This window comes from Protopterus annectens, chromosome 3.part0 (assembly GCF_019279795.1).
Source record: "Protopterus annectens isolate FY-2018-M chromosome 3.part0, PAN1.0, whole genome shotgun sequence".
Taxonomy (NCBI): Eukaryota; Metazoa; Chordata; order Ceratodontiformes; family Protopteridae; genus Protopterus; species Protopterus annectens.
The window spans coordinates 1,199,462,600-1,199,534,688 of NC_056731.1; positions in this window are offsets into that span (position 1 = coordinate 1,199,462,600).

The following is a 72,089-nucleotide window of genomic DNA, read 5'->3' on the forward strand; positions in this document are numbered from 1 at the left end:
AATTCTATATGACAATAGTGATACCATTTGCTGAACTAAACAGTTGCACATTTTAAGCAGACAGCATGAGCAGCAGTAAATTTCTCTTCCCTTGAAGCTCACAATTCCTTAAAAATGCACTTGAAAATAAATTCCACCTGATAATTCTAACTAGGACATTACACACTCACACACTCACCACAACCTCTTAGTGCAAGAAATATGGCCAAAGCTTAACATAAATAGGGACAGATTACAAATATTTCTCTCATGAACTTAGAAAATTGCTAGACTAACAGGATTTGTGTTAGTATGCATTTTTCTAAAGGATGTGTTGCATACCCACATTTGTGCTTTGTTTGTTTTCCTACTTCAGGATCTGCATTACAACCAATGAGGAACTAACCACACAGGGAGGATGTAACTGGTATGACGTTTCTTCTGTTTCATACATATCAGTCTCGAAACTCCTATTGGCGCCCTCCATTAATACTTTGTCCTTCGACACCTGCATAGGGCAACTGCTACCTCCACATCAGCCTAGTTAAACCAGTATGTGCATATATTACCTACTGGTGAGTATGTGCTTAGTAATACTGTCTGGTTGTCTTTGTTTCCCTGCAAAAGTTGCATTTCAGCTCCCAGTTCTATCAGTAGATTATCACTAGGAAATTTCAGGTGTGTCTTATTTTGTTCTTGCATACTTACATATGTTATATATGCTGCAAATGTAACATAAATGTCTTCTCCCTATTATACAGGTTCTGTAAGCCACACCCGGACATGAAATCCTGGTAATTCCTTAACCTCACTAATATTGTATTCATATAGTTGCCCCATATGTCCATGCAGAGCTGCACCATGTAATTTCTATCAGTGTAGCGAACCTGTGTCCTCTGTCTCTTCTTGTAGCATTCCACTGCCTGTTACATAGAAATCACAAACCCACATGCGTTTATTTAGAAGAACACTTCCAAACTCCTAATGCATACAAAAACCCCTATCTAATTTTTACATCCACACGGGACAGACAGATGTATGGGATAGCAGTAATGATCAAGTCAGGGGCAGACTACTGAGAGAGGTAGACCTGAATCTGGATAAAGCCCTAGTCATGTGTAGAGCAAGTGAGCTTTCATGTATTCAGCTTAAAAACATGACTGGGAAACTGTCTGGGTCGGTTTGAAATAAAAGTTGAGCATGAAAACAAGGGTAAAATAAAGTTCAGAATTAATCAAAGAGAAAAATTATCATACACTTACCATATGGTTATCCAAGACAACACCTCATAATAAATGGACAGCCATAGACCCTACCCACTATAATCAGTGTGGCAACAGGCATGAGAAAGCAATGTTGCAGATCCAGTAACTGTATCTATATTCTTTGTGGATGTCATAACCATTTCGCAAAGATGGCCTATTGTGGGTGTAAACTGAAGCCTTACATCAAATGTTGCTGACTATGGATACAAGTTGGGAAAATATAAGTTGATGTTGTAGACAGTGTCCTTGGAAGGGCATCTGAAGCAACTAGATAGTCCAGTTTGAAATGCTTGTGATATACTTGGTAAATGAAAAATATTTATACTATGCAGTTATAAAATTATTTAGAGATGGACACAGGCAACACAATGACTAAGGTTAATGGAAAAAAAATGTAAGTCCAGTGGTATTTAAGGGGCTAGAGACTAAAGTATGTAAAATGGTCACAAAGACAGCTTACAAGTTTTTAAATGTCAGAATGAACATTTGAGTGGTCACAAATTGCAGGAAGCATGTTTCTCCTAACAAAACAGTTTTAAAAAAATCTTTTAAAAGTGCTGATACTTTTAACAGATTACATGATATTAATATTGTTATGAGAGCTTCATTAACATTCAGAAAACACAGTGTGCTGATGAAATACTCATGAAATTCATAAACAAATTAATTTGTCCCAAAAAGAAAAAAAAAATAAAGGCTGTAAGGTTCATGAAACATTTATTACAGCCATTGATATCCTGATATGTTAGGGTTACCACCTGTCCCACTTTGCGAGGGACAGTCCCTCTTTGGACAGTTGTGTCCTGCAAAGAATTTGTAAAAATGGCAAATGTCCTGAGATTTTAGAGCAAAATTATTTCCTATATTTTATGTAAAAGTTGTATAAAACAGTTATTCTGTATGATCTGAAACACCTAGATATTATAAGAAACAGAATAAGCAACATAAAATGCTACAAAAATAAGCTTTTATTTAGAAAAAAAGTGAAGTTTTTTCCTTTGTACTGGCCATGGGTATGTTTCGGCCTGCAAAATCTGACATCTGTACCAAAAATGTCCCACTTTGGACATTTGAAAAGCTGGTAACCCTGTCCACACATCCCAGGCCCTGACTACCTATTTCTTACTTGCACACACCTCTCAAACACTTAAAAACACACACGCACACACTTACCTCTCACTTGTATGCTCGTCCCAACATCTTTTGGATTTGAAATTCCACGAGCGGGGTGGAGGCAGAAGCTAAAGATGTAAGCCAACAGTCGCACAGACGGAGAAAACAAAATCATGTCGCAAACACCTGTTCCGTCTGTGTGACTTGACGCAAAGAAAAAAAAAATGTTTTTTTTAAATTAAAAGAAAATGAAGTCTCCGGGCCAGCCGAATCCAGGGGGGGGTGCAAGTGCACCCCCTTGCAACTGCCTGCGGGCACCCTTGCTCCCAAGCCTCCAGTAACAGAGGCACATGGGATATATGCAAATGACCCTTATGAACATCAGGTGCTTCAGCTATATGGCGATTGTGATTGCCCATGACTTTTGCATTTGAAGCTAGTGGGGTTTGGCTTTATTGGCCTGAAATTGTCCATTAAAACAACTTCAAATTGATAACAACCCTGTGTTTCTTATGCTTAGTCAAACACTCTGCTTATGCTGATGAGGTCATAGCAAGGCTGAAATATGTATATCCATAGCTAGTGGGGTTTGTCTTTATTAGTCTGAAATTGTCTATTAAAATGACTTCAAATGTAAAAGTCATGGGCAATCAGAATCACCATATAGCTGAAACACTTGATGTTCATAAGGGTCATTTGCATATATCCCATGTGCCTCTGTTGCAGGAGGTTAGGGAGGTCACTCATTGGAAGTTCTAGCTTGGCTGGAGTTTTCATTTAGTATTTTCTGATACTCTAATGAAAGGGAAAAAGTGGTCCATGTTTCATTTTTTCAAATTTTAATTTGATGTATTTAAGTCAAGCATAGAGCAGAGGTGGATTCATTGGGATGCAGTAGTTGGCCTATTGTGTTTCTGCATGGTCTCAGTGTCTGATCTGTATGTGCTTTATGTGAAATTATGTTTTTCTTCCAGTTTACTGACTGGGAAAAGAGGTCTGTGTTTCACTATTATTTCACATTCTTAAGTTAAACAGAGTTTATTTAGTTTTGAGTTTATGGACATTGTTTTAGATAGACAAGTGTCTTTGTTTTTGTTTGCAGTGTGTAATGTTTTAGTTTGTTCTGTAAAAGTCGAAGGCTTTCAAGCATATCAGTAGCTTTGATGATATCTCCAACATGCAGAAAAACTATTGACAATATCCAAGATTCATGAATGCTACACATCACTCTAAGCTTGTGTGCATGACAAGCAGCACCAAGCCCACTGTTTGGTATTCATTAAGCAGTTCTGCACATGGCACCTAGCTGCAAAACAAGAGTGAATGACAGAACATACTAATGAAGGAATAAGCAGGCAAATTACGTGCTAGTGACACAGGTCAACATGGCTGAACAATTCAGGAATATACTAAACCTATGTAGAAAACCTGTGCATACATATAGCATTCCCTTTTGCCCTTAATTCCTATATTCTTTGGAAAACAGCCATGGGGACACTTAGAGAATGTCAGGGGATGGTGCTGCTATCATTAATGCGTAGGTACAACAGGCTTTAATAGAAGGTATGTAATCATGAGTAAAGTAATAGCAGATGTAAGTGCAAGTAACAGTTTCAGTAATGTAGATTTAATGAACGCAGGTGATCACGGAACCTCAGTATCAGATGTGCCTAGATAAAATGGAGATGATGATTAAAGATATGATAAGCATCAAACAGAAGATTACTGGCTCATCTGCCTTTGAATCACCTTGCAATTACTCGTAGCTAGTTGTTAAACTTGTTTCTGATGCCTTTTCCCTTTTGGCTAACTAAAGTGTGTCTTTACATTAAGAGGACTGGGACTGCTATTCTAGTGGGAGTAGAAAGGTAGACCGGTCAGTACAAGATGGGAAATGCACAGAGAGGCTTTAAGTGAGAATTAATTGATGTTATGTGATCCTATCTCGCCTACATTCTGACTGATGGGTTCGGAGCCGATCCCTCGGCTCCGACTCGGCACGCTATGCCCAAAAGCCAAAGTCTCTTATTGGCTGAGCTTACTATATCCCAGGATGCACCACTACCAGTCCCCAGATCTTGAGCTGAGTAGTAAAATTTACTAACTTTTTCTGTCAGAATTTTGCTGTTCTTGTCATAAAAAGCTGTTTTAACGGCTATTCTTCACTTTTGTGTGTGTTTGGAGTTTGTAAAAAGACTTTGTTGTGTGATTGGGTTGAGTTTGGTTTGGGCCTCCTTCATCTTAGGGCCTTCCCGGTCATTCAACCCTTCTAAAACCTTACAGGGTTTCAAAGTACCCTTAGTATTTTGTGACGCTTTCTTACCTAAGCGATAACTGTAAACCTATTAGTAGGTAGTGTCAGTAAACAGAAAGTAAGTGTTTTTTTCTGTCAAGGTTACTGATTTTTTTGCCATAATGTCTCAAAATCCTAGGCCTTCGGGCTTTAAAAAATGCACCAAATGCAATTTCAAAATGTCTATCACAGTGCAAAACACTTACAGGAGTCATGCAGTGTGTGTCACGCTTTTTCCTCAAGGGTCCTCCAGGAGAGGAAAAATAAACTGATTCTTAAAGGGTTAATAAAACCTTCCTTTGAAGAAGCCTTGGCATCCTCTCCTTCTCCGGCTAAAAAGAAAAGGCGTCGGCGACCAGTAAAGACATAGGCAGGCTTCTCCTTCGGCTGCAAGGACTTGAGCCGAGGCGGGCAGTCTGCCTCGATGCCACCAGTCTCGACTCCTCTGGTTTGGAGCCGATGGCTGGGGCATCGAGAGGAATCACGTCGGCTCCACTGGTCTCGGCACCGATGGAATCTAGTGTGGGTAGGCCGATAGTCATCTCAGTATCCTCTAAGTCCTCGAGGATGTCGGATTCGATATAGACAGGGTGCTCCAAAGACTGTTCCAGTCCCCAGTCTTTCCCATCCCATTGCTGTTCCTCCTCCGACGCCTTGGCGCCGGGAGCAGGTGCTGTTGGGTGGAGATCTTAGGGTCGGCTCCGGACTTCTTCGGCTGGACCGGTGATGTTTCGACCTATGCCCTCTCGGTGCTTCCGCGGGACTTCCGTCGGCTATCTTCTGGGGCCAGAGCTATGAGGAGTGCCTTGGCCAAGTCTTCTTGACCATCTCTCGGCTACGGCACCTTCCCTGGCGTGGAGACTGGGTCTTTGGCAGTTCCTGTCCGCAGCGGAGCCCCTGGGCCTGAGGTTACCCCATTGGGGTTCTCCTGAGGGTTCTTGGAACCCCAAGGAAGAGATCGTGCAAGAGGAAGCACGTGGACTCCCCGAGTCTATTACATCGACACTGATCTTGATGATGCAGAGGGGTCCCGATGATGTCTCATTTGCAGACATCTTAGAGATCCTCAAACAACTAGGCGGCTGGATATCCAAACCCCCTCTGCTGATGAGTCAGTGCTCCTCAAGGCCTTTGGGGCTCAGCCCTCCGCCTCCTGGGTGTCTCTTCTGGATTTAGTTTGTCGAAGGGCTTAGGAAATCCAGATACCGTGGAACCAGTCTAATAAATTTTTGTCTGCCCACCCGAGCCCCACCCGAGAAAGTTCCTCACTAAAGGCGTGGCTGTAGATGCCATGGTGGTGGCATCTGCTACACAACAGGACGTGGCAGAGGCGTCCATCCTCCTAATAAGGAGTCTAGGAGCATGGACAGGTATTCTCTGAATTATTTGGCACATTTTACCAGGCTTCAGAGGGATCTGGTCAAGGAGCTGTCAGATTCCCTCTCAGGTAACCTACCTGAGCAGCTAGCCCAGTCGGTTAGCTCTCAGTTGGCTATCCGGCTCATTTCCTATGTGGCCGAAGGGGCGAGCAGGCACAGAGACAAGCCTGGCTAGGCCTTCAAGTCTTCCTTCGCCGGACCCTTTGATGGGTCCTCTCTGTCAGGACCTAAGGTTAAAGACACCCTTACCCGCTGTGAGCAAGAAGGAAAAACTTTATCTGTATTCCACTCCCTTTCGGCCTTATCCGGGAAGATGTGGTTCCGTGAATCCAAGTAAGTTTTCCCCAACAGCAGGAAGATTCCCTTCCAGAGGCAGTTTCTGGGAGGCTCTTCAGCCTCCCACACATCATGAGGGATTGCCCGGCTGTGCTGCTCGAGCCAGTCGGGTGTCATTGCCAAGCACCTAAAAGCCTGGGAGTCAATCACTCAGGACAGATGGGTGCGATCATTGCCGGAGGTTACACCATCCCATTCACATACTCACCCCACCGTCCAAAAAATCCTGGACCCACCACCCAGTCAAAGGGAAATTGCAGCCGCAGAAGCTTTGCTTGCTAGAAAAGGAGTCATCCAACCGGTCCCCACAGACCAGATCGGATCCGAAATTACTCCAGGTTCTTTTAGTGCCAAAAGACAGGGGACCTGAGACCAATATTGGATCTCAGCAGACTGAACCAATCCGTCACAAAATCCAAATTCAATGGTCACGTTACAATCCATTCTCCCATTGTTGGAGAAGGATGTTTGGATGTGCTCCATAGACCTCAAGGACGCCTATTATCACATACCGATACATCAGGCTCAGCCTGGGAGTCAGTCATTACCAATTTTGTGCACTGCCCTTTGGTCTCACCACAGCCCCCAGGGTGTTCACCAAGTGTTTGGCAGTAGGCTCACCTGAGAAGTCTTGGATTCAAAGTGTTTGGACGACTGGCTCCTGACTGCCACCACCAGGCATCTACTAATGGACAACCTCAAAGCCACCATCTCCTGGGTGCTACCCTGGGATTACATTCAATTGGTCAAAGTCTGTCTTGCTGCCCTCTCAGCATAAGGTTCATAGGAGCAGAGATAGACTCAAAATTGATGCTGCTTTTCTTCCTACCAAAGGATCCAAACTTTACAGGGCCAAGTTCAAGCTCTGATTTCAAGATCCAAAGCCCCAGCCAGGATGGTTCTACAAGTTTTAGGTTCAATGTCTGCCACAGTTCTTTTAGTTCCTCTGGCAAGATTGCACATGAGGATTCTTCAGTGGCTATTGTCAACTCAATGGTCCTTTCAGGACCTTCCCTCAATCATCCCATCATGATTACAGAAACATGCAAATGGGACCTTCGCTGGTGGCTTCAGACATCCAATCTAAATCAAGGAAGTCCTTTTGTTATTCCCTCTCCAGTGGTCACCCTGACGACAGATGCCTCCCAGACAGGGTGGGGGCATTGTCTGGGCAGGTTAGTTCAGGGATCCTGGCTAAACTCTTCTCCACATCAATGTATTGGAGATGACTATCCCTACAGGCCTTACACAGGTTTCTCCCTCAGGGCATAATCGCCATCCACACAGACAACATGTCGGTGGTCTGGTACCTAAACAAGCAAGGAGGGACCAGATCTTACCCCTTTGCAGAGAGGCCATGAGGGAAATCAATATACTGGCAGACAGATTAAGCAGGACAGTGGTCCTTAAACAAAACAGTAGCAGATCAGGTTTTCGGAGATGGGGACACCTCCACTAAACACCAAGTGCAAAGGTTCTTCTCCTTGACTCCACATCAAGGAGTACCAGCTATGGATGCTCTAGCACAACCTTGGCCAACAGGGCTACTTTATGCCTTTCCTCCGATTCCACTTCTCTCCAAAGTCATTCAAAAGCTATGATACTGATTGCCCCATACTGGCCTCGTCAGGTATGGTTCCCTACCTGAAGAAACATGCGATGGGGATCCGTGGACTTTAGACCTAATTCGGACCTGTTAATTCATCAGTCGGGACAACAGCACCAGTCCCTTCACTCCTTGAAGTTGACAGCTTGGTTCCTCCACTTCCGACTTTAGTCAGAAGTCACACATTAGACCCGGAAGTTATTCACATTTTATCTTCAAACCCACCACTAAGAAATTGTACCTCAGTAAGTGGAAGAGGTTTGCTATCTGGGCTCAACTCAGGGCTTAGACCCTATCACTGCTCCTATCCCAGAGGTTTTGAAATTCTTAACATCCCTGTTTAATCAAGGATCTTCTGTCTCTACTATTAAAGTCCAACTAGCGGCTATCTCTAAATTTCACGAGTCCATGGATCCTCCATTGATGAGCAGCAGACTATGCAAAACTTTCATTAAAGGTGCGGGTCTGTTAAGACCCCCAGTTTTTCATCCTGGATCTAGATTTAGTGCTTCGTGCATTGACATCTTCCCTTTGAACCGGCTGCTACATGTGAGTTAAAATATCTGTCTTGGAAAACTGCCTTCTTAGTTGCAATTACTTCTGCAAGAAGAGTTTCAGAGCTTCAAGCCCTGTCTATTAAACCACCATACTTGATTTTCCACAAGGATAGAGTATCACTTAGGCCTAATCCATCCTTTGTCCCTAAGGTCTGTTCTAATCTCTGTCTCCAACAGTCTCTAGAGCTACCAGTTTTCTTCCCAAAATTCTCCAATGAAGCAGAATACACTCTCCATAAATTGGATGTTCACAGGCAATTGCGCTTCTATTTAGACAGGACTCAGCAACAAGTCAGACCAGTTGTTTGTGTCCTTCTCAGACAATAAATTGGGTAAAACCATCACAAAAGCTACTATCTCCAAATGGATTAGAGATTGCATAACTCAGGCTTATTCTTCTTCGAATAAGCAACTTACAACATCTATCAAAGCTCACTCTACCAGAGCTATGGCTACTTCTATAGCTTTTCATTCCAAGCTTTCATTTCCCACTATAAATTGGATGTGGCATCGCATCATTTGGTTCCACGGTACTCAGGAGTGTTTTCCAGTGAGCCACCCAGGATTCAGGTGCTAGGGGCTGTCCCATCAGTCAGAATGTAGGCTAGATAGATCACATAACATCTTTTAGTTATGTACTCACCATAACTTCAGATGTTTGGGATCCATCTCTCCTTCCCCTGCCTTGGAGATCAGAAGATATTGAACGGTTTGAGTTCTACTGTTTTTATCTTGTTCATCTGACGATGTTATATAATCAGCGCATGCATGTGTGCATGTATGCGTCCAAACTAGATCTGCGGGACTGGTAGTGGTGCATCCTGGGATATAGTAATCTCAGCCAATAAGAGACTTAACCCATCAGTCAGAATGTAGGCGAGATGGATCCCAAACATCTGAAGTTATGGTGAGTACATAACTAAAAGTTTAGCTAGATATTTGATTTTTCTCAATGCATTTTCATTTTTGGATAACTAAAGTGTGTTTTTACATTAAGAGGGCTGGGACTGCAATTCTAGTGGAATTAGAAAGGTTGCCTGTTCTGTCCATGTTAAGAAACATACAAAGAAGCTTAAAGTGGCATTTACTTGTTGTAGTTCATTAGTACTTCTTCACTTGTGGCTGATCAAAGTGTGTTTTTATATTAAGAAGACTGTGAAAACCTAGTGGCAGTAGTAAAGTAGTCTGGTCAGTACAAGTTGGGAAACATACATAGAGACTTAAAGTGAGATTGTTTTATCAGCCAGAGGGCTTTTTAGAGACAGTTGGGTGCTAATCTGCACTTGAGCTACTTTTGCTGTGCTTTTTCTTTAAGAAGTTTCAGGATAATCCATCTTGTAGCAGAAGGTGTTTACTTGATCTCTCTGAGCTGGGAGACTCTCCAGGAAGCTATTGGCCAGAGGACACAGGGGTTACTTTTCAGATTTTTATATCTGCTATAAATTAGATGTGTTTTTGCAGAGCTGTTCACCACTCAGTGATGGTTAGCAGCAGTACCCTCTTAGTATAAAGTGTATAAAGCTAGTACTTATGACTTTAATATGTAACTCAGAAAGGCTTTATGTGGAGCTTAGCTTAGGGCAGCTAGATAGAGCCTGAAACAGCACTATGATCATAGCACTGCCTAACATTTAGCCTTCACCCTAGACACCACTCAGGTGACCCCTGTATAACCAAGACCCTAAATCATAATAAGCCAACCCTAATACAGGTCCTGACAACATGGATTTGCAATTTCCTAATGACTCTGTAGCTAGTTTGTTAGATATGGGCATTCTGAGACAGTGTAGCAGTTGTCTCATGAACTTAGACAACTTTTTAATCTTTAAAGAAACTAACACAGTATGGAAGAGATGGACATACACAACTCCCTTGGAGGCAAAATCTCACTTACAAACAAGGTTACCAAAAACACACTCATTATATCATTCACACATACCAATATGATTCTATCATAGTCCGTGTGGGCGTAAATGACCCAAGGCATACCTCACTGGACTATATGAAAAGACACATTACGAATCTCTCTGAATATGAGTCACAGATAGGTATGTGCTTGCACTGAGCAGCATTCTACATTCACCAAGCACAATGGCACAGCATGAACAGAAAATGATTGATTTTTAATAATTGGCTTAGTTTCTGGTGATGATCCAAAATACAAAGCCGAGGCCTCTTGTGCCCCCATATTTGCTAACCTTGTCCTTTTAGACTGAAAAATCAGTACATCTTCACCAGTAAATACAAAACTAATTTAAAAAGATACATCCATTTTTTGGACGATATATTTATTTTATGGCAGGGCTCTTTGGAAGAATTAGATGGGTTTGTTAATTACATCAATAGCACTAGTACTTACCTTAAATTTACACACTCCTACAGTAAAGAAGGGATTTCCTATTTAGACACTTATATAGCTCATTCAGATAAAGGCATCAAGTCCCAAATTTATAGAAAAAACACCTTTATGAATTCCTATTTAGAATACTCAAGTAACCATCCTTATCATCAGAAGTGTAGTATATTAAAGGGGTAATGTATCTGAGCAGCGCTTATGATATCCGATTATAGTGACATGATTAATGAAACTGACCATATAGGTGGTATGTTTATTAATTGTGGATACCCCCACAAGTCTGTCAATGATGTTACACATTTTGTCAAGACTGAGTGTGGAAAGAAGTATAAACCCTTATTAGGCAATGGGTTTATATCACCTAATAACAAACAGAATGACAAAGGATTTGGTATAGCTCTTGTCATAGAATATAATGCTTCGTCCGCTGACGTGAAAAACATAATTACTAAACATTGGAATTTACTTAGAAGGGACAATGTTATATATAAAGTATTATGGGATTCTCCCAGATTTGTATACAAAACAGGGGACAATTTGAAACATAAGTTTGAGACTAAGACAATCAGTGTTAACAAGACAAAAGGGCATCATTAAAAGGGAAAATACCAGAAAGTGTGGTAAATGTAAGCAATGTGTGGCCATATTTGACGATGAATATATAATATTAGACAATGTCAATAGAACCAAAGTTTGTTTTATGAAAGGGAACTGTAACACTAAACATGTGGTTTATTTAGCCAAGTGCTGTGATTGCCTGAGTTTCTATGTTGGTAAAACTAACAGAGCATTACGTAATAGAATATACAAATATATTTATCATATGAAAAAGGAGAATCCTAACAATGCCTTGTATAGACACGTTGCAGACAATCATATTTGTTCAAACTTTAAATTTGCTATTTTAGAATGCTTGGAGGTGAATCCCTGGGAGGTAACATCAATGTACTTCTAGAGGAGAAGGAATTAAGATGGCAACTATTATTAAATGCCACAAACCCCTCTGGTATTAATGATTATATTTCTATTAATTCAGTTTTGTAACTTAGAAAGTTAATTAGTTGCTTATTTATATATTATTTTTGTACTGCATATTATATGACATTTTTATGAAATCAGGTTATTTAGCTATACTGTCTTTTTAAATTAGACTTTTTAATTAATGAATGAATGAATGAATGAATGAATGAATGAATTAATTAATTAATTCATTAATTCATTAATTCATTAATTAGACCTTTTTTACGAGATCATATTGGCCAATTTTTTTGTATTTAAATTGAATGTTTGGAAGTTACAATCAAATTCTGATGAAGTCCATGTTTGAGTGGACGAAAGCTCCCAATCTGTTATAATAAAAGTGCTGTTTTTATGACTGGAGAGGAGAGAATGTTTTATTTCATCAAGAGGCTACTGGTGTGTTACAGTGTTATCCTGTCATTGTTCTTAGTGGATTTACTGTGTCTGAGGTGAACGCTCATCTTTTTTCATTCATCTACTGTGAAGTGACAAAGAACAAGTGTGAGAAAATAGGTATATTGGTCCCTTAATGTCAAGTGTTACAATGTCAAAGCTTAAGTATATATGCTATGCTTTTTCTGACTCATAATATCTATGTGTATGTGGCAAAAACTGTTAATCTTCTCAATGTTTTATGTTAATGCCATGGTTTTTAGGTTCATCTCTAGAAAATGTGATGTCTGTGTGAAAGAAGGTATTCTTAATGTCCTCATTTTCAAGGGGAAATACTATAAACTTGAGAAAATATTACACAAAGAATTTTTTTCCTTTTTTTGCCTTCATCTTTTGTGCAATGCTTGGCATTTTGCATTGGTGACAGCCAGCAGTCACAACCAATGAGTGACAGTTAACTTCTGAAGGAACTGAAAAAATTTAATTTGTGATGCCATCAGTAGGGCAAATTAAATTGGTACCATTGTGCCTTCATCAGGACTCTTGACAGCACTGAGAAATATACTTGTTCTGTAACTTTCTCTGTCATCCAAGGTGATAATGCAGTTAAGTTTGGAGTAACAGCAGAGGTGATGCAGTATTCGAATCCAGATTAAAGATAGCTTTATTGAGAGAGTCAGAATTTCTATTGTCACAGAGTTGTTATTAGGAATTTAACATGAAATAACAATTGCCAAGTTGCAAAATGAAATTTGCAACATAGCTCTGTGTAATGAATGTTAAATAAGTCAGTTTATGTGATGTTTGTTAATCATAACAGTGATCACAGTTAATTTATAGTGCACTTGCATATGTATAAACTTCACAATATTTTTTTGGGAAAAAATGTATGGCTCAACTGAAATATCATTATAAGGTGTGTAGGGAAGTATGTTGTGTAAAGTTTGCTTAGCATCTCCTCAAAATGTTTTACTGAGATCAGTCAAATACATGTGTAGGAAATAGATTTACAGCAATAAATACTAGCTTCTACAGATAACTCCAGGAACATAATAAGTGAAAGTCAAACACATAGTGGTCTGTCATAATTAGAACTCCACTTATGTAGTAATTGATACACCTCAACTTACAAGCTAAAAATGTTAGTTCTCCTATGGCATTAACAGTTAATAAACATAAAATAGCAGTTTAGTATTCTTTTAGTCATGGGTTCAGTTTCTAAGTGGTATCAGTCACAGTTTGTAAAATGTATGACCCACTAACCCATTATGTTGCAGTCGATATACTTTTATCTATTATCAACAATGGTTACATCATCGATTCATAGTTTCATAGGAGATTGATAGGCTAAAGGCTCAAAGACCCATACAAGCCTAACCAATATAATTCAATTGCACTCAACATATGGCCCCTATGGGCAAGAGGATGGCATGGATTTGTGCCTGTGTATTGAGTATGTCATGTCATATCAGTGTGTCACAAGAATATATGTATTATTACCATCTAGCATACCAGAGAGTATGGTGAGAAAAGACAATATATCCTTTGAAATATAATTCAGATATTATCAGCGAGAAAGTATTTGAGGCTTTCACATGTGTAAATACACTGATCATCATACATGGCCAAGTCTCACCATCATATTTCACACCCGCAGCGTATTTTGAAGCAAACATACACTGTTTCTCTGCCAGGCTATTTGTGTTTCTTTTGAGCAAATTAAATTGACAAATGTGTCTATCATTGCACACAGGCTGGTACACAAGATATCTCAATTGGGTACCAATTCCCTGCCATATTTCCAGATATCATTCAGAAGATATGTCAGGTGAAAGTCACAGTGGTGCTCCATTTGCAGCCCAGTGGTGATGTCAAGAGGAGTCCAGAGTCTTTGTGGCACTCCTAGTAAAGTGCTACAGCTGTGGGCTTCTGCAGGAGAAATATACCAGGTTTCACTGAAAGGCTGAAGGTTGAAATAGCTTGACTAGGGCTGTCACCAATGCAATGGTATTCCACACAATAGTAAACAATGTTGTCACCATTATAGTGACAAGAGGAGGTGCAAGCAGGACCTCCTGAGTCAATGGGGAGCAGAATTTGTAAATGCAAACACCCTTGATTTGTGTAAGTATAGTGACACATCACCAGCAAATAGAATGTCATTGATTGTCAAAACAAAGACTTTTTCATTAATGCATTATACTTCTTTTTTTCTGTCCTATACAGATGCTGAAGAGATAGATAGAGATAGGGAGGCACATCAAAAACAATTGACACACCTCACAGAGGCATGCATTAAGTATGGCTCAGGTAGGAATACAAGCAAAATCATAGTACACCTGAACTTAAGTTAATTTTAATATTATTCAGGGCAAACATCTATATGAGCTTGAGACACACAGCAGAGTGAACATATCTAACCTACATATGAAGCAAGCATGCCTGCTGCAATAGCTTTTGATCATTGCATTAGGCATTGTGAATATCAGTTTTTTTTGTGTGCGTTCAATTCCAAGCAGCAGCAATTGGCTTTTATTACAGAATACTATATAAAAGCTATTTAATGCAATCATTAAATAACTTTAAACTTTACATATTAGTAAATGAATACCATAAATTGAAATGGATATGTTACACATCATATTTACCTGTTTGCCTGTGTATTATACCACTGAGAGTGATGTATTTTATGATACATTTATGACTTCACATTTATATCTGGATGCATAAAAGTTTACCATATGTGCGTGTCGACTTGTATATATTTTGAAATACTAAAGTTACATGGAATTGGTGGCATTTTTATATGTCTTCTTTCCCCCATACTCTCTCTTTTTTTTCTATTTTTTTTTTGGAAACACAAATGAACATCAGCACAGGGAGCTGGACCAATCACCGAGGACTAGACTGCTGTACCTGCACAGGTGACTGCGGCGGAACCTTCACCACCATAGACAACACAGACACCCACTACTTTTGGGTCACAACCTGTTATCATTGCCTCCACAACTCCTGCACTACCTGATCTCCCTCCGTCAGGAAGCACTGCTTTAAGGGCTGATGCAGTGGTACTTACTGGGACTAGTACTAGTGGAGGTTATGATTATGTCAGCTATTAAGAGCTGAAAGGGTTATTGGAGATTATGGAGTAGGGCCTCAGTGCCCAAAATCAGCAGAATTATGAATTCTCTACATCAAATAGCTAAGTCAATACCCCATCCAGCATGGACCCAGGTACCTGCAACATGAGACAATAATGAAAGCTCTGCGGGGTTATGATTAGAATCTCAGTGTACTCATGCTGGACACATATGCACCTCTGATGTCCCTTACCTAAATCCAGTTTTGGTGCCCCTAACCTTTGTGTCCATCACCATCTATGTCTGTCTTGTTATGTCGTGTATGTCTGCGCCTGCTACATATCCTGCCCTACCTACCTAACTCTCTTATTCCTAACCACCTTCCCCCATATTCCTCCCTCTTTAAAAATAAAATGGGCATCTGCCCCACAAAAATAGTAATATCCCATGCATAGTTCTCCATTTGTGTATGTGTCGGCTTGACACACTCGATTTGATCCTATTGGCCATACAAAATTATTTAGTTGTTTTCACTCAGCCCCACACATTTTTGTTACAAGTATATATTTTTCTTGTCAAAAAGTGAGTATCTATGGGTATTCTCCCACCACCATCCTGCACATTTCTTTTTTGTTCCCCCTGTATCCTACCCTTTGCTTGACCCCAATTTTACCATTGTCCTATCAATCCTTTTTTTCACACATTTGAATTGGTCAAAGAATAGAATCATACACCACACATGGCTGGAGATGGCCCATAAAAACCTTCATTTTTTTGTCCTCAGCATTTGTGTGATCCTAGGCAATGTGTACCAATGGAGAATAATGGTAAATGTCATTTCATGTACAATGGCAGAAAGTGAAAATTAAAATTTTGACCACAGTAGTATGGTTAACATCATGCAAATAGGCTTAATTCTATTGTGCTATTGAAACACAGACTGATACCACTATTGTGAGACAGTTACTCATACATATTTATTAGCCTGCTAGATGTAATGTAAACCTTATGGGATGTTTAAATTGTCATTACTGTGATGAAGCCTGATGCCTACATTCTCCCTTGCTTCAGTCTTTTGTCACTGTCTCTTTAAATGTATGACTTTTACCACATGAAGTATTGTTCCTATGTGGTGTGCTCAGGTCAGTAGACTGCTTTTGCATAGTGTCATGAGTTCAAATCCAGAGGTAGGTCAAAATTATTTATTTATTTTTATTAATATTGTGGGCATTTGCTCAATATGTTATTAACCCACCATTGCCCTGCACAGGTCTTATTCATGGTCCTAAAAAAACACACCAACAAGGCAGCAAAATAGCAAAAAATATACCACAATGTATAAAGTCATGGACCACAAAACAGTTTCACCAAGATTTAATACTATTATTAAATCTTGGTGAAACTGCTTTGTGGTCCATGACCTTATACGTTGTGGTATACTTATTCAAGGTCCTATTCTCCTACTTCTGCTAACTGAATAACAGATACATTTTGATGATGAAACTAAGAGTAACATACCACAAAGATGGCAAGAAATGGCCCATAAATAAAATGTTTTTATGTCTTTCTCTCTCTCTCTCTCTCTCTGTCCCTCTGTCTCTCACTTTTTCCCTCTTTTGTGTCATAACACTTTGTTTTCCTGATGTCTGTCATCAGGCAGCATTGGTTACTGATAGCAAGTGATAGTTCATGTATCAGCACATTAGTGTGTTTTTATTAAATGGTTCAGAATCAGACCCATGCATGTGTATGTACTACTTACTTGCACAAAGCTTGGTCTGGAGCACTGTAGAGTGCAGTTATTTTCCATTCTGAGTTCAAAACCCCAAAATAATTGCACATGCACTAATGCTTTGCCATTGTTCACTTAAATGAGTCTGTCATTGGTGCACTTCTGGAAGCAATTATTAGTGACTCATATTACTTGGCATGTTATAATGGCTTGTTGTAATCCAACATATGATAAATTCACTGTGATGTTGTATAAACACAACATTAAGTATTATGCATAGTGACACATCACCAGTGAATAGAATGCCATGGATTGTCAAAACAAAGACTTTTTCATTATGTTTGCACTCCAACACATTATACATATGAATAACGTGCAGTGATGTGGAACATTTGGGAATATACTTGTTGAGTGGTATTAAGTAGTGTACATTCTTCTGACCTGTATTTTTATTTACATCATATATTGTTCAAGCATTAGGAAATATTGCCAATGACGCATCAAATAATGAAGATTTCCTAAAATGATCCTGAGCTGACTAGTCAGGAATGTTTGCTTGTCTCTCCACTCTTTCACAAGAGTGATTATCATCCATCATGGACATGGTCAATACACCATAAAGTGGAACAGCTACATCGCACTCACACTGCCACAATGTCCATGTCTGAAATGCTATGTAAATTATCTGAGCATTATGTAAGTACTTAAGATCAACACATTGCTGCTTTTGAGCATGTTAAGACACAGACAATTCCTTTCCACCTAAATATGTCTGCAAGGCTATGGAGCTCATCATCATGGAACTCATTAACAGAGACATTGGGAACCTCCAAACATTGGACCCTACACAGTTTGGCTTTGTTAAGGGCAGATCATGCCTCCTAAACCTGGTGGACTTCTTTGAGACAGTTACCAAGGCTTTAGATGAGGGAAAGGAGGTCCACACAGCCTACCTAGACCTCACAAAGGCTTTCAACACTATTCCCCATTCTGTATTATAGACAAGCTCACCAGCTTGAACATAAACCTCTATGTCATGAGATGGGTTGCCAATTGGCTCATGGATAGAACCCACACAGTGAGAGTTGCAGGCTCTAGGTCTGATTCTAAACCAGTTACAAGTGTCATCCCCCAAGGCTCAGTCCTGGGACCCCTCCTGTTTGGTATATACTTTTTAGAGGCACAGGCAAGCACAGGAGGACTATGACTGACCGAGTTCACAGATGACTGCTAACTGGGGGCCATAATTGACTCTCTGGCTGATACAGACATCCTCCAGAAGGGTCTCACTGAGACGGATACCTGGTGTCAAAATCATGGCCTCAAGCTAAATGCCAAAAAGTGCATAGTCATCCCCTTTGGAAAAAACAAAGTACCCACGAACTACCACATACGTGGTAGTCCCCTAAATACAGAAAATGTAATAAGGGATCTGGGGACCCTAGTAGATAGTAATCTCTCCTTTGATAATCATACTGCCAAGGTGGTTAGAAAATCCTTCTATGTGGCCCAACTAATCACAAAAGGGTTCACATCTAGAACAAAAGAGTTTATTGTGCCCCTCTACTCATCACTCATCAGACCCATCATAGAGTACAATGCCCCATTTGGGATGTACCAAACAAGACACCTGCAACAGCTGGAAAGACCACAGAAGTACCTCACCAAGAGGATTACTGGCCTCAAACAGATGCCCTATGCAGACCGACTGAAGAAACTCTAGCTGTACTCAGTTGCATACCGCTTACTTAGGGGTGATCTCTGCCTGACATACAAGGCCATGTCCAACCTGAAATTGATGGGCATGTTCCACCTAAAAAAAAACAAATCCCCAAGAACCACATGCTCTACGGAATCTAAACCTCACCACAATGATAAATAGGACATGCTGGAGGGATAGATTCCTATCCCAAAGACTCCCCATGTTTTGGAACAAGATTTCAATCTACATTAGGCAGAGCCCCTCACCAACACTCTTCAAGAGACACCTTGACGAGTGGATGGGAAACAGAAAATTTACCCCTGGGATCGCTGCAGTGGCTCTGCTGGACAGAGGCAGAGGGAACTAATGGCTCTGCTGGACAGAGGCACAGGGAACTAATCTAAGGGGGCAGTGAAAGCCAACACATTCTGGCTAGGCTTATAGATGCCCTCAGGCAGATAGCCTAGTACTTATCTATGAACCTATGAACCTGTATGTGATGCACGCTACCTACTGTGCAACACATTGATGTATCACACTGAAAGTGAAATGTATCCTACAGTGCTTCCAGTTACTACAGTGTATTCTGCATTGTTTAACTATGTAAGTAGGTTGTATGAGTCCAGGTGTAACTGATTAGTATGAGTGTATTTGTGTGTGTGTGCGTGTGTGTGTGTGTGTGTGTGTGTGTGTGTGTGTGTGTGTGTGTGTGTGTGTGTGTGTGTGTGTGTGTGTGTGTGTGTGTGTGTGTGTGTGTGTGTGTGTGTGTGTGTCTGGCTGTGGCTGTTGCTGCTGGTTTGGGAGTATCTCTAGTGCTGGGTAGGACTGGCTTCATCCACAAATCACGTGTACACTTCCACTCAGGAGAAACATTTACACTGAGAGAGGGCTCCCCCATCAATTTCTTCCCCTTTTAACACAAGCAGTTGATCTGCAACATACTGATGATGTCATCCTTTCATATGTGCACTATCTCTCATAATCAGACTTCTCTTGTGGTTTCTACTATGTACTCTTGATTGTGTAACTAGAAAAGTAGGTGTTCAAATCCAGCTGTAACTGACTAGAATAATCATGTGTGTATGCTTGTGTGTATGCGTGTGTGTGTGTGTGTGTGTGTGTGTGTGTGTGTGTGTGTGTGTGTGTGTGTGTGTGTGTGTGTGTGTGTGTGTGTGTGTGTGTGTGTGTGTGTGTGTGTGTGTGTGTGTGTGTGTGTGTGTGTGTGTGTGTGTGTGTGTGTGTGTGTCTATGTTTGTTTGTCTAGTGCTAGGTAGGACTCACTTCACCCAGAAATTTACACTGAGAGAGTATTCCCATATCAGTTTTTTCCCCTACTAACACAAACATTTGTTCTGCAATACACTGATAATTTCATCCTTTCAAATGTGCACTACCCAAATATTTTCATCAGACTTGCAGTTGATACTATGAAATGTATGTTGTGTAATTAAATAGGTAGATGGTTCAAATCCAGCAATGACTAAGTAGTATGACTGTGTGTGTGTGTGTGTGTGTGTGTGTGTGTGTGTGTGTGTGTGTGTGTGTGTGTGTGTGTGTGTGTGTGTGTGTGTGTGTGTGTGGTGTGTGTCCTGTGCTAGATAAGAATAGTTTCATCACAGATCTGATGTCTACCTTTACCATAGGAGACAGCTTTCTAACCACTTTCAGTCCCTTTTAGTGTGGTGATGCCATCCTTTCATATGTGCTCTATCTCACACACTTGTAATCAAAAATCTTATGTGGTGTTTGCAATTAATTAAATGTTCTTTTGCTTATGATCTCAGGGAGGCAGTTTGAATCCTGACATTTATCCACTAACTCAGTTGTATCAGTGTGTGTGTGTGTGTGTGTGTGTGTGTGTGTGTGTGTGTGTGTGTGTGTGTGTGTGAATCTACATGTAGTTAGGAATGCCATCACCCACACATCTGATGTGAGGCCAGAGAGAGCTCTTCCACCACTTTATGTTTATCTTAGCCCAGACAACTGCTTTGTTAAACCCTGATATGCTGTATCTCACCCTTGTAGTAAGGCTTCTCCTATGGGTCAGCAAGTCATGCAATGTTCTGTAGCTTGTAGACTTCATTAGTATGAATCTGAATCTGACATTTCCAAAATATTGTGTGCATGTGTGCTTCTACAGTGAAAGGGATGACTGGCTTATTAAAAAAAGGGCTGTCTGCACCTACCGTCTTGCAAGGTATTGATATGAATAGACAACTCACACCACTCTTATCATCAGTTCTATGCCACACATATGCCTTGCACCACTGTGATGATGTCATGCCTTCAAATATGCCCTGTCTCACAGCTGTAGTAAGACTTCTCATGTGGTGCATGCAGCTGATAGAATTTCCTGTAGCTTATGAATGTTGATATGTAGGTGTTCGAAACCAACAGTAACTGAGTAGTATGAGTATGTGTGGCTGTACTTCTAGGGATGACTGATATTTACCACAGCTGTAATGTGGACAATTACAGAGGGAGAGGGCTCCTCCATTAATGTTAGTCCCTTGTAGTCCAAAAAACTGTTTTGTAACACACTGATGATGCAATGCTTTCAAAGATGTTCTAGCTCACATTTGCAATAGCATTGCACATGTGGCAAGTGTGGTTAAAAAACAATCGCCTTGATTGTGGGATTACATATGCAACTGTTCAAATCCAGCAAAGGGCAACAAAGTGTAGTGGCATAACAAGGTGATAATTGCAGTGTTGTAGCAAACCCTTTCTATCATTTTTATGTCTAACATAGGCCTTACAACACATTGATGATTTGGCACATGCAGTTATTGCTGAATTCTATAGCATGTATAGTACAAGAGATATTGGCGGAAATATATATGGGCAAACAATATTGACAGACATGAGCGGCTTACCCAACATGCAGTTATATGGCTATTCTCACACTTGTGTGAATAGTAACATGGCTAAATCTTTTTGATCCCTCAGAATAATTTTTATTGTATATATGATCATCAAAATACATTCTTTGCTCACACCTTGAAATGTGTTTTTTGTGACACCAGTACATTAGTATCACCTATGGCAGACAGCTCTGTAGAATATGGAACAGGATAGGCAGTGGCACAGTAGTAGGGTCAGATTTTTTTTAGTTCTCGGACTCCATGTTAGGAGAACCATAACCATTGTAAAGGGGTACTGATGTAATCCCTTCAAGTGTGTTCTTTATGATGCAGCAGATATGCTTCTTTTTGTGACATCAATGATTGATGCACCTTTCTCTGGTGTCTGAACTCAGGTATATGTTCAAGTTTGGCAAAATGTAACTTCTGAGTATGTCAGACAGTGCTTACAGGCATTATTCAGTTCTCCCAAAATACTGATCTGTATTGCATGACAATGCAAAAATTTACATATACCTTGTATTATTATTCACAGTATAGGGCTTTAAAGGTAATAATGGCATTGTCATTGGTTTTTAATGTATGCTCTGCTGCAGATTTGTAAAACATTGTTAGTGGGCCTGTGCTATAATTCTTTCCTGTGGTTTTATGGTGGGTTGTTGATGTTATTGCAGTCATTGTTGTAATGACAGTGCCTGATATCATGATGAACTAATTGCATACCATTTAGCAAACAGAACATTAAGTAAGTAATGTTATAAGATAGTTGTTGTCATTAGTTCTTCTTTGTCAAAAGGGATAGAATTAAACTCTGGAAGGTTGGCTTTGCCAATGTCCACGTAATGGAGTTACTGACCTATGCATGGAGGATTAAAATATTTGTGACAGACTATTGCAAAGTTGCTGTACACGAAATGTACATTATCAAGAGTTCACTTTAGTGCACTGTCATCCAGGTATTTCCAATATGTTCAACAAGCACATTTCAGGGCAAAATGTGATGTACAGCTTGATACTATATTGTATTCACATGTGTGGTTTAATAGACTTTTTTTTATTTCAATAAGTATGATGTGGCAGTTGCAGCAGAAAGGACACTCATAATGTGATTGATCACATTCACACAAATGTTTTATACACTTCTCCTGTAGATGATGTCACTATACAATACTGCTGGCTTTTAATTTATTTAAGGATAAGCTTACTTTGGCTACCCATCCATTTGTGATCTTTTTATCACACAAACATGCATCATATGCATACTGATGCAGTGACATTCCTGTACACAGCATAGTTATCAAGGGAGTGACTAAACATGAGTTTGGCTTTGATTTATGTGCATATTGCTATATGTCACATGACCATGCCCCTTGTTTTCAATGCTGTATATCTCACATCTGTTACAGAGCTTTAAGTAGGACAGCAACACAATACTATGTCACCCCCTTTCAATCTATCATGCTGTTTTAAAAATAGTCACTCTCCACTAAAACTTAACTTTTTAGACAGGTAAAACTTAAGTTACCTACTTTCACATCTAACTCCTCTAGTGCACACTACAATGTTTAGGATAAACCATTTTTTTAATCTTACCTTTAAGCATCTATTGCAAGACCACTATTTATTGTAGAGCCCACATTCTGCCTCTCAGTAGTCATCTTGGGATTAGTGCTTCTGTTTTCTCCTGGTGAGAGAAGGAGTGCAGTTACATTATTTCCTAGTGACTACTGATCACCAGAAAGTTTAATAACTACTTTAGAGGTGACAGCTTAGAATCTGTGCAACTATTCTGATCCTGGTGAGAGTAGGAGTGGAGTGCATTGATTCCTGACTCTTTCTGGTTGGAGAGTGAGTGCGTGTGCTTAACATACCTGATTGGTCTGGTTGCTATTCGAGGCATCTACCTGAAAAAGTCTACAAGCCTGCAGATCCTTGCATCATCTGAGACAAGATTATGGATCACCAAACAATCCATGGCCTACTTCTCTTCTTGGGAATGGTACTAAAACTAGCCAGTTTTAGCTAGAACTAGCCAGTTTGTTTAGTTTCAGCACTTAAAACTGTTTCCTTGTCCTCAGCACTTGCTCAGAACTCGTTGTAAGCACCAGATAAACTACAAATTACTACAACACTGAACTTTCCTCACTTGTCAAGAGGAAAACAGTTTTTAGTACTTAAATTAATAAGCACCTATCCAGGCATGTTCATAGATCAGCTCCCGGTGTTTTCTCCTGTCCACCTAATGAATTTGGGTATCTTGGGGCAATGTAGCAATTGTCTCATGTAAACTGACAACCCTCTCCTCCTACCACCCAATACTACAACCTGTGAGAGATGCACTTATATAGCCAAACTGGAAGCCAAGCTCTCTCCAGTCAAGATTGGACTAGACAGTCAAGAGGAGAAGGTTAACACCTGCACCACACCACACTCAACACAAAGTTCTTCAAAACCCACACTACCCACACATAGAAACACAAAGCACACACCCACATTCATGGAGGCTCTCAATAAAAATCTGCCCAAGCAACAGAGACCTCCCAAGCTGAAACTCAGACAACCACCACCCCCCCAACACTGCCGAAATGACACATAGCCCACAAAATCAGTGTGCCACTCAACCTCAGCCCATAAGGCAAAACAACGTACCCAACACACTAGTCATAGGTGACTCTATAGCCAGGCACACTGATGTCCCACTCACCAGTCTAAACAAGGAGAAGGTTACTGTCAGCTGCCTGTTGGGTGCCAGGATCCACCACATAATGCACACACTCAGATCACTCCACAACTAGTACAAATATGACTCTGTCATTGTCCATGTTGGTGTGAATGACCCGAGATGTACCTCCCTGGACTACATGAAAAGGGACATGGAGGAGCTCTTGGATCTTGTAGCCCAGACAGGTATGACCCTATCCCTGAGTAGCATCCTGCCATCGCCCAGAATGATACCACAGTACAAGGACAAAATGATTGACTTCAACAATTGGCTAAGCTTCTGGTGTCATTCTAAGGGTATCCAGAATCTGTTTGCCTGAGACGACATGGTCGACAGACCATGATGCTTTGTCAGAGATGGCCTGCACCTGTCGCCCCTGGGATTCCAGATACCGGCTAAGGCTCTTGCCACCCCTATAGTGCCTTTTATAGGCAAGGTTCAAATGCTAAATTCACCACCGTGACAGGTACAAGCAAGCAAACTCTGAAGCACTCCATATTCATTAAGGATATCTACACCTCCAGGGTAGTTGCTCAACATAATGCATCTGAAATCATCCAAGTGCAACTAACACCGGGCAAGATGCAATCCAGGTTGTAGCTTGTTACAGATCCCCCACCATGCCCCAGGATTCTCACTCTTCATTTCTTAAGATACTGGAAAATATTAAGGTACAACCCAATACTTAATTATGGGTGATTTCAACTACCCCACCATCAACTGGGAAAACTACCCATGTACCAACTCATTCGCTCAACGTTTTCTGAAATTCATAAATTCCAATGCCTTGGATCAGCCTGTCCACACCTCCACCAGGGGCAGCAATATCCTGGACCTGGTCATTACCAATATGGGTAACCGGTGTTCCACACCAGATGTCAACTCCTCGCTGGTCAAATCCAACCACAAGCTAATCACCCTAGACATCCATATCCCACCCCCACCCCATATTAAGGAAACTATCATCAAAAACTACTCCAAAGCCAACGTCATGCTTCTTAAGACAGAAGTGGCAAACTTCATGACACCCATGCAGATGGAAAATAGAGGTACAACTGCAGAATCTTACACAAATGCACTGTATAAGCACATACACGAATGCATGAATCGTGCCATCCCCGACAGAACCAAGATACTATACTCCAAAAAAAAGAAGCCAATCTGTTTTTTGCCCTACCATAAACAAACTCTACAACAGAAGAAAGAAGCTGTTGCAAAAAAAGAGAAAAATCCCAAGATTGGAGGAACTCCCTGGTCAGCCTCAGCAAGAAGCTGAGATCCCTTATAAAATCCTCCAAAGCCAGTTATGAAAATAAAATCGCCACTGATTCCAAAGACAACCACAAAGCATTCTACAGCTATGTCAAGAATCTCAATGGCTACAGCAAAATGGCATTAAATATACAGAACCAACTGATAGGCGATCTCTGCCTAACATACAAAGCTATGTCAAACCCAGAGCTGTAGAACGTTCTACACTTAAAGAAATCCCAACCTCTCCAAATGACACGCTCCAGGGACCTAAACCTTGTCACCGCAATAAAAAGAACATGCCGGAGGGATAGATTCCTGTCCCAAAGACTTCCCATACTCTGGAACAAACTACCCATTCATGTCAAGAAAGCTCCTCATTGGCCCTCTTAAAGAAAAATCTTGACAACTGGATGGGAAATAGAAAATTCACCCCAGGGATCACCTCTATGACACTGATTGACAGGGGCACAGGAAAATTATTTTCTTGGGTGGCGAAAGCCAGGGAACCTTTTTGGCTTGACTTATATAGGCTCCAGGGCCAATAGCCTACTACCTACCTCTGAACCTATGAACCTATGAATATGCTGCTTAAAGTGACAGTTCTGTATCTGTGTCATGTCCTTCTAGACTGCAGTACATAACACAGCTCATATGAAACGTCACACTTTCTCCCGTTCACAGCATGCAGGTTACTGCCACAAATAATTGTTTCCCGAATTAATAATATTATTGCAATGATTTCACTGATGTGCATGTTTCTTGTCAGTATCTCCCCATTTGTACAGGTGTGTACATTGTCAGTACCACTTCATTGCTGTTTCCATCATACGTGTGTTGCAATTCCTTAACCTGTATGAATGGTCTAACATCAGTCAAGTATAAGCAAATTATTTCCTTTGATTTCTCTCCCAGCATACGTGACAATATCAGTATAGTTTCATACATCTGCACCACACATGTAGCTATGCATACTCAATGTACTTCAGTCAATACATTCCTTTCTGAACATGTCTCAGATACCATGGAAACACTACATAAACATGCTTTCCTAACACAAATTTACCTTGTAAATAGCATTGTCATGGTTACAAGTGAGAACAACTGAAAATTAAAGTCCTTTTCAGAGGTGGTTATGGTGGCAGTTTGAGATTTCATTACATTTATTTAATGATAGGTGGGTGGTGGTGACAACAGCTTAAGGTGTGGCCAAAATTATAAATATATGGATACACACCTGATGAGCACTACCTGCAGTATATCAAATATCCCATAATGAATCTGCTTTCCTTGCTAACTGGTTATTTCACCTCTCTGCTTTAAACATCATTTACATAAATCACATTTACTCCCTTTGTTTCACAGTAGCTATGCCCCACTGACATCCTTTCATCAACATTTCCTTTTTTATAATGCAGATGTGCTCCTGATGATTACCTCAATAGTTATCAAAAATAATTATTATTAAGGGTGTTTGTACAGTATGTGTGTGTATGCAATTATATATATATATATATATATATATATATATATATATATATATATCTATGGGTCTACTTCATATGGTCAAAATTCCATTTGACTGACATTCATTTGACCGAGACCATATAACCTAAAGTTCATAACACTGAAAACTCACTTGACTGAAACTCATAACACTGACACCATACAATGCTAAATTGCAACATAGTAGTGGCATTATGTATAAGGTAAGTAAAAGCTATATGCCCTTTTCCCCACTATAGTGCGATCCTGGAGTTAGTATATATATAGTTAGGGAGGATGTGGGAGGCACAGTGCCCCACATTGGGCGTATATATTCTGTTCTGAAAAGAGTAATTTATTGGACTTGTAAGTATCCATGTCTATGGTTCAAAATATTTAAAATAGGTGGGGGGGGTTACGCCGCTCACACCGCCCAGTATTGGAGGCTGTACCCCCACCCCCTAACTACATATACTATATATACTAACTCCAGGATCGCACTACAGTGGGGAAAAGGGCATATACCTTTGACTTAGCTTATACACACTGCTACTACTATGTTGAAATTTAACATTGTATGTTGTCAGTGTTATGGGTTTCAGTCAAGTGAGTTTTCAATGTTATGAACTTTAGGTTATATGGTCTCGGTCAAATGAATGTCAGTCAAATGACATTTCGATCATATGAAGTAGACCCATATATATATATATATATATATATATATATATATATATATATATATATATATATATATAAACTAGGGGCCATTTGATATTCAGCCATTAGTACTAAATGAAGAAATGCTAAAAGTAGTTAGAAATCATTTCCTGTCTGATTTCTATATTTGCATGAATTTGAGACCTCCTCGCTCTTCTAGTTTTTCTTTCTTTTTTTTTTAACCTATATCAACTTCTTGGAAATCACAAGAGCACTGCTTTGTAGTAAAATACCTGTCATTAAGTGTTAGCCATAGCTGAAATGATTTCATTTGTTTTACTTATTTAACTTGGTTTAAAAGCAGCATATAACATACTTGTACTTTATTACTAGAAGTCACATATATTTTTTAATTAAATACGAATATGCTGAAACGCTTCCTTTCTAGTACTTTATGATCATTTTACTGATATCAGTGTTCTTTTTTGTGCAATGATTTTTAACCACTTGAACCCACTGTGCATTTACATGTTTAAAGTACCATATATAAGGATGACAAAACATTGCAGACCATATCTGCAACACAACCAGGCATAAGTTTCTACACTATATTTCACTTTTTGGCAGCATGTGTTGCCCTCACATTATTTTTCCTGAAGATTCACCTAAGCCAGTTAGCTTCCTTATTTCTGAACAATTTCTTGTACTGGCATTAAGTGTGGAAAAAAATGCAAAACAAGCAGACATCTGTGTTTTTAGCATTATTTAGCAGTGTACGTGTGTGTATTTGTGTGTGTATAAATGAGATTTATAACTGTTAGTGTCAAGAACATTATGAGAATGAACATGATTTTGTTCTTACATTAATTCACGCAGATTAACTTTGGTAAGAGATGACCTTTGCAAGGCAATGAGTTGATATTTACTATGTCACAGCTTTATGATCCTGAAAGTGGTTAGTGTTATTGGAGAGAGTAGGCTGTGGATGTTGGCATACATATCAGTTAAGTACTTCATCCAGATCTGAGCATCATTCTATGTAATTCTGCTTTAGGCTAAAATAACTAAAATTAATTTGTGGGTATCTTGCACCACAAGGTGAATATTTTTATGCCGCACTTCATAATCTAAAAGCTGGCGTCTGTCTTATGCTATTACCCCGTCTTCAAAATAGCACCTCTCATGTCCTTTTTTATAATGCTAATTATCTATATTTTACGCTGTGAAAAAACAGCACAGGGTCCAACGAACTTGCAGTTAATACTATCTGTTCTGAAAAAGCACAACTGTTTTCCCAAAGTATAACTGAGTGAGAAACCTACTTAACAGTAGAGCTTTCAAAGGAAAGCATTTTTTAATGTTTGCATTTACATATGGGTACTCTTAACATCTTTGTTTCATTATTTGTACAGATTTGTTAACAGTACCCATAAGGAAGGTCTAGACAATTTTGCACTAATGTGTTGGTCTAATGTCACCCTGTCAAAATAAATATCAGCTTGAGCATTTTATAATTCTTCAGCTTAAAGTCAGCTGGCTGTTGTCTGATAAGGTGAAACTTCACAGCATTACAGTGCAAAATATGTATTAAAGTTGACCACAAATGGATAATATACAATTCATTTATTTATTCAGTTTGGTAACCAGGGTAGAACATTGATACAAATTGACCTATTTCAGTCTCGGCCAGGACAAATAATACAGAAGTATTTATAAGCATCAAACAAGAGCAGCATGATTTTATAAAATAAATTTGGTACAGCATAGGAGGCTGGGGATTGAAAAACATAAAGAATGAAACAATTCTCTAGTGAACATTTGCCTTTAAGATTTTAACACTACTGACATAGATAGGGTAGACAAGAAACCATCCAACATGCACTTGTGCAGCCTGTCTATGGAGATTCATATTAGAAAATTCAAGGGTTAATAATTACCATGGGAATGCAGGGTTAGGCTGCTTAAGATCCTCACTGATTGATAGTCTATTGAGTACCTATAAACCTATATGTAAGCTATCTGTGTATATCCAGTTTTTATAGACCTCTTAACAGTGCTTGCTTGCTTTGGAAAAATATCTACAGAAGATTATTTTTAATTCCTATCGGGTCATGAAAGAAGGATTTATTTCCATGATGTTCTATCCTTATAGGAATCAAGAAATTGCTGTTTGCATGTCAAGGCCTGATATTCATAAATTCACCAGGCAGAAGAAATAGCCAACAAAAAAAAAAAAACATTACCAGACAGACACTTCATATCAGCAGACTGTATGGATCAGAAGGCTGTAAAATGAACTTCTTAAGATCATTCCACCTCCATGGTGCTGAGTCAGATTTGTTTCTGAGTCTTATATGTAAAACGTTCTAAGGAAGTGTTTGTGCTCTGTTTAATGAGCTATAGGCAAGGGGCAAGACAAGCTTGCAAAAAGGATGAGGCATGCATTCTTATGGACTGGAAAATCTGACTCTGTATACAAGATGTAGGCACAAAGGGAAAAGAGACAACAATAGCATTAGTTTTCTCCTAATTTCTACTCTTTGAAAACCTATTAATTTGACAGACAAAATTTTCTAGGGGATGTTTTTATTATCTCTCTTACTATCTATATTCAAACAATAATTCGGTTCAACAGAACACCAATGAATGGCTAAATAATTTATTAAAAAACAGAAAAAACACCTGAAATCAAAGACTCAAAAGTTTAATTTGCAGTGATCCTCAAAAAAAGGACTAGTTTTGATTGTATCAACAAACCTTTTCAGCATAAATAACAAATTCCCCTTTTCCTTTTATAACAAATCTAGTCTGTCATATGACGTAATTTGCTGAAACAGAATTATTTTATTTTAAAAAAAAATAATAAACATACACATGCACATATTATTATAAAACATCATTTAATCCAGGCTTAAATAAAGTCCCCAGTAAAGCAATCCATATTTTTCCTTTACAATATAGAGTTTCTCTAAAACCAGAAATACAACTGTTAATCTCAATAAAAATAAATTTGTCACTATTATGTACCTCTGTATGTTTTAACAAAGCACTCATTCCATTTTTACATTTTATGGCACTTAAATGATAAAAGATTCTTTGTTAAACATATGTTGTATTTTCCCATCATAGAAGGTACTACCCTGACAATGAGCTAAGTAAGCAAAGCTCATAGTGTCAGACTTGATTAGATGTTTCAGTGCAAAACATTTAGAACCATTAACATAAGTGAAGTTGTTTGCATGATTAATGCATGCCCACATTAAACAAAACAATTTAAAATGGATTTAAAAAAATATGCATATGCCTAATATCATAAGCAGAAAAGTGTTCTTTTAAATGCCTTGCCCTTCTATAACTAAACCTATAGTTTGATTCCAGTATAGAAAAAAAATCAGTTAATTTGTTTAATTTTTTAAAATGTTGGTTCCATTCATTGTCATAAACTGAATGCTATGACCTTTATAAATAATAACGCAATGAATCAGATGTAGGTATATGGCTACCTGAGACCTATGAAACTAATCTACATATATTTTTAAACATTCAAAATCAGTATCACAAAAACACCTGACCTTATAAATTGATTCATTGTGATATTCTTACAAAGATGTTTTGGATGGCAGCTATCACAACTTAGATAAGTGTTCTTTGAAAATGCTTTTCTATAAATAGTGGTATGTAAACTTCTATCTAAGGTCTTTGTGATTGAAATAGGGTCTATGTTCAGTCATCAAATGAGAAATCCATCAAACCTCTGTTTATTGAACTTAAAACATTGAATGTTGAATGTTCACGTCAGCAACTGTTCAGTCATTGAATATTTTACCCAGGAAAAATAGACAATGGACCAACATGCATACCGAAACACACACTACAGTGTATCAAACCCACCCAGGTGTGGGGGGGGGGTTTACATCCCCTATACCTCCCCCACACCCTTCCTACTTATATATACTCACTCCCAGATTGCACTACAGTGGGGAAAAGGGCACATTTCCTAATGCTGGCCAACCACTTTGTTTCCTGGGTAAAATAATTGATGATTGAATGTTCACTGAAGTGAATGTTCAATGGATTTCTCATTTGATGACTGAACATAGACCCATTAAAGTATCCAAATAATTAGTTGTAAATAACCTGTTCTTGCAAGTAAAATACATATCAAATTCATTAGCGTTTAATCATTTGTATAATCCCTGCAAACTAGAATAGCCATCTCTCCATATCACCCACACATAATTCACAAATGTCTCCAAATATTTGGGAAAGATAAAAAATTGTTGTTACTCACATAATAAACATATAGATGCTCTGTATAACCTGTAAAGTGGTCAGCATGAATTGGGGTAATGACAGATCCCATTGCTATACCTGTCATATGTAAATAGCCTCATATATAGAATAGAAAATATTCTTAATCAAGCCAGGTCAGTCAGTTCCAATTAAAATTATTAAATTCACCTGGAAACAGACCAGACGTGTTAAACCAAAACTGTGGGGCTTTAAAACCACTATAATATGGAATTGATATATGCAAATATTTAACATGATGCCACTTTTAATACTGATATGAGAAGTTAATTGTAAACATTCTGTAGTATCTTTTAATCATGATCTAATATTAGATAACAAGGACTGTAGAAATTTTATAAGAAATTCAGTCAAAGAACCCCTTCCAGATACAATGGGCTATCCATGGGGACATTCAGTGCCTTAATGTATTCTTGGCAAAATATAAAAAAAGATCAGGGGCTTAAGATCAAATTCTGAACTATGGTCCCTTAGTTTTGGTGAAATGACTTCATGTTCAACATACGTTCAACATAAAACTTAAAAATGTCCATAATCTGTGTTTAGATCTATTTGTTGGATCACTTGGCAGTTTTTGTAAATCTGGCAGCATTCAATTGTTTAAGAGCTTCAAATATATATAATGAACGATCCCATAAAATCACCCCTACCCTTGTCAGCCTTAACAATAATAACTTGCTCTTGATTTTTTTTCAGTTTCTATAAGGCTGTTAGCATATCCTTATCCAAAGTCTTGCAAGTACATTTTATAATATCATGAGAAAAATGTAATCTTTAATAACAGCCTGCTCAGATTTCTTCACTAGAGGATGATAGGGTAGGTTAAATGCCAATATTTTGAAAATTAAACTTTATCAAGTCAAAAGAGGAAAAATCAAGAACAAGTTATTATCACTCAGACAGACAAGCAGCAATGGCATCCAAGACCTTTTATAAGGAATCATGAAATATGACTGAAAATGGTTTTATAGACAACTACATTGAGCTCAAAAACTGTGACTGACATTTTTTTAACTATTTTTTCCTGTGGGCAGAAAGTCCTCATACCTTTATAAAAGAGACACTGACCCCTGTGCCTGCAAATATAATATAATCAACCCTGATGCCTCACCTCAAACCATGACTTATCCTTACTAGAAAACTTTGGCTAGATGATAATACTGTGTTCCTGGGGGAATGGAATAATATGGTTGAATCTTTGAATGGAAAAATGTTACTTTTGGAGAAATGTGTCACTGTCTTTCTCTTCTTGAGAATGCAATGCAGGATGCTTTTTTATCTCAGGGCCATGTGATGTTCTTTTGTTATCAGTTTCTTCCTTTGTAAAGTTGAAAATGAGTACTAAATTGCTTATTTTAAAGCTGAAAAGGAGTACTAAATTGCTTCTTTTTTCTATAATAGAGACACTGTCTACTGGACAGTGTCTAGGAAAGTGCCAAGGAACACTTTTGAGTGTGAAAATATGAACTGAGATTTTTTGCCTAGTTCACAGTAATTTACACTGTCATCGGTCCCTGTTACATCAGTTCCCAGATGAATAAAAGATTTTTGAGGTGACTGATATCAGCAATCAGTTATCTGGGCATGGCAACATGTGAATGATTTACACCAGTGATGATCTAACATTGGAGCTAGGTATATTATGAATGTACACAGTGCATATCACAACCGAAAATGAAGACTAAACTGAAAATTATGACCTTCCACTTTAAACCAAAAGGCTTTCCTTTAAGAAGATTATTTCAGAATGCAAAGTAGTAGTTAGCCCAAACTGTATAATTGAAGTCAGCATAATTATGTCATAGTGCATGTAGCACAGTGATTATACTCAAAGAATGCGAAAAAGATAAACTTGTTAAGCACCTGTCTGATGTCAGAATAGTGCTTAATAAGCTTTTGTTAATCATCCCTAAGTGCTATCAAAACTGAAGCTGGTATTTATAGTCATTACTCAAACGTGGTATAGATATCCGTTATGTCCATGAGTGAGCATAGTTAGGTGGCAATTCGTAGAGGCCATGTATGGTAATGCGCAGTGCCCATAATTTAGTATAAGCAAATTAAGTATAATGAGATGTAATTTAGAAATTGTATAAAGTGGTGTATGCTAATGCAGTGGTCTTGCAATGCATTGTCAAATACCTGTGCTGTACAGACACACACACACACACACACACACACACACACACACACACACACACACACACACACACACACACACACACACACACACACACACACACACACACACACACACACACACGCACACATTGTTAAAAGCATTGCTGAAAGTCTTGTATCTAGTGTGCAATCCTTGAACTTGCCACCATTGAACTCTTCAGTAGTTTGACCATGTATGCACAAGTACTAAATTGCATCAATAGAAGTTATTTTTCCCAGTGATCTCTTCAGTACTTTGTCCATGAATGCACAATAACTAACATGACACTTCAATAAATTATTTCCCCAGCAACCTCTTCACTGGTTTGACCATGTAGGCATAAGCACTAAAATGACATCAGTAGATATTATTTCCCCAGTGATCCCTTTAGAAGTTTGACAATGCATTCACAAGCACTAAAATGACACCACAATAAATTATTTTCCCCAGCGATCCCTTCAGTAGTTTGTTCATATATGTAAAAGCATTAAAGGATATCAGTAGAAATTATTTTCCCCAACAATCCCATCAGTAGTTTGACCATGTATGCACTGGCACTAAAGTGACACCAGATAAAATAATTTGACCTCATTTTGAGCAGTTTCATATTAATTTCCAATACTTTAAAGTCCACTAATTTGATGTGCAACTCCACTCATCCATGGTGCTGTTAAATGTATTTGTGCAATTTCAGGGCCCTTTACACTTATTATATGCAAATGAAGCCCTTTTATGTTTATTACCATGAATCAGAGTAATATACCAACATCTAAGATAGTTGTAACTCTCCTCTTAATGCTTATGCCATAATTATATTATACTTTTGCCATAAGGAGGTGTGTTACCAAAATACCTCCATGTTTCTGTAGTCATCATGAATCACATATGCTGACTACATTTGCATATTGCCATTGCTGTGTGACTTATGGAATGCTGCTGTGCACAAACTAAGGTCAGGGCTATGAATACTGCCTGTGTCTCACACTGGGAATAAACAACTGACAGTATCAACTGGCAAACAAGAGCAGCAGAAGATAAAACAGCATTAAATGTTAGAAAACTTTCCTCTACCACACTTTTAAACAAAACAAATGTGAGGCAGAATCAATTGCATAGCAGATTTTAAAGCAGTTTGTTCTTTAGAGGGCAATATCACTTTTGTTTATCTGTTTGACAGTGCTAAAGTGTTTTTCTGGCTTTCACAGGCATTGAAAGCTGGAAAATCACTTCACACTCCTACAGTTTTTTTTTCTTTTTCTGTAACTGCTCGAACATGGAGCAAATAAAGTTTTGTGTACTACAAAATATTATGATTGGCCATTACCAGTCATAGCCATTATTATGTGTTCACAACAAGGAAGTCAAGATCCACCTCTTCAGTTTTTCTTTCAAAGTGAATTTGTTGGCATCCAAGTCTTGAGCACATTGTAAGTTTATTATTATAAATACTTGTGCTTTACAATAGTTAATGACTAAATGAATTTTGTTGCTAATTATAGTAATGTGGCAGCATGAAGAATACTTTTTATTTAAGTTTGCATTAACCTGATTTTTGACCCATTTCATCTTTATTAGTAAATGTCAGATCCTGTAATGAAGCCACCAGATTATCTTATGCACAAGTTCATCCTATTTGTTGAAACATGCATAACAGCAGATGTAACATTAAGCATTATAAACAACTTGGAAATTGAATGTTAGGTCTTCCTTCATATTATGGCAAACCAACATTCAGATAGCAATAGCCCAAAACAAAGCACGCACATTAAAACAAATCATACAAAAAAAAATCATGTTTATTATTTTTCTTTCAGTGCCAGTAATTCCTTTAATTGAACTCCCTGATAATGTAGTCAGTGGCAGACTATGTGTGCTTTGGGATCCTAGGCTTTCAATTCATGGGTCCCTCTCCTGTCACACCTGCTTTTTAGTATTTTTTTATAATTTGTGAACTGGGTATGTGATCTGATCCAAAGATCTTTTACAGTCACAACCCTGGCAACAAATGCATAGGTCAAATCACCAAATGTACAGTAATTTGCCCAATAATACAGTGTGTACCCTTCATTCCTTAATAATTGAGTAATGTTTGTAAATTTAAATAAATTCATGAATCCTAAGAAAATGCACAGTTAAAGAGACATCCAGGTCTGAAATCAGAGAAAAAAGAATGCAAGATGCATATGATCACAACCATTCCTTAACATAAAAGAATAACATACTTACATACAATTATATTTCTTGTTATGAGCAGAAGAGCAACAGTAATACAGAAACAATCACACTGAAATGTAATTAATGTCTGAATATCCATTTTCTTCCAAATAAATCATACATCTGTAGAGTCTAGTGCTACTATCTAAAGAACAGTTTCTTACTGCAGTATTTTCAAAAGCTATCTCCTAATAAAAATTCACCTGCATATTTTTTTCTCTGTTTCATGTAGCTTTCTCATTTTCATAATGAATTAATGCAATTATTGCATATTACAGCACATCAAATTAACTACTACTAGTACAGACACACCCACACACCCACACACACACGTGCATCTGCATGCACACATGCCACTCTTGCACACATACACACACAAACACACACACACACACACACACACACACACACACACACACACACACACACACACACACACACACACACACACACATACACACACACACGCCTAAGAGCACACATGTATACAGACACACACACACACACACACACACACACACACACACACACACACACACACACACACACACACACACACACACACCTTGCAGCTGCACACCTGAAGTGACTATTTTTACAATTACTTTTCCAGTTGTAGAAGACAACTGGAACAAGACAACTGAGTTAAAAATAAAAGGTATTCAGCTGAACAGATGCCATGTTTGCCCCTGTGTGTGTGGCTGTCTGCTTCTCTGCATGAAAAAAACAAATGACCTAAACATCAAAGACTGTGTACTGCATAATCTTTTTTTTCTGATGTGTGTACAAATAAAAGAAGACTAGGTCAAAGGTAAGTTTTGCAAGTGGCTGATGCAAATAAAAGTATTGGGTATGCAGTCTTTGACTTGATTCTGTATCAAACAAAGAGCTGTTCGTGAATACAGCTGGTATGCATGCTGTACATAGGGATTCTTTACCATGAATAGGAATACAACAGTATTGTCACTGTAAATATCACTGGACTGAAACAACAATCTATAAATTATGCAAAAGTATCCCATTAAAGCTTGCCCAATACAGAATATAACATCATGAGGGACCGGGTACACATAAAGGAATGACCTTGAAGGTAACTGTATCAGAGTCGACAGTTATACTATTGATTTATTCTTGCAAAAAAAATAACACTACTTGGTCTGAAGGAGCTGTGTTATATTTGTAAAACCAAAGCATACAATTTTTTATTTTACAGTGTATGGATAGAGCATCCAAATATTTTGAGCAGAATGACTTATGAGCAGTTTCATCATGTGTAATAGTTGATAGAGCTCTGGAGAAATCATTTTGATGTTTGCATAGCATTTATTCACACATTCATGCAAGAGGTGATTTTTCAGATTCATGAAGGTAATAATTCACAGACTTGTAAAATGGACAATTTGTGCATTTATGGAGCACAGTTTATTAAGCCAAACAAGCAGAATTCAATATACTGTGATTCTTAAAAGACCAACAAAACAGAATAACAAATAATACATTGATTATATGATATTCCGGACAACAGCACAACTTATTAACAGTGCTTAGTTGTATTTTAGTTCAGTATAGTAAAAAAAAATAAATCCTGTTGTTACATCTGAGAATGATTCCTGTAGCACTGAAGCAAAAGCTGAAAAGGAATTAAAAAGAATGGGAAATGTATGGTGATAGTTATCAAACCTAACAAAATCAGAGTATGACTGAAAAGAATGGCAAAAAATTATGGTGACAGTTATCAAATCCAGCAAAATCATGGTATGACTTGATCTATAGAACTTGAGCAAAGCAATCCTGAAGAAGCATTACCTAAAGACAGGTGGGGAAAGCATTTCTTGGGTGTTCAGGTTAGTATTGTTCAGTGCCTAATGCAACCAAGGCTTCTAGCAAATCAAACATTTCGAAGTTATGAATAGTTGACACTTCTATTAGCATGAACAGATACTGAAACATGACATATGGAAGTTGTTTTAGAGCAATGCAATGATCTAGAGGATGTCGTGAACATTAAAGATGATTTATTAGTTTGGAGTTAGTCAAAGGAATAAGATGACATGAGACTGAAAACATTTATTACACTAGCTAAGACAAAATTACCTCATACTATATAAAGACAAAGATCAGTTGTTTGCAACAAGCATTAAATATATAAGATTTCCTCTCACTAGTCAAAATATTCAACCTGACCCTGTAAGGACAGATCTGTTTGTTATTCACATGAAATGACCATTAGATAAACATTCATACCTAATATTCTTAGATATGGTGCAATAACTATTCAAGTTAATATCTAACCTCTCAAAAGTATATATGACACTTAGAAATTTACAACATGTCACTCAGAGATAAACAGAACATCATTTTCTTAATCTTAAAAAAACTGGATATGCTGCATTATACTACAATGATGTGATAGATCTAGTCATATTGCCAGTTTATACTTATCAATTACATATCAGAGCAATGATATTACAACAGAGTCACTCTATTGCTTAAGATTTCAGAGTAGTGATTAATTTGCAAGATATGCTCATATAGGTTAAGAGCTGTTGGTTACTGTTTATGGACATCTTAAGTTCTATAACTGTGTCTGTGGTAGACCACTTTATGTTGAAACTAATCAAAACATTCCAAAGCATTCATAGAAAACTCTACATAAAGTATCATCATAGCTATAAAAACATTCATATTATTGTAACCATTTTGAATAGCCATAAGACTTAATAAAATCCGTGTAGGCACAGTGTAGAGCCCACACGGACTGTTACCCTGTCCGTGTACACAGTTCCCTCTTGGCAGTGCACCATGCATATTAATAATGATGGCTCGTTTCCGAAGAAGTAGAGCCAAGGAACACGAGTATTGAACTGGTGTAGGGAAAGGTGTAGTGGTAACCATGTCCGCACATCGGTAGAAGACTCCCCAGACTGTCCTTTAGTTTATGTTACTTTTTTAAAATTTTTTTTAAATAAAAAAGCATGTTTGTGCAGAGTGGCATGGAGGACAGCAATGCTAAGCCTTGTCCAGACAATGTCCAGACATCTAAAAACAGAAAGCAGATGTATTTAATTTTTTATTTAAATGTATGTTTAAGCATATCTGAGCATGTTTGCGTGGTGTGGCACAGAGCTCAGCACTGCTTATAGGTAGCTCAGTGTTATATGTAAAGATATATCTGATATCTGAATATCCACAAAGCTTAATGGGTAGAGTCATGGCTCCATGTGTAGTAGATAAAGGGTTTGTATACATGGAAGGCAAATAAGTATTTAATTTTAAAATACACATTTTGCAGATTAATTTAATGTACCCAACACTCTAGTCATAGGTGACCCTATAGTCAGCACACTGATGTTCCACTCACCAGGCTAAACAAGACGAAAGTTACTGTCAGCTGCCTGTCAGGTGCCAGGATCCACCACATAATGCATGAACTCATGTCTCTCCACAACAAGTACAAATATGACTTTGTCATTGTCCATGTTGGTGTGAATGACCTGAGACGTACCTCCCTGGACTACATGAAAAGAGACATGAAGGAGCTCTCTGACCTTGTAGCACAGGCAGGCATGACCCTAGCCCTGAGTAGCATTCTGCCATCATCCAGAATGATACCACAGTACAAGGACAAAATGATTGACTTCAACAATTGGCTAAGCTTCTGCTGTCATTCTTAGGGAATCCAGTATCTGTCTGCCTGGGATGACATGATCGACAGACCATGCTGCTTTGCCAGAGATGGCCTGCACCTGTCGTCCTTGGGATTCCGGATACTGGCAAAGACTCTTGCCACCCCTATAGTGCCTTTTTTAGGCAATGTTTAAATGACAAATTCGCCACGTAACAGGTACAAGCAAGCAAGCAAAATCTGAGGGTAATGCTACTCAATGCTAGAAGCCTAAACTTCAAAATGCACTCACTCGAGGCACTCCTTAAAACGGAGAATATCGACATCTGTGCAGTGACAGAGACCTGGTTCAAAGCTCCAGAGAGCACCCCTGCATTACCAGGCTATAATTCATACCACACGTTTCAGCCACCAAACCCGGACAGAAACACTAAAGGTGGAGGCGTGTCCAAATTCATTAAGGATCTCTACACCTCCAAGCTAGATACTCAGCATAATGCTTCTGAGATTATCCAAGTTCAACTAATTCTGGGCAAAACCTCAATACAGATTGTAGCTTGCTACAGACCCCCCACCATGCCCCAGGATTCCCAATCCTCTTTTCTTGATACACTGGAAAATATTAAGGTACAACTCAACACCCTAATAATGGGTGATTTCAACTACCCCACTATTAACTGGGAAAACTACTCATGTACCAACTCTTTTGCTCAAGGTTGTCTGGAATTCATCAATTCCAATGCCTTGGATCAACTTATCCACACCCCCACCAGGGGCAGCAATATCCTAGACCTGGTCATCACCAACATGAGTGACCGGTGTTCCACACCAGAGGTCAGCTCCTCATTGATCAGATCCGACCACAAGCTAATCATCTTAGACATCCACATCCCGCCCCCACCCACCATTAGGAAAGCAACCGTAAAAAATTTCTCCAAAGCCAACTTCACTCTTCTTAAGACAGAAGTGGCAAACTTCACGACACCCATGCAGATGGACACTAGAGATATGACTGCTGAATCCTACACAAATGCACTTTATACGCACTTACACGAGTGCATGGATTGTGCTATCCCTAACAGAACCAAGATGCTATCCTCCAAAACAGGAAGCCAATCTGGTGGCCTTCTGCCATAAACAAACTCTATAACAGAAGAAAGAAACTGTTGCAAAAAAGAGTAAAATCCCATGATTGGAGGAACTCCCTGGTCAGCCTCAGTAAGAAGCTGAGATCCCTCATAAAATCCTCCAAAGCTAGTTATAAAAACAAAATTGCAACTGATTCTAAAGACAACCACAAAGCATTCTATAGCTATGTTAAGAATCTCAATGGCAACACTCAGATCTGCTCTGAGTTACAGCGCAATGACACTAAATATACAGAACCAACTGATATTGCCAACATCCTGGCAGATTGGTTCAGTGCTAACTTTACCCCCCCTCTCACCCCCTAAAGGGCCCGTCTTTATACTGGAAGAATGCAAAGTTTCTGTAATCATGGCTGCACAGGTAAAAACCTCACTCTCCAAAGCCAAGAACACAGCATCCATGGGACCTGACCACATCCCAGGCTGCCTTCTACACAAACTACAGAATGAACTGGCACCCCATCTAAGTACCATGTTCAATCATAGTCTCACCTCAGGCTTTTTGCCCATTGAATGGCACACTGCAATGGTTATCCCACTCCACAAAGGGGGGAGGCACAACAGACCCCGTGAACTACCGCCCCATTAGCCTGACGAGCCTAGTCTGCAAGGCCATGGAATGTATCATCATGGAACTCACAAACAAAGACAATGGAGATCTCCAAATTCTGGACCCCACACAGTTCAGGTTTATAAAAGGCAGATCATGTCTCCAACCTGATAGACTTCTTTGAAGCAGTCACCAAATCCATAGATGAGGGTAAGGTGGTTCACACAGCCTATCTAGATCTCACCAAGGTGTTTGACACCATCCCCCACTCTGGAATTATAGCTAAACTCACTAAACTAGTTATAAATCCCTATGTCACAAGATGGGTAGCCAACTGGCTTACTGACAGAACCCACACTGTGAAAGTAGCAGACTTCAAATCAGACTTCAGACCAGTGACAAGAGGAGTACCACATGGTTCAGTCCTGGGTCCTCTCCTGTTTGGTATCTACTTCTCTGAAAAACAGGATAACACAGAAGGTCTTTGGCTAACTAAATTCGCAGATGACTGCAAACTAGAAGCCATAATCAAAACTCTTAACAATGTGGGTATCCTACAAAAAGGCCTCACTGAGACAGATGCCTAGTGTCAAAGCCATGGTCTCAAGCTCAATGCCAAAAAGTACATTGTCATACCCTTTGGTAAAAACTCTGTACCCATGAACTACCACATAGGCGGTAGTATGGTAGTATACTTAACACCAAAAGTGAGATAAGAGACCTTGGGACCCAGGTGGACAGTAGTCTCTCCTTTGCAAATCACATCGCCACAGTGGTCAGGATATCCTTCTATGTGGCACACCTCATCACAAAAGGTTTCTCATCCAGAAAAAAAGAGGTCATTGTTCCCCTCTAATCATCACTCATTAGACCCATTATAGAGTACAACGCCTCTTTTGGTATATACCTCACAAGACATCTACAACAACTAGAAAGGCCACAGAAATACCTCTCATAGAGGATTACTGACCTCAAACAGATGCCCTACGCAGACCAACTCAAAAAACTCCAGCTTTACTCTGTCACATATCACCTACTCAGAGGCAATCTCTGCCTAACATACAAAGCTATGTCAAACCCAGAACTGTTGGACATGCTCCACTTAAAGAAATCCCAATCCCTCTGAGCTACATGCTCTAGGGACCTAAACCTTGTCACCACAATAAACAGAAGATGCTGGAGTGATAGATTCATGTCCCAGAGACTTCACATACTCTGGAACATACTATCTATCTATGTCAAACAGAACTCCTCATTAGTACTCTTCAAGAAAAATATGGATGATTGGATGGGTAATAGGAAATTCACCCCATTGATCACTTCTGTGGTTCTGCCTGACAGGGGCACAGGAAAATAATTTTCTTGGGTGGTGAAAGCCAGGGTACCTTTTTGGCTAGGCTTGTATAAGGCCCTAGGGCCAATAGCTTAGTACCTACCTATGAACCTATGCACCTATGAACATTCTGCACTCTTCTAAGTTCTGCTGAGACCTGCTAAGACCTGCTAAGCACACATAAACATGATAATGGCTGCCAGTGTTTGGGCCCTGCTTGGCACTGCTTTGCTGGTTTGCGTAGAGCTAAGCAATGTGGCACCTTTTTGAATGTTGCCCCAATGACATGTAAGGGCCAGAAAACAGCCTATTTTAAGCCCAATAGGTGAGAATACAGCAGAATACTTTGGAGGGAAGGGTACTATGACTGGTCTTGGTGAAGGTGCGTGCTTTTGGGTGCAGTGTTGGGGCATTCTTGAGTCCATGGTCATGGTTGGATTCCTAGTAAAAAAACATGAAGTCCAGGGAGGTTTCCAGAGTTCAAAGTGCAAGGCAGAGGCCTGGGACTGGCTGGCAAGGATACACACCAGTGTTACTGGTATCCCCCACACAGGTGAGCAGTGTTGTCACCACGGTCATGATCTGAAATGGAGAAAGGGATATCTCTTGGACACCTAGGTCCAAGAAGCTTTGGTAGGGAATGTCACAAAAGTATGTAAATAATCTAACCTCTGTTTCGCCAATATCTAATTTGAATGTCTGTAAAACTGGTATGAATAATGGTGTGCTTCTCTCCCAACAGCTGCAGAGGAGAGGGCTCGCAATGTCAAGTTGCACACCAGGTGCCTGGCCAGGTCGCACTGTGCATATGGTGAGTACAGATGCATTATGCTAACTGCAGTGATATAAGCAATAAAGGGTAAAGTATTAACTGCATGAAAGTATATTCAATAAAGTCTGTAGTGCAATAAATGTGGAATTAGAGCTGTAATACAAGCAATGAATAATGCACGTTTTGTGCAATAAAAACACAAAACAATACCAGGAACTGCATTAATGTATATACAATAAAGTGTGTAGTGCAATAGTTGTGGTTTTAGAGCTATTTTGAAATAAATGAATAATGTCAACTGTTGTGCAATAAAAACATGAAACAATACCAGGAACTGCATTAAAGTATATACAATAACATCTGTAGTGCAATAATTGTGGATTTAGAGCTGTTTTGAAAGAAATAAATAATGCCAACTGTTCGGCAATAAAACATGAATCCATATCAATCACACCACGTAAACTGGTGTATATCAAGATTGTCTTGTTGTAACCATTGCAGTAGAGGTGGATGCATTCAGGCTTCTAAGGTAAGGTGCTGTTGTCAAGTATATCACTGTAAGAGCTGTAGAATGCAAACCTAATGGCTACTAATTGTATTGTTTATCACATATAGTACCATTCAAAGCTGTGTCTAGGCTAATATTGTTCACATAATGCTCTATCATCCACAAACATGTGGTAAGCAAGGTATATGGAGAGATAGGCCACTCCATGATCTGATATTTTTTGTTGCCTTTACAGATATTTCAAACCACTAACAATCAAGTGTGTACTCCAGTATTGTTAGACTGATATATAACATACCTACTATCTGTGTTATTCTTTTATGTCATGCATGTGTGTTCTACTGTCACTGCAGTCTAGTATAACACTGTAGTAATACTGCCAGGTCATACTTTTTTCCAGGTATGCTCTAGGCAGATATCAGCCTGCCAGTAATCAGCGGTGATGCAGTAGCTCAGTTTGTTAAATGCTCTGTAAATAGTACAGTTTGCCACATACAGACCAGGGTTCAAATCCAGTGATATGTAGCATTAAATATTACAGTAGCAGTCATGTAATGCTCACAAAGTCTCTCTCAACAGGAACTACAAGTAAATGGGTGAGGTAGTCCATATTATGAGTACAGAATTGTGTGTTTAGATTTCCTAGACTGTTAAAATCATTAGCAAGAATGTGAAAACTCAGTAATGTGCAATCAGAAATAATATGTGTAATCCTGTTATGGCTGTATGCCTGGAGTGTCTGTTAAAAGTTGCTGCAGTTGCAATCACTGCAAATGGGTACTGTTCTTATGCTTGCAACCAAGGCAGGACTGTTGTTTAGTGTCTCTACTGTGCACATACATGTCTCTCAAGTGTCACGATTTCACGTTATATAATTACTAGTGTGTGATCCACCTATTACAGGAATACCATGGCAATGAGTACATAGATTGCACAGTATCACCATTTCAGCCAACCGAATACCTTGGTAGTTAAACACCAAGTAACAAAAGGCACGAAAATGGAGCAGGATACAGGAATAAATAAAATTTATTAAGCACTTTCTTCAAATATTAGGATTGACTTCTTCAGAATACCAGACAGTCAGCAAGACCATCCTTTTATACATACAACAATTAAGCCACTGATTAAATACAATTGAATAATTGAATAATTAAGCATACAAATGTTTAAAGACATAGACTTCCTTGTTTTCTGAATTGTTTCTTTACCAGTAAATTAAAATATAAACCATTACTTAGTACCACTATAAAAAATGTATATATGTGGTAAATGTGGCCCCTAACACTAAATTCCAAAAAAATGCCAGCTTGTAGGTATAATACAAAACTATCAACTGTTTTTAGAGAAAATATGAACATCATATGTATAAATCTGTGCAACAAGCAATATATACAATAAAATTTGTCCAATAAAACCCAAAATGTCTTGGAAAAAACAATAATTAATATCAGTGTTATAAAAACTTACATAGAAATGAAAAACAAGGTCATAGTGTACACCTCATTAAAATAAAAAGTCTGCTTTAAGTTTTAAATAACTGATGAGGAACACCATATCATTCAAACCTGGGCTAGTAGTGACATTAACTCTGAGTTGCCACATAAGTTCTTTAAATTCAAGGAACCAGTCACTGGGTCCCCCTCTTTCATCCATTATTACCCTTTACAGAATGACAAACTTGAAATTATGGTTTGGAAATGTATAAATGTGCTTTGCCAGGGCATTTTTGGTTTTGCCTTTAGTTATATCATATGTATGCTGATAAACGCGTGTCCTGAAGGCATTTTTGGTCTTGCCAATATAAAATCCAGGACACGCCTGGCATATAGCAGCATACACTACTTTTTTATTCACACAATTACAATTCTGGTTGACTTTTACCCATCCATAACCTTTAATAAAGATTCTGTCATACTCTAACATATATTTGCATTGAGTGCAGTGCCCTCATTTTGTCATTTTCCCAATACCAGGTTTTGTGATCTTACCACTAGACTCCAAAAGGTTCTTAATACTGGAATCCTTTTTGTATATTATAACAGGAGAGTCACCCACCTTCCCTCCTATGGTCTCATCGCTCATAAGAATGAACCAGTTTCTCACCAATATGTCCCATATCAAAGGGAATTGTAAGTTGTATGTAAGAATAAGCCCATGTTGAAATGGGGCAGTTGTCGAAACCCTACTTTCCGAAGGTGCACAGAGTCTAGAAATGTCCAAACCCAACAGTGGGTAAAAATAACCTTCCACTCTCTTTTTGGATACTTCCTCAAGTAAAGGTATCACAATTTCTTCAGGGTATCCCCTGTTGACTAACATACCCAATAAAACATCCCTTTCCTTGTAAAAGTCATCAGTTCTGCTGATCATGCGGGCCAATCTCACCCCTTGTCCTTTTATTAAGGACCTTTTTTGATGAAGGGGATGTCCGCTATCAAAATGAAGAAGGGTGTTCGAGTATGTGAGTTTCCTGAAGATTTTAGAATAAAACTGGTTGTTCTTCAGATCCATGGAAATCTGTATATCCAGGTAACTAATGGATTCCATATGAGTTACCATGGTAAACTCCAGAAAGGTAGTACTGAAGTTGAGAAACAGTAGGAATTTAGACAACTGCTCCTGGTCCCCCCTCCAGAAAATAAGGATGTCATCTAGGTACCGCCCATAGAATGAACAGTATGTCATCCATTCAGATGTGAAAACTTGGGGCAATTCCCATTGTGTCAGGACAATATTAGCAAAAAACTGGTGCACAGGCTGCCCCCATAGCAATACCTGATTTTTGCTTAAAAATATGTCTCTCAAAAATCAGGAAACTGTTTTCCAGGACTAATTCCATTAAAGTCCTAAGTGTAAGAATCCTGGTATGGGAGAATGTGGTCTGCTGGCACAAAAAATCCTAGAACAATTCAATGCCTTCCGAATGTGGGATGACATTGAATAAATCTTTGATGTCAATAATTAAAAAAATAATGTTACTGTCAAAACACTCTTGTCTGATTTTTTTTGAGTTTTTGAACCTTTCTCATCCACTATGGGCCTTAATGGTGGGTGGGAGATGTTCTTGTGGATTTTTGGGCTCCCAAATATCGTTGGGATTCATGGATGTTTCTGTGTGCAAAAAAAAAAAACAGTTCTTCTTTAGTTATCTAGTTGTTAAGAAATAAATCAGAAAGCACCATGTCTACATGACTATATGTGATGTTTAATTCATTGCATGATATTTGTGCATATCCGTCACCAAGAAGATGCTCTAGCATACAGTTCCTGCCTTCTTATGGCATCATAGGTTCATAGGTAGGTACTAGGCTATCAGCCTAGGGCCTATACAAGCCCAGCCAAAAAGGTACCCTGGCTTTTGCCACCCAAGAAAATTATTTTCCCGTGCCACTGTCAAGCAGAGACACAGAAGTGATCTTCGGGGTGAATTTCCTATTTCCCATCCAATCATCAAGATTTTTCTTGAAGAGTACTAATGAGGAGCTTTGTTTGATATAGATAGGTAGTTTATTCCAGAGTATGGAAAGTCTCTGGGACAGGAATCTATCCCTCTGGCATGCTCTGTTTATTGTGGTGACAAGGTTTAGGTCCCTAGAGTGTGTAACTTGGAGGGATTGGGACTTCTTTAAGTGGAGCATGTCCAACAGCTCTGGGTTTGACATAGCTTTGTATGTTAGGCAGAGATCACCTCTGAGTAGGCGATATGTGATGGAGTAAAGCTGGAGTTTTTTTTATATGGTCTGCGTAGGGCATCTGTTTGAGGCTGGTAATCCTCTTTGTGAGGTATTTCTGTGGCCTTTCCAGTTGTTGTAGATGTCTTGTGAAGTACCTACCAAAAGGGGCATCGTACTCTATAATGGGTCTAATGAGTGATGAGTAGAGGGGAACAATGACCTCTTTTTTTCTGGATGAGAAACCTTTTGCAATGAGGTGTGCCACATAGAAGGATTTCCTGACTACTGTGGCGTGTGATTATCAAAGGAGAGACTACTGTCCACCTGTGTCCCAAGGTCTCTTATCACACTTTCAGTGTTAAGTATACTATCGCCTATGTTTTAGTTCATGGGTAAGAGTTTTTACCAAAGGGGATGACAATGCACTTTTTGGCATTGAGCTTGAGGCCATGGCTTTGACACCAGGCATCTGTCTCAGTGAGGCCCTTTTGTAGGGTGTCCACATTGTTAGGAGTTTTGATTATGGCTCCTAGTTTGCAGTCATCTGCAAATTTAGTTAGCCAAAGACCTTCTATGTTAGCCTGTACTTCAGAAAAGTAGATACCAAACAAGAGAGGACCCAGGACTGAACCCTGTGGTACTCCACTTGTCAATGGTCTGAAGTCGTATTTGGAGTCTGGTACTTTCACAGTGTGGGTTCTGTCAGTGAGCTAGTTGGCAACTCATCTTGTGACATAGGGATTTATACCTAGTTTAGTGAGTTTATCTATAATTCCAGAATGGGGGATGGTGTTGAAAGCCTTGACAAAAACTAGATAGGCTGTGTGAACCACCTTACCCTCGTCTACGGCTTTGGTGACTGCTTCAAATAAGTCTATCAGGTTTAGGAGACATGATCTGCCTTTTACATAGCCAAACTGGGTGGGGTCCAGAGTTTGGAGATTACAGGTGTCTTTGTTTATAAGTTCCCTGATGATACGTTCCATGGCCTTGCAGACCAGGCTCATCAGGCTAATGGGGCGGTAGTTCCCAGGGTCCTTGGTGGCTCCCCCCTTGTGAAGTTGGATAACCGTCACTGTGTGCCATTCAGCAGGCACAAAGCCTGAGGTGTGGCTATGATTAAACATGGTACTTAGGTGAGGTGCCCGTTCATTCTGTAGTTCATATAGAACACAGCCTGGGATGTTGTCTGGTCCCATGGATGCTGTGTTCTTGGCTTTGGAGAGTGTGGTTTTTACCCGTGCAGCCATGATTACAGGAACTTTGCATTCTTCCGATATAGAGATGTGCTCTTTAGGGGGTGAGAGAGGGGGTAAAGTTAGTACTGAACCTATCTGCCAGGATGTTGGCAAGATCAGTTGGGTCTGTATATTTAGTGCCATTGTGCTGTAACTCAGATCAGATCTGAGTGTTGCTATTGAGATTTCTGACATAGCTATAGAATGCTTTGTGGTTGTCTTTAGAATCAGTGGCAATTTTGTTTTCATAACTAGCTTTGGAGGATTTTACCAGGGATTGCAGCTTCTTACTGAGGCTGACCAGGGAGCTCCTCCACTCATGGAATTTTACTCTCTTTTGCAACAGTTTCATCCTTCTGTTGTACAGTTTGTTTATGGCAAGGGACCACCAGATTGGCTTGCTTTTTTTGGAGGATAACATCTTGATTCTGTTTGGGCTAGCACGATCCATGCACTTGTGTAAGTGCTTATAAAGTGCAATTGTGTAGAATTCAGTAGTCGTAACTGTATTGTCCATCTGTATGGGTGTCATGAAGTTCACCACTTCTGTCTTAAGAAGCATGAAGTTGGCTTTGGAGATTTTTTTTACCATGGTTTCCTTAATGGGGGGTGGGGGTAGGATGTGGATATCTAGGGTAATTTACTTATGGTCAGATCGGACCAATGAGGCATTGACTTCAGGTGTGGAACACTGGTCACTCATGTTGGTAATGACTAGATCTAGGATATTGTTGCCCCTGGTGGGGGTATGGATAAGTTGATCCAGGGCATTGGAGTTTATGAATTCCAGAAAGCGTTGAGTGAAGGAGTTGGTACATGAGTAGTTTTCCCAGTTAATGGTGGGATAGTTGAAATCGCCCATTATTAGGGTGTTTGATTGATCCCTAATATTTTCCAGTACATCAAGAAAAGAGGAATGGGAATCCTGGGGCATGGTGGGGGATCTGTAGTAAGCTACAGTTTGGACTGCAGTTTTGCCCAGAGTTAGTTGCACTTGGATGACCTCGGCTGCATTATGCTGAGCAACTAGACTGGAGGTGTGGATATCCTTAATGAATATGGACACACCTCCGCCTTTGGTGTTCCTGTCCAGGTTACATGGCCGAAAAGTGTGGTATGAGTTATAGCCTGGTAGTGCAGGGGTGCTCTCTGGAGCCTTGAACCAGGTCTCAGTCACTGCACAGACTTCAAGCGAGTGCATTTTGAGATTTAGACTTCTAGTATTGAGTAGCATCAACCCCAGTTTTTGCTTGCCTGTTCATGTTACGGTGGTGAATTTGTCATTTCAACCTCGCCTAAAAAAGGCACTATAGGGGTGGCAAGATCCTTAGCCAGTATCCGGAATCCCAGGGGTGACAGGTGCAGGCCATCTCTGGCAAAGCATCATGGTCTGTCGACCATGTCATCCCATGCAGAAAGATACTGGATCATCAGCACAGCATAAGAGGAATGTTTGACTTTTAGAAACACAAGGATGTCATACCCAACTTATATCCCCAAACATTAGGCTGTGTTTCCAAAAATCAAACATTCCTTTTATACTGTGCTAATGGTGCCATAAAAAGGCAGAAACATGCATGTTCACAGCTAGAGGGGTTTGGCTTTATTGGCCTGAAATTGTCCATAAATAGACTTAAAAGTAAAAGAAAAAGTTATGGACATTCAGAATTTCCATTTAGCTGAAACACCTGATATCCTTAAAGGGTAATTTGCATATATCCCATGCTGCCTCTGATACAAGAGGTTTCAGGTATCACACAGTGGAAAGTCTAGCTTTGCTAAATTTTTCTTTTTGTGTTTTTTAACCAGTTGTTTTTTTCTGTGTGACCTGTTTATTCATTGTTTTAGTTTGTTAGTTGGGATATTTTGTAGACACCCTAATGTTTGGGAATATCAGTTGGGTACCACAACCCTGTGTTTCCAAAAGTCAAACATTCCTCTTATACTGTGCTGATGACACCATAAGAATACAGAAACATGCATGTTCACAGTTAGAGGGGGTTGGCTTTATTGGCCTGAAATTGTATCTAAATAGACTTAAAAGTAAAAGAAAAAATCATGGGCATTCAGAATTTCCATTTAGCTGAAATACCTGATATCCATAAAGGGTAATTTGCATATATCCCAATCTGAAGTACAGGTAATTGTGTTACGGTATAGTTATCTGTCACTGCTTGGCTGAGCTTCTTAGTATAATAAGTTATGAGCAATGCAAGAGTGAGGTGTCTTAGGCAATTAGTAAAACATATTTTTACATAGGACATTAAACAAACACCAATGCCAAAAAAGGGAGAAAGATAAGTAGATCATTCTTTATGGCTCTGAGGATATCGGCAGATTCCCACCTTCAAAATGAACAGTTTGAAAGGGATACTTCATATCCTCTGGTGAGGCTGTACTAGTAACACTTGGATTACTTCTCTGTCTGACAACAGGAAAGAGAAGGAGCACATGACAAGCATGTATGTATTTATGCTTAGCAACATTAGGCAGTCCTTGCATTCATGCATCCATGGTGTGCTGCAGAGGGTCTCACGCAGACATCCTAGATTTCTGCTGAGCTAAGTTTTATTACTCAGAGTCTGAGGATTGAGGAGCTCAAGAATTTGGCTTCGTTGTTGAACTGTGCATATAGCAGATTTAACCCTGGTCTCATATACACACACACACACACACACACACACACACACACACACACACACACACACACGCGCACACACACACACACACTCATGTATCTACGTACCGTTTTAAAGAGAATGAAAAAATAAAACAGAAGCAAAACAGTATCAAAGTAAATAACTGTAATATCAGCAAAAAGATTCCTTTTAACTGCTGGTATTGCAGTTATTTACTTTGGTATTGTTTTGCTTCTAATTTATTTTTTCTTCATCTCTTTAAATGTGATTTTTACAACCATTCATACATGAATGGTCACGTATTTGGGAGCTGTCATTGCCTCCCCTCCTCAGGGACAGTTACTTGATTGGTTCACATACTCCAATGGTGATTCGCTGTAATTGCAGAATATGAGCTAAACAAGAACTTTGTAACACAGCCAACACTGTTTAATGTGGAACAGCAGAGTAGCTATTTGATTGGTTTATATACCGGGATGCTGATTGGAAGTAATTGCTTTATACAAACCAATCAAAAACCAGGTAGCTGAGCCAAAGCTGCTCAATGCAGAACAGCAGAACAGTGGGTTCGCTCATGGTCGAATAAAACATGTTCCACATAACCCAGAGTACTTGGCTTCCCAGCAGAGGCCTGCAGATAGGGACACACTACACATATCCATATAGTCTAACTATATGTAGCCTACTAATCTGTTGGCACTGTTACATAACAGATGCACTTTAATCACATGCCTTGATTGGATTGTACAGAGTACCCTTACCCTGGTCTACTGTAAAGACAGAGCTGATATAGCTGCCACAGTTAAATGTACAGCTTGCTGTCCTCAAATATGTCTACATTCTCCCCATGTGGGCTAGGCTGCAGCAGTAGCTGCAACCTGTAGCATACACAGCTGTATGTAAAGGTAGCTGCTACAGACCTACCATATCTCCCACCCCCTAGAACATGGGATCCGGACACAGACAGATGTAATGGGGGGGGGGTCTGAGGCTAAGAGATAGGAACATATGTAATGGTGTGCCCCTACAAAGATAGTAGGTTGATAGGTTAACAGCTATTGTATTAGTATGCATATTCCAATGGGTATGAAGTCTGATACTCAAGTGTGTCACATTCCTAAGTGGCCTCAACCCACAGTGGTTGCCAGTGAACTGCCAGATGACCACTATGTCATGGGACACTGACCATACATATGAGGTGAAACTGTGGATGTACACCATAAATCTCTACAGTTGACAATTATGGTACCTACCATCTGTGATGCTCTACTCTCCACACCTCAGTGATGTCCATCTTAACAACTAAGAAAGGGGCCCAGGTGTACATGAATGCCTTATGTATTGCATTGTGGTGGCATGTCATTGGCCAATGATAGTGTAATTCAGCTGTCTTGGTTGCAATTAGCAAATATCAGCCACAGATTGGTGCAGAGGACATTACCTGCTAATGAGCAGTACCTTAAATAAGCAAGCAGCTGCTTATGGGGAACAGTTCTGTATGAAACTTCACACACAGGGAGAGTGGATTTCAAAATGTATACCAGAAGCAAAGTTCAAAAAGGAGTATTGCACTCCAGCAGGTATGTAATAGATTTCTCCATCTAACTGGATTGGGGGGGGTGGAGATACGGGGAATGGACATTACACCAGTAAGCCTGTCTTAGATCTATGGTAATGATGTGCCAGTGATACTCTGCTGTCCTACACCTACAGGCATGCCTCTCAACTGTCCCTGATTTGAAATCACATCTCACCTTTGTCCCTGTCAATCCCACCTACAATGGTTATCTGTTGTAGGAAATTTAGAGGAGTACACATAATATATAGTGACAATGTGTAAGGGTGTACACTCCTGTAACATCAAATGATGTACTATAATTCAGCCCCCTCATTCAGTCACTGTCTCACATACATAGCTCTAACATTGCAAAAGTGTCCCCGATGTACTCTAGCTAAGTCCGTGTGTCTGTTGACATATGTCCCTGTTTGGCTGATGGATATGCCTAACATACCTGTCAACCTCTTACAGTTTGAAACCAGGACAAAACCATCATTTATGGGGGCACAAAGGCCCAATCCCAGCAACAGTATTTAAATATTTGTCAGAGATCCACAAGTTTGTATGAAAATGACCAAAATATGAGGCAAACATCTTGACACCCTGCTAACATCTGTATAGTTGAGAGATATGATGCCTACAGAGGACATAAACTACAGCAAGTTTACATTTTATGTCATTGTGGCACACTGATGTTGCTGGACTGTCCCCATACAGTTGAAATAGCACACTGTTAATTGTCTGCCAGTGGCCATATAACATATTAGTGGGAGTCTGCCCATAGGGAACACATTACAATAGACTGCACTGCTGGGTGTTGGAACATACAGCAGAATTTGTCATGGCACACAGGGACATACTCCAGTATTGCTACTATCTGGATGGTATCCACACATGTAGAGTGTTGCCAGACTGTGGGGTATGACGTGTGAGGAAGCAGTGGATAGTGCAGGCCCTTACAGATGTGCTGGATTTGTACATAATGGATGTCCACTTATCTGGTCCTGTAATGTGGTCTCCATTTGTCGTCTTTCAGGAACCATGTACCACCAAAGACATGCCCCCTTCTCAGAGGCAGAGAATGACATGATACTCAATGGACTCAGTCAGCATCATCAGATCCTGTTGTCCAGAGGTAAGGCATAAACAGGAGCAGTGGGCAGCATTGTGGGCAAACTTTGTGCAGGATGTCAATCAGGTTGGCCAACAGGATAGGACCTATGAGCCAGTCTGACACTGGGCCACAGTCATGCTGAATGTTGCACGACGAAGAGCAGCTGATGTTGCCAGAGATCGTGCCACCACTGGTGGAGGGCCTGCAACAGAACCTTCACTCACAGCCACAGAGACATTCCTGGTGAACATAGGAACACACAACAGCTCCCATGCATCCATCAAAAACATACATAGTGGAGGTGGGTACTGCAGTATCCACAGCAGAGGAGTCTCCAGGTAAGCATACTGTGTTCACCAGTGTAATACTGTATCAGTCATGGTGGCATGCTGTACATACCTGTACATGGGTGTTAGGTCTATCTGCATTGGGGGGAGTTTGGGTTTACCACAGTAATGCATAAACAGCCAGTATAACAGTAGCCACTGTACATGTGAATATATGCACATATTACCTTGTAGTGCTGCAACATTTGATGGTACTGACAGTAACTCTACCTCACCTTTTCGTAGGTCCTTCAGGAGTGGCCCAAGTCCATGGTCCTGTACCTGGTAAGTGTGATACAGTTTTTTTACGGATCATATATTCCCTATGAAAGTTAAAGGCTGCCATATTGTCCCAGGTACAAATGTTGTGTTTAGCCAGTGTAGAATATTTGTATGTTCCATTCTGGAACAGGTAACAACAGTTCTTAGACTGGTTAGTCACAGGTGTGTATTTGAAAGACCATTGACATCTCTGCACTTATAGTTATGAGTGGCTACACGGCCTGGTATACATGAGGCAATTACTCCAAGATGCCTATTCAAACGCAAAAGGGAGATGCTACATACCAGAGACAGTGACACTAGTACTGGCATGCCATTCTCAAGATAGGTGTACTGGGTTTTATGTGTAATTCTATCACATATAGTGTTATATTTCATACCTTACAGGCAGATTGTACTGGCAACTTTATCTGAGTGTGGCTGACTTGCATGCTATAAAGCACTTGACTCATCTGTGTATGTTGGTGTGAGGTTCTCTGTTGTGCATGAGAGGGGAGATGAGAAGATGTGTGAATGGTAATGCAGTTGTGGATCCTCAGTTGTATGAGTCTATGTGGATTACCATCCATAAAAGTATAGGTAGAGATGTACTGTTTTTGCCTTGGATTTTGCAGGTGACCAAGGGGGTTGGAGTCTGTTCCTCTCACAACCTGATGTCAGTGTCTCATCAGACTCTGATGATGATGGTGGCCATAGTGAGGCATAGGTGGAGTTGGTGGGGGCTGAATCTGTCCCAGAGGTTGACATCCCTCTTTTGCCTCCATTGCCACTGCACACAGTCAGTATGCCCACACATACCCAGTCCCCAGAGGCCACAGATATTGGTGGTGACATTGAACAGGACAGTGTGGCAACTATGTGTCAGGGAGTACAGACACTGGCCATAGCCAGAGAGCTGGCGAGGTCCCACACAGGTGGATTGACAGAGTGTGCTCATAGGAGGACTGCGGTTCATCCACCACCTGTCACAGGTGTCATCATGGGTCATTCAGTGCATGTTTTGGACTGTCATGGAGGCTCAAGCACATTCTGAATGCAACACCAGATGGATGCAGCGCAGTCTGACATCTGTGACTGCCTCCACCACATTGGGGATACCCTGGAACAGTTCATTGAGGCAGTGGACAGATGGTGGGCTGAGATAGTGTCTGTCTTGGACCGTGCATTGTCTGTGCTGGAACATCTGCTTGGAGGTGGGCATCAGACACATGGGTATTGGGCAGCAACACCATCTATTGAGAGTCCACATGGCCATGCACAGCCACGGTTCCATAGTGGCAGCATCTCCAGTGCTACAGAGGGAAGTGTTCTGTCCACACCATAATGTGGTAGGCCATTGGCACCTGGTCCTGGGCCATCCCAAGGGGACACAGCCCCAGTATTTTGCAGACACCGTCAATTCCTATCACCACATCTGACCTTGGGCATGGTGGTGCCAGTGCTACTCCTGGCAGAGCCAGTTCCCATGTTCAAGGCTGGCGATGGTGAATTGACCACTCTACCATGTACAGTCCACAGCTGTCCAACTTACACATGTGTAGAGCTAACACTGGGCTTGACTGTGTACACATACACACAAACACCGCTCTCACATGCAGGTCACCTGCAGACACATACAGAACCTCTCCCTGGCCCACCTAGCCCGCATCCCTCCAGACTCACACACATGCTGTCAACTGTTTGGCACAGCCTAGGCCTCCAGCACCCCCAAACCACACCCTGTGCATATGATGATAACTGTGCCACATCCCTTCCATCCATGCCAGTGATGCAGGGCACTGCTGCTATGTGTCTGATACACATGGTGTCTATATCACTTGACATGTACTTATGTAGTGCAGTATTGTTATGCCATGCCACTTGTTGTGGGCCACTATAGGTACTGCATGCTGGTATGTGTCATGACTACACAGCACACTTTGTGCATCTTTGTTGCATGATGTTGGACTGGCAGTAGTGTTACAGAATGACAGTTACGTCATGGACCTTGTATGTTTCGATTCCAGGAGTTTGAGGGATACACTATAGACATATGGCGGTAATACAGTGGATCAGGATGGCATGGCAGCATAGCAGAAATATGACATCAACAAGTTACGGCAATATACATGCATGGCACCCTAGATGCATATGTATACATGCACAGCACCCTAGATGCATATGTGTAGAACAATCTATCAGGGACAATGGGGGCAGTCAGCGTATTCATGCATTCATAGTTTGGGATGAGGTCTACTACCCTGGCCACATGTCACCTGAGTTATCTGAACTTACAAATCTAGAAGGTGCGGTGATGGCATTGATACATCTACAAATATCCTGTGTGCTGGTCAGACAGGTGGCAAACATCAGTTATGATAATGTATAGGAGGGCAATTTAGGGCCAGCAGCTAGTCAAAGGGCCACAAAATGCATACCCATTGCACGGGGATAGTCCATAAGACCTTGTCTGTAGTGCTGCATGGGGATATATTTACACGCACAAAGTTGGCTGTTAGAACCCCTACTTATCTATTATTATACAGTATAGGTCGCAGTACTTATCACATTTTCTACAGAATTTATTTGATATTAGAGTGTCAGCCGGTGCTCTTAAGGTGGATGACCAGCAGGTCTTGTAAGGGGGGCAAAGTAGAGGTCAGAAGTTAGTCAAAGGGCCATAAAATGCATAACCATTGCACTAAGCCCATATGGGCTCTCCCTAGTGCTGCATGGGGATATATTTGCAAACACACACACACACACACACACACACACACACACACACACACACACACACACAGTTGATTGATGTGAGATTAGAACCCCTGCCTATCTACTATTATACACTATAGTTTGAAGTACTTATCGCATATGGCATGGAGTACATCTGCTGTATATATATGATTGCAGGCACAGTACTTGTGGAGTAAGCAAGGTAACCTTGTGTTAGACAGCATGTGTGGCCTGCAGAGTGATGTTCCTTGGTACTGTTATATCTAGTGTCCTAGGAGTGGGGTACCTGTCACTATTCCTGCTATGTGTGTAGAGTTAGCAATATGGCCATATGTGGCTGGTTGGAGTTACATAGGCACTCATGTGGCCAGGAACAAAATGGCCTGCCCAGAGCATGCGTTGAACCATTGTAAAGTGCAACACCTGCTCACTTGTGTCTTTTTGCAAGGTGTAATTCCACAGGCACAGGAGTCTATGGATGAGTGGATTATATACTGTCACTTGTGTCATTTTGCAAGGTGTAATTCCACAGGCACAGGAGTCTATGGATGAGTGGATTATGTACTGTCGCAGCCTTGGTTTGCTTCCTTTAAGTAACTGTTTTGATGCGTGAGTGGAATAACCTCAGCATTCCAAGGGTAGGCGGGAAATCCATACATCCCCATACACACACACACACACACACACATATATATATATATATATATATATATATATATATATATATATATATATATATATATATCTGTGTATACATATATGTATATAATGTGTTTAACAGGGATGTCTCTATAAATGTTGCTGTGTGTGTACATTATGTGGGTCCATGATGATTGAACGAAAGTTCAATTGTCCAAAATGAAATCACCAAATCCACTTTAGCGAAAGTGCTTTTTGCCAAAGAAGCACTTTCGATAAAGTCCCCAAGAAATTAAAAAAAAACAAACACATTCAAACACAAAACTCATATTTACGCAGGGGGGCAAGCCCCCTTGCACCCCACACCCCCTACTTTTATATTCTCACTCTGAGATCACACTACAGTGGGGAAAAGGGAATATTCCCTTATCCCCACTGTACTACAATCTCAGCAAGAGCCATTCCCTCACGATTTCCCTTACCTTTTCGCATACTTGCGTGAAAATGCTTTTTCGGCAAAAAAAAAAGCACTTTTGCACAAGTATGTCCAGCCATTTCAGTTTCAGAGAAACAGCTGTTCGGCAAACTGTCCAGGACCCACATTATGTATATGACATCTGTAGATATAATATTGCAATTCTATGTATCATTGTAATATATATATATATATATATATATATATATATATATATATATATATATATATATATATATCAGTATTATATGTATATTGGGTACATACTGATTGATACCATTGCCATGTGGGAGGGGGATAGGGTCAGATAGATATGTAGAGGTAGCTGCCTATATGTACAGATGTATTACCACATAGTAGGTCTTTGTGAGGAAGAGGCAGCAGAATTGTCTGTATGTACAGATGTATTACCATATAGTAGGTTATTGTGAGGAAGAGGCAGCAGAATTGCACTCAAGTTGGCTAAGTGTAGGAGCATGCCCAATGGGACTGTCAGTACTTACAAGGTGACTCTAGGCCAGAGCTACCTGCACTCTAGGCTGGGTTTTTATGTGTTACAGACATTGGCAGCTGCACCTGTTTCTGCAGTACAGCACTTCCTGACATTGTCCACAACATTCCCCATATGTGTGCTGAAATTAATATGTGACTGGGGTACATGATGTAACATCTCTGACATGGTGACAGTCTGCATACCTCTCACCACACCTCCGAACTTCTTACATCAAGAATTCTGGACAATGCCATTAGTAAAGGTGGGACAAAGTCCCATACATAGAGACAATTGTTACATATTGCACTTACAAACTTAGACAGGTGATAGAATAACAGGTTTGCCTTAGCATGAATTTTCTGAAAGGAATGATGCCTGACACTCAAATGCCTGTCATTAATTTCTAATTTCAGTCTGTAATGATTTGTCACTAATTTTCAGGAAAATCACAATTCTATGAACAATGGGACACATATATGAGGCAAAACCCTGTACAGTTAAGAGGCATGTTTTTTCATAATGTTCAGCATTTCACTCCATATATCTGGCTTGTTCATCATACATTTGTGGAGTTCCAGTAAAATGCTGTAAAAGGCAGTCAGTGAATAGTACTAGCTACATACAAACATTTGAGTGTTGGAATTTATATCCTTCAGATATGCTGTACTGATGTAACCTGATTTCATAATAGTCACCTTCTAGGTGAATCAGAGCATCTAAATGTCTGTCTCCCTGTGTCCCCCCATTTTCTCTGACTTTGCCCAGCTTTTATGCAGTTACAGGTTGAGGGGTATAACAGTCTGCGGGGACACAACCATATGACTACCTCACATGCAAAAGATGTGGATATTGCTAGATTCAAACCATCAATACCATCACTCATACTAATGTCCCAAGCCTACTGTGTCACACAGGCTACCAGACAGGGATGCATCATTCATCACAAATTCAACAGCATACAGACATACATTGTCACCACTGTGTTACGTGAGACATAGGATGTGTGGCCAGGTTCTATGTCACAGCCCTGGAATTGGCTGGTCTGCAGATTTACTGTTACAGCAGTTGTATGAGTACACTGATGTGCTAGTGGTGGGGGACGAGCAGCCCATACTCTGCTGTGTTGGACAACTGTGCGACTGTCATGTGACCTCACTGTTTGTCATCTTCCTTGCATAATGTAGTGGATTTTCCAGCCATGTGGCCTAGTGCATATAATGGAGCACATACTATTGGGCAGAGTGCCAGCTGTCCCAAGTGGCTGCTAGATCTTTCCAAGTAGCCCAGTAACCCACTATATTCCCTTGCATACATGTGGCAGGCCCATATATATGCTACCATATGCTAGTACCCCTTACAAGTGGTGAATAGGTGTGTGACTTACCTTGTGAATGCAGCAGTTAACAGACCTGTACTTCGGAGCTGACTCTGATGCACACAGTACACAGCCAATACATGGTTAGATACAGGTTGTGTGGACTGGCTGGCATCATTTTTACCAATATGTATGTGAGGAAGAGTAAGGTGTCAGTCCCTAGGGCCCTAGGTTGTCAGTGCATGTGATATGCATTATCTCTTGGCCAAGGCCAGGGCATACTGGACACACTACCATCTGTCTACAGGGACAACCACAGGGGTTTCCTCCTCAGAGTCCCTCTGTGGGTGTGGCTATGGTGACCTACACACTGGTGGGGGGCTGTGTATCCCTTCCCTTTGCTGATCCTGCTGCAGCTGTTTCTGCAGGATCATATTGTGCAGCATAGCACATACTGTGAACATGTGTGCACATGTGGTTGGAGAGTACTGCAGGGCTCCACCAGATATATAGAGGTACTGGAACCATGACTGCAGCAGCCCAAACACACACTCTATGATGTTCCTAGTTTGTGCATGTGTCTCATTATGGCATTCTTCAGTGTGTGTGTGTGTGTGTGTGTGTGTATTTCTCATGGGTGTCATCATCCATGCTTCCAAGTGCATAGCCAGCATCCCCTAGTAAATGGCCATGTGGGATGTCCCCCCTGGCAAACATCTGGTACAGCCATGATGCATGCCACATATGGGAGTTGTAATAACTGCCAGGGCTGCCAGCACACACATTCATGGTAATGCCCTGGGCATTGCACATGACCTGGCAGTTGATGGAGCAATACCCTTTGCGGTTGATGTAGATTCTACTCTCCTCAGCGAGTGGTGCTTTGATGTGTACATGAGTGCAATCTATGGCAACCCAGTGCCTTGGGGTAGTATGCTACATGGTAGAAGTGTTGCATACTGCTGGCCCTTCCTTCAGGGGTGAGGAGAAAATAAATGTGCTGACTGGCATGTGGTAGTATAGCATCCAGGAACTGGTGGAGTACCCTGGATGATGATGCCTGTGAGAAACCCCATCATGTCCCCAGTTGGTCTTTAAAAAGTACCTGTAGCTAGTATTCTAAGAGCTACACATATCTTTGTTTCCACTGTGATGGGTTCCCCCTCTGTTGGCAGAGATCAGTGAGTTGTTGTAGTATGTCCCTGTCCACCTGTAGCAGTCTCCAGCTCATGTAGCTCCTGGAATGTTACCCTTGGTTTAAACAGTGTTCTCCTTCTCAGTCTAGCCCTAAAGTTAGCAGCAGCAGCCTTGAACTCAGCATCTAGCACATACACATGTAGTAGACCTGCAGCAGCCCCTAGCATTCATTCATTTAAAACTGCCAAGTGTGTACTCCACTGGTGCAGAGTATGGGGGTAAAATCAGATTGTAGGTTGTATGCAACAATTATTGTGCTCTGCTGTAGGTGCAGCCCGTGTGATTGGCTACCTATGATGCATTCCACCTGCCAAGTACATCATTAAGGACTGTTAATGGCTCTAGTTTAAGTGAAACACGAGTCATCAGTAATTAAGATATCATTTCCTTTCTCAGCCAATTTTTTTTTTTTTGCAACAGCCTTCCTCACTGTCAAAGGAAAAATATACTTTAAAAATGATTAAAACACGATATGTTCAGGTTAAGGAACTTTAATCTTGCATCAAGGAGACAAAAACGTGCTAATACAGAGTTTGTCTAACTAGAATCAGGCATTTTTATACATTTTCTAATAAGACATTGCCTACCAAGCTGACGTAGTAAATCACAAGTTTTGTCATCATCATTTTGTAGTGATTGTTTTTACAATATTCTGCTGGTACTATCAATTTTTGTGAGAAACTTCCTAAGAAAAACAACGTGGCCTTGGCTACCACCGGTTAGATATATGCAATGTTACCATTCAAGGTATTATGGCTAATTCGTGCACAAAGCAAGTATAGATTGCACTTAATTTTTCTAACAGTCCTTTGTCCATGTTATCTCTAATTTCTGCAGCTGTGCATGTTCTCATACTTTGAACAGAGCTGATTGTTTAAAATCATTACATTACAGAATATAGCATTGTTCATTCATTTCTTCCTGACCTAGCAGATAATCACCTGCTTCTCAAGTACATTTCCAAAAGGCATAAACATGAATAATTCTGTGCTAGCAATTACTAGGTCAGAGGGCATCTTGCAAGTTTCAGAAAGCACACTGCAGTTTCAAAAAGCATCTTTTAGTCTCATATGAAACTCAACTGTATATAAAACAGTGCATATAAAATAGAATGTAAAACGTGTTAACTTATTTAGTTTCTAATTAACATTAAGCACACACATTAATACATATTTTTCTGGCATTTCCCCCCTGTTAATACTTTTTAATTCTATTTTCAAAAGAATAAACAGTTTGCTTCTTCTCCTAACCTCTTCCATTCAGGATTTGCAGTTAAGAGAATCATTCAGTTTAAACTTATGAAAGTGTTTTACATTCTAACAATTCTTCAATTTCAGTACTTTGATACAAAGTCTCAGAAACTGATATATCTATAAATTCTTTGATTAACTTTTTCATGCAGGGAATACCACAACAAATGCATGCTTCTAATAGGAGTAATCCCACACAAATGGCAATCAGGATGTTTATTAGGATGGATCCCTACCCCCCCAAACAAATTCTGGAAAAAGTCCGTCAGAAGGTTTGGGCCTGGTTTGGTCATAGCCGACACTTGCTGTATCACCTCAAGGTGGTCGTTTATCTCATGTTGATGATCAGGTATATACGCACAGCGCTCTTCTTTGATTAAAGCGCACGTACCACCTCTCGCCTCTAGGGTGAAATCAAGAGCCATTTGGTTCTGGAGCACTACAGTTCTCATAGCATTCAGTTCATCAGTTATCAATTCAAGAGCAGAAAAAGTTGCATTACTCATTACTTTGAGAAGTTTTGACAGTTTTCGCAGCTCCCAAATTGATTTCGCTGTGCCATATGCAGGTAATATGCCTGCCCACGATATGACAGCATCACTCAAGTCCATGTGTGTCAGCTTGGTACCCATGGTATGATGGTCTTTCCAGCCCGCCTCGATCTGTCCCACTGGATTTTCAGGCTTCCTAACAGCTTTCTTGGCTACATCTTGGGTATTTCGAATGTTTCTCTGAGGCAAAACTGCAGTGTGTCGTATGGCCGGAACCAGGTACCCCAAAAAACAACTGCCGGACCAATTCCCAGGTAACCATTTATATGCTTTCTTACCACACACAAAATAACAATCCTCTACCTTAGTAGTTACTTTGCTACGAAATGGCTGCCCTGCATGAAACATTTTCCTATCTATTACAGATAGTTGTTTAAAAAGTACAGGATTACATTGCACTTGATCAATAGTCTTATGCATGGACTCAAGAAATGAGACATAATTCGAATTACAAACTGTACTCATTTCGTTTGCTTTGGTATAACATTTGTAATGTACAGTCTCATTGCACCTGCTCCAACCCACTTGAATTGTGTCATTCTTATAAAAACATACAATTCCCTTTTGTGTCACAGGCAAATACAGTCCTACTTTATCATATGCTTTGATAGCTACGGTGTCATAAACCAAATTTTCCCAGGTCTCATTGACCCCTAGGGGGACTGCAGTCATTAATAACCCCCCATATGCTGTTGGTATGGCTGTGCAAATCCAGCAATTCGAAACATTAAAAGTCTCAGCATACACACGTGTAATTGCCTGATAAGTGTCAAAGTTCGGGTGCCAGTCTATGGTTGGCTCATCACGTTTAATCAGTTCAACTTTTGTGGCTGGGAAAAGGAAAGGCCACAACAAAAAGATCAATGTTATCAGTATAGCTATCAGAATAATTATGCAAATTTTCTGAGGTTGTTCTGCATTTCTGTTTGCTCTATACCTGGTCATTTTGTTCTCGTTGCACAACAGTAACAATGTTTTTGTCCAGTTCAAAGTTCTTAACCAGTTTACAGTGTGTCAAATGAATCCAGGACGCTCGCTCTGCAATCATGACTGCAGTGGGTGTCGACAGTAGTACCTGTTACGGCCCTTCCCACTTCGGAGAACTCCAGTTTATTCTCTTCATCACCTTCACCCAGACCCATGCGCCTGGGGCTACTGCTGCTTCCGATGGTCTGGTTTGCTCTTTATCTGAAACAGAATTTAACTGCAAAAGTTTCTTATTCAAAAATCACCTCATATACCCTGCAAGTGAACTGTCAGCCTCCTGCTCTGCAGGCATGAGAGATTTCCATTGAGGTGTATAATATGCCCTCCCAAACAGAACTTCAAAAGGAGTTAACTCTTTTGCATTTGGAACAGTTCTCATGCTCAACAGTGCCAGAGGTAAACAGTGCACCCAGTTCTTTTGTGTCTCACTAATTAATTTTCTAAGCTTATTTTTCAAAACCCCATTATGCCTTTCTACTAATCCTGCAGATTGGGGGTGGTATGCACAATGATTTTTCAGAGAAATCCCGAAATAACGGCTAAGTTGTTGTATAGTTTGATTTACAAAGTGTGTGCCATTGTCACTATAAATCTTTTCCGTATGGCAAATCTAGGAATAATTTCTTTAACAAGGACTTTTGCAACAGTAGCTGCATCTGGATTTTTAGTTGGAAAAGCTTCCACCCATTTGGAAAACATATCTATAATGACAAGGCAGTACTTCTTATTTTCACATTTGTTCAGGTCTATAAAATCCATACAAATAGTATGGAACGGATACGGTGGTATAGGGAAACTCCCTTGCTTAGGTTTCAATGCCCCTTGTGTGTGATGCTTGTTACAAACATGGCATGCTGCACAAAAATTTTTTGCGTAGTTTGTAAATCCATACGTCGTAAACACTCGATTCACTAACTGTACCATCCCCCCTGTTGAGACAAGGCACTGCCCATGGCTCAACAAAGCTGCATATCTAAACAAGTTAGATGGTAAAATTGGTTTCTTTTCTTTGGAGATGTACAGTCCCTTCTCAAGGATTTCTCCTTGTTTTATCCACTTCTGTTTTTCTACATTTGTAGTAAGTGTCTGCATTGTTTTCAACATTTCTAGGTATAAGATCTCAGATATTTGTAATTCCTCACTCGAAAGAAAAACTTCTGAAGCTGAAGCTGCTTGTTTTGCAGCTGTATCAGCCCTCGCATTACCTTTTGAAATCCTATCCTGTTGCTTGGTATGAGCTACACATTTGCAAATAGCTACTTTCTGAGGTAACTGAATAGAGTCTAACAAGTCTAAAATAAATTGCGCATGGTTAATTGGTTTACCAGTAGATGTTATCATTCCTCTATTTTTCCAATGCTGCGCAAAAACATGTACAGTAGAAAAAGCATACTGACTGTCAGTAAAAATGTTCACTCTCTTACCTTTTCCCAAGGTACATGCCCTTGTCAAGGCAATCAATTCTGCTGCTTGTGCAGATAAGTTGTGTGGTAAAGACTTTGCTTCTAAAATCTCGGTATCAGAAGCTGCTGCATACCCCACTAGATTCTGTCCTGTAGGACCAATCCTGCACGAACCATCCACATAGTATGTCACCTTGGCATCATCCAAGGGAACATCTGTGAGATCTTTTCTAGGTAGTGTCTTTTGCTCAATCTCCTGCAGGCAGCAGTGTGGTTTGCCATCTGCAGGGGTTGGGAGCAAGGGTGACGGATTCAAAGTTGTACATTGTTCAATTGTCATATGAGGTTGGCTCAACAGTATAGTCATACAGGAAAGATGTCTAGCAGGAGAAAGATATGCTACTTTTTCTTGCAGTAAAATAATTACGACTGCATGAGGCACTCTCAATGTGAACGGGTGGAACAATACTACTTAGGCTGAAGCCTGCACTGCCATTGCAGCTGCAACTACTGCTTGTACACAGTGGGGCAAGGATCACGCCACTGGGTCTAGCTGTGATGAATAGTAAGCTATGGGGCATTGTTTGTCCCCATGCTGTTGTGTTAACACTGATGTCATATAACCTTGCTTACAGTCTACAGTTTGGAAGAATCGTTTATGATAGTTTGGTAATCCTAAAACTAAGGAAGAAGCTATCAGTTATTTCAGTTTGCAGAAAGTTGATTCTGCTTCTGGTGTCCACTGTAATAAATCTTGTGCTGCCATCGGCTTTTTGAATATCAGGTTAGTCAGCGGAGCAGATTCTAAAGCATAGTTTGGAATCCAACTCCGACAAAAGTTAGTAGTACCCAGGAAGGACATCATTTCCTTCTTGGTAGTTGGTTTAGGTGCTTGTAATATTGCTGTTTTTCTGTCTTCATCTAATAATCTGCCTTCTTTGGATATTACATATCCCAGGTATTTGACCTGTTTTTTCCAAAGTTGCAGTTTGTTTTTGTTTACCTTGTGTCCTTGAGTGGCTAAAAATTGTAATAATGCTATGGTATCCTCTCTGCATTCTTGCTGGGTGGGGGCTGCCAGCAGAATGTCGTCTACATAAAGTCAAATCTGACTGCCTTTCGGTGGGATAAATCCCGCCAGGTTACTTGCCATTTCTTGTGTGAATATTGTTGGGCTTTCACAATATCCCTGTGGTAGTCTCGTATATGTATACCGTTTCCCCTGAAATGTAAATGCAAAGCAATATTGGCTGTCAGGGTGTATTGGTATTGAGAAAAATGCATTGCTAATATCTACCACAGAAAAATACTTTTGTTGAGGTTTCAAATCATTCAATAAAGTGTGTGGATCTGGCACCGTAGGTGCCCTGGGTATAACTGCGTCATTTACAGCTTGTAAATCTTGGACCATACGCCATTCTCTGTTTGCTTTCCTAACAGGAAATAAGGATGTATTACATGGTGAATCAGGAGATTCTATTAAGACTCCTTCCTTAAGTAAGGCTGCTATTATAGGTTTGATTCCTATTTCTGCATTCTTTCTTAAGGGATACTGTCTCTTCTGAGATCTAAATGCTGATTTTGGCATGATAATAACTGGTCCTGCTGTACGAATAAGTCCTACATCTGATTTCCCTGTTGACCAGAGAGTCTCTGGTATGTCTCATAAGGCTTTTTCCTCTTCCTCTAGTAAGAGTGCTACTCAGCTATCCTCACTTGCCTGTGAGTGCACAGCTGGGTGTATCTGTGTTATCCAATTTAATTTCTGCTTTTGTACTCCCTGTTCAGAAAGTTCTAACTCTGTCTGCTTTTCCCACCTTGTGACTTTTTCTCCTAGATATGCCCACTTCAAATTTCTATCTTTAGTTAAACTCACATGTGGTAATCGATTAGATTTGTAAAGTGCTAGAAATTCCTGGGGCAATGAACAGCTTACTACACTGTTTCCTTCTGTGTCCCAGTACAAATTTTGTAATACTAATCTGTTAGCATGGTTTCTAAACAGTTCTTGCTCATATTCTTTATCAGGTCCTGGTCTGTTACAGTAATTTAGAGTGCAATGCAACAAATGCTGTTTGTCAGTGTCAAGGGAGGGGGATTTACTGATGGCTACGTTCATCAGTTCCTCGGTTACTGCCCCTGGACCAGTTGTAACTAAGTCCTGGCTGTACCAATAAAATGTTTCACCCTCCGGTCGCACTAAAAAAGTATCCATTTGTCGCTGTGCCTCCCCACCCTGCATAGTTGGAACTACAGCTATGCCAAATATCTGCATTAGGTCTCTGCCCAAGAGATTCACTGGGCATTTTGCAGAAACAACAGCTTTGCTTTTCTGGGTCATCCCTGAAACTGGGTCAGTTATTGCTATGTTGTGGGAAAATGGCTCCCGATACAGCTGTCCATTAGCTGCTTTCACTAATATGTAGTCAAGTGATTCTGAATTGTCTGGTAGTTTGGAAGGATGTATCAGTGTTCGTGAAGCCCCTGAGTCACACAGGAATTTAACTTCCATCCCCTCTACCAGAAGTGTAACTTCCGGTTTTATGTCTGCTAAGTAGAGCTCTAAGCTCAATTAATGCTAAGTCCAAAATTTTATTTTCTTCATTATCTGTGATTTCATTTACATCCTCTATTTCTTTCGTCACATCCTCTACCCTTTCTATCACATTTGCATTTGTCTTTTCTTGTTTATTCCTATCCAGTGATTCTTGACTATCATATAGTCATTCCTCACCCTCCTTATCTTCTGTGGTTACCTTCTTATTTTGCCTGCAATCCCTTGCTAAATGTCCCTTTTTCCCACATTTGAAACATTCACCCCTTTTCTTTCTCTCCTCAAAGTCCTCTGATCGTTTATCATATTGTTTATTTCCCTGGGTATTTTTCTTACCCTTCTTCCCAGTTTCTACTACAAAGACTTCTGATCCATCTTCTACTGCAAATACTTGAGTTTTCTTTTTCTTTTTGCTATTAAAATGCCTTTCGGCAAGTCTTGCATATTCAAGTAATGACTGTAATCTACTTGTATGATGATCTACCATGTGCTTTGTAATAAAGCTGCTAATGGGTGCAATACTGCCTTTTAAAAATGCATTCTTTAACTGTTGCTCATATGGGGAATCATGTGTTTGATCTTCAGGTACCTGCATTCCACAATGGTTATTAAAACATTCTAATATTCTGGCATAATATCTATCAACAGTTTCACCTTCTTGTTGTATGCACTGATTAATGCAAGTCCAATCAGCACTAGGCTTCCATTTCTCAGAGATTTGGTCTGTCAGACCTTTCACTCTGTTGTCCAGTTCTGCGTTACTATATGGGAGTGGTCTAAGCTCTGCGTCACGGGAATTCCAGTTGCCACTGATCATGTGCCAATCTGGACCTACAATTTGTCTAACTACTTTCTCTACTTCTTCTCCATTCAAATGGTAATTTAACCTCATGCTCTGTAAGTCTTCTAAGAATTTCCTAAAATTAACTTTTGGATGGGGAATTCCCTCTGTGGCTTTCCGGATGTCTTCCGGTGTCCACGGTCTATATACTAGAAGAGTTGGATCCTGTCCTGCCTGTCCTGCCTGTGGATTTGGTACTTCTATGAGTGGACATATCTCTTCTTCACTCATAGCTTGTGAATTTTTATTCATTTCATACAATTCAATATCCCCTCTTAAATTACGTGTTCGAGACCTGGTTTTGATAGCATCTCTGACAAACGGTTTTGGTTTTGCAGGAACAGCTGGGTATAGCGGAGGTGGATCAGCTTGTCCACTCGCTTCATATTCTGGTAAGGGAAGCGGAGGGGGTGGAGGAGGGGCTGTCGCTATTACCAAGTTATTGTCTTCTTTGTCTAAGAACATTGCTTTTGAATTTTTAATCTTTTGTTCCCTGCGGTTTGCTTCCTCAAGCCACCTGTGTGCCTGAGGGACTCCTAATAGTTGCTGCTTTTTTAGCTGACCTTTCGTATCTGTTTTATGTTGTCTAACAAGTTTAATAAGTGAAGGTTTATCTAAATTACCATCAAATTTGTATTTAACAACCCATTTTGTATAATACTTACCATTATCGGCACGCTGTAATTGCATATATTTCGCGTTTTCGGTTAAGGGCGGGTCATGGGAACTTTTCGTGCACTGATTTCCCATGTTGCCTTAGCTAAGTTAGAAATTGTTACATAACCCTTTTTATCATGTGGTACCACGATTTTACACCTTTTCACAGTTTATCTAGAATAACTGCCTCCCTATTCTGTTTCCCTGATCTATGACAAGACAACAATCTTTTTGTCCCTGATCTGCACATGCAAATCTCCCTGACAAAACAATACTGTAACAAGTCCTTGATCTAAAACAGAAATAAGGTAAAGTCCTCCTTACCTAACCCTCCATGTGTTGATCCACCGGAACGTTGACTCGTCCTCCAATCCCAGATCAGAAACAGTGGCTGGCCTCTTTCAGACGACAATTCAGTCGGAGGTCTTTCAAAACAGAAGAGCCTATGTGGCCACTTCTCTGTATGGGTACATGCCACCGGGCCCAATTCTGACCTGAGCCTAGAGTGAGAGATACTTTCCGGTCCGAACGACCAAACTGTCAAAGAAAAAATATACTTTAAAAATGATCAAAACACAGTAGGTTCAGGTTAAGGCACTTTAATCTTGCAGCAAGGAGACAAAAATGTGCTAAAACAGAGTTTGTCTAACTAGAATCAGGAAATGCAGGCATTTTTATACATTTTCTAATAAGACATTGCCTACCAAGCTGACATAGTAAATCGGTTCTACCTGACATAATCGAAACCCCAGAACACCGACAACGCAATCACCGACACCACATAATCGACAGTGCAGAAACACAAAACCTCACATGCCCGACAATGAAATAACCGACGGTACACAAACACGAAACCGCATTCACTGCACACACCACAATAACAACAATCAGCAAACAAAACACATCCCCTGTCCAAAAACCACACACAGAACACAAGCACACCAAAATCCCTACAAACCCACACTAAACCTCACATACACAACGATCTACAACCCTAACCCAAACCCTAACCCTAAGGTCCGTCACTATCACATACTTAACCCTAACTCACTTAACCCGCCCCTAACCCAAAGACTATCACTACCGCACACTTACCTAACCCACTCCCTAACCCTAACTCACTTAACCCGCCCCTAACCCAAACACTATCACTACCGCACACTTACCTAACCCACTCCCTAACCCTAACTCACTTAACCCGCCCCTAACCCAAAGACTATCACTACCACACACTTACCTAACCCGCACTGACCCTAACTCACTTAACCCACCCCTATCCCCACAGACCGTCAATATCCACACTTACCTTACTCGCACCCTAACGTCCATCACTACCGCATACTTACACAGCCTTTTCCCATGTCGGCATCCTCGGCGTTGGTGTTTTAATCCATTGCATCAGTCTTCTGCATTGTCGATCTTCTGGCGCTCGCGATTCGCTTGCCGGTGTTCTGGAGTGTCGACTATCTCAGGTAGAACCAGTAAATCACAAGTTTTGTCATCATCATTTTGTAGTGATTGTTTTTACAATATTCTGCTGGTACTATCAATTTTTGTGAGAAACTTCCTAAGAAAAACAACGTGGCCTTGGCTACCACCAGTTAGATATATGCAATGTTACCATTCAAGGTATTATGGCTAATTCGAGCACAAAGCAAGTATAGATTGCAGTTAATTTTTCTAACAGTCCTTTGTCCATGTTATCTCTAATTTCTGCAGCTGTGCATGTTCTCATACTTCGAACAGAGCTGATTGTTTAAAATCAT